Source organism: Coregonus clupeaformis, chromosome 11 (assembly GCF_020615455.1).
Source record: "Coregonus clupeaformis isolate EN_2021a chromosome 11, ASM2061545v1, whole genome shotgun sequence".
NCBI classification, from domain to species: Eukaryota; Metazoa; Chordata; class Actinopteri; order Salmoniformes; family Salmonidae; genus Coregonus; species Coregonus clupeaformis.
In genome coordinates this window covers 51164318-51236406 of record NC_059202.1, presented here as the reverse complement: position 1 = coordinate 51236406, position 72089 = coordinate 51164318, and the positions used below count along the sequence as shown (strand labels likewise).

Sequence of the window (72089 nt, the reverse complement as noted above, 5' to 3'; positions counted from 1 at the left end):
AAAATAATACAAAATAAAAGTAACAAATAATTAAAGAGAGGCAGTAAAAATAACAATAGCGAGGCTATATACAGGGGGTACCGGTACCAAGTCAATGTGCGGGGGGACCGGTTAGTCGAGGTAATTGGGGTAATATGTACATGTAGGTAGAGTTATTAAAGTGACTATGCATAGATAATAAACAGAGAGTAGCAGCAGCGTAAAAGAGGGGTGGGGGGCAATGCAAATAGTCTGGGTAGCCATTTGATTAGATGTTCAGGAATCTTATGGCTTGGGGGGTAGAAGCTGTTTAGAAGCCTCTTGGACCTAGACTTGGCGCTCCGGTACCGCTTGCCGTGCGGTAGCAGAGAGAACAGTCTATGACTAGGGTGGCTGGAGTCTTTGACAATTTTTAGGGCCTTCCTCTGACACCGCCAGGTATAGAGGTCCTGGATGACGTACTGGGCCGTACACACTACCCTCTGTAGTGCCTTGCGGTCGGAGGCCGAGCAGTTGCCATACCAGGCAGTGATGCAACCAGTCAGGATGCTCTCGATGGTGCAGCTGTAGAACCTTTTGAGGATCTGAGGACCCATGCCCAGTCTCCTTAGGGGGAATAGGTTTTGTCGTGCCCTCTTCACGACTGTCCTGGTGTGCTTGGACCATGTTTGTTTGTTGGTGATGTGGACACCAAGGAACTTGGGTACGGTGAAGTTGTCAGGTACGGTGAAGTAAGCAGAAATTGAAATTAAGCCCGCTAGCCTGAGGTTAGTACTTTTCGGCACCGGGCTAGTACACATTGTGGTCTACTAGCCCAGCTGGCCAGTGCCCAAAATCCTGAAGTTCCATCACTATAATAATAATATGCCATTTAGCAGATGCTTTTATCCAAAGCGACTTACAGTCATGCGTGCATACATTTGTTTGTGTATGGGTGGTCCCGGGGATCGAACCCACTACCTTGGCATTACAAGCGCCGTGCTCTACCAGCTGAGCTACAGAGGACCACATCTGAAAGTAACCTTACTGTAGCATCTCTAGACCACTTAGTTTCCCAGAGTTGTTGGTTAAAGAAATTGAGGCTGATGCGACAAACTGGGATACAGTATATCTATATGATACCTGGAAGACTATGGCTGGGACGGTGGTCTGGTGGTGCCCATCTTAATCAGCCTCTGGCTCCTTATAATAATATATAATAAATGCCATTTAGCAGATGCTTTAATCCAAAGCGATTTACAGTCATGCGTGCATACATTTTATATATGGGTGGCCAAGGGAATCCACAACGCTGGTTGTGCAAGCGCCATGCTCTACCAACTGAGGCATACAGGACCTTTCTGCCCGTCTGTCTTGTCCGTCAGCAGAGCCTTGTGCAGCCCTTCTGTGATGTTGAACTGTGGAAGGGTGAGAGAGTGCAAGCTGGTCATTCTGCACAACTCAAACTTGTTTGTCTTAAATAACTATAATAATAATAGCTCTGGGTGACTCATCATCTCCACACTGGAACACAATCACAGTCAGATATATAAATGAGAGAACATGTATGTATGGACATTCACACACAACAATGTACCTACACAAGCACGCACAGCAATACCTGAATCTACATTTTACACACAAATAAACTCACGAACAGTCACGAGCGCAGACACCTGCAGCCAATTCCTGCAACCTCTTGGACACGGTGTTGTGGTAGCGCTTGAAAGAACCTGTCAAGGTGTTATAATGTGTTGGGAAGCACTGCACCAACTTCACTGCTCACTGTGGCCTCCAGCCTTGCCCATGGCGCGCTGCAGCACTATCCACAGTTGCTTGGCCAGGTTGTCCGTCAGGCCCTGTACCTTGCTAAAGTAGTTTCGACTGACGTTCATGTTGTGCGTGTTCTTGCTGCACATGCAGTACTGATTGTACATGAGGTCATTCCATGAGCCCTCCAGGTTCCATCAGCTTGTGGTGGCTCTACAGCACCTCTGCCACCATCTCAGGCACTGCACAGGAAGGATAAATATTAATACACAAATACATTGTTACTGTACAGTGTCACATCAAATGCAATGCAAGCCAACAATAATAGTTCCCAATCAAGTGGCATGTAACTGGTGCAGTTGAAACATACATATATTCTTCAGGTTCTCCACGGCTGAGGCAAGCTGACGGTGTTGTATGATGCATCGCAGCATATTCTACGTCCTTCAGGTTCTCAGTGGTGTTGATTCTTTGCTTCCAGTCATTGCTGACTTCTGCCACAGAGTTTTGGATGTCCTTCAAGTCCCCCAGGGCATTGTGGAGCTGACGGAGTCCTGGATGGACCCGTCTAAATGGGAGTGGATTGCAGCCTGGAGAGTGGGGACAGACAATTGTAAATGGTTTAGACAGGGTTTAACATTTATCAAAGGGCAGTACAGATTCACAAAATGCAGCCTAATGTCAAAGCTAAACAAATTATTTTCGACCTTCAGTAGTGCTTCCACTAAAACTCCAGATCTAACTGGGTGATCAATAAGTCATGGGATTTACGTCAGTTGCTAGGTCTCAGCAGGTGAATGATTCCTTTTATAATGATTATGCTAGCTATGGCTCCATGCAGAATCAAGCTAGCTAGCTTAAAAATAGCTTGCAAAATAACTTTACCTAATCCATTTCGGGAGCTAGCATCAGACTACAACAAAAATATAAATGCAACATGCAACAATTTCATTGATTTTACTGAGTTACAGTTCATATGAGGAAATCAATCAATTGAAATAAATAAATTAGGCCCTAATCTATGGATTTCACATGACTGGGAATACAGATATGCATCTGTTCGGCACAGATACCTTAAAAAAATTGGGCCTCACATTGGGCCTCAGGATCTCGTCATGGTATGTTTGTCCATTCAAATTGCCATCGATAAAATGCAATTGGGTTAGTTGTCCGTAGCTTATGCCTGGCCATACCACAACCCCACCGCCACCATGGGGCACTCTGTTCACAACATTGACATCAGCAAACCGCTCGCCCACACGATGCCATACACATGGTCTGCGGTTGTGAGGCCGGTTGGACGTACTGCCAAATTCTCTAAAACAACGTTGGAGGTGGCTTATGGTAGAGAAATGAACATTCAATTCTATGGCAACAGCTCTGGTGGACATTCCTGCAGTCAGCATGCCAATTGCACGCTCCCTCAAAGCTTGAGACATCTGTGGCATTGTGTTGTGTGACAAAACTGCACATTTTAGATTGGCCTTTTATTTTCCCCAGCACAAGGTACACCTGTGTAATGATCCTGCTGTTTAATCAGCTTCCTGATATGCCACACAATGAAAACAAAGCAAATGGATCCAACAAGTTTGTAGAGTCACATGCTTGATGTAGTCATTGGGTGCTAGGAATATGGGACCAAATACTCAACTTTTGACTACTTTAATACACATAAGTGAATTTGTCCCAATACTTTTGGTCCACTAAAATGGGGAGACTATGTACAATAAGTGCTGTAATTTCTAAACGGTAAACCCGATATGGATGAAAATACCCTCAAATTAAAGCCGTATAGTCATTGTATCATTTCAAATCCAAAGTGATGGAGTACAGAGCCAAAACAACAAAACATGTGTCACTGTCCCAAAACTTTTGGAACTCACTGTATGTACAGCTGCAGACTCTGAACATCCAGATAACTCACCGCAACACACACTAGGGCTGCGTTTACACAGGCAGCCTAATTCTGATCTTTTGCCCACTTATTGGTCTGACCAATAAGGTCAGATATTTTGCCAATAATTGGGCTGCCTGTGTAGATGCAGCCTAAGAACATGAAAAATATACTCTCCTTTGATCAGCAACCACTATCCAGCTCATGTTCTCAGTTGCTCTAATCTAGCACAATGAAGTGTACAAGATTTAAAAAACAAAGCTTGGAAAATCGTGAGTAGTAAATGGTACTAGCGAACATGAACAGAAAGTTCTGTTGATTTTTGTGTAGCCTTTGCACGGGATGTCGCCATGCTTCTATAAATGACAAATGTCCGAATCTGGTCCCAAGAAAATAACTTTCAAATACAATGGTGAGTATAAGGGGTGGTATTTTATTTTAAAAGGCTGTATTTTCCATGTGCTCTGAGCAGATACCCACCGAGCATAGACGTCAGTTCAACGTCTAGTTTTGATTTACATTTGGTTGAGTTTTCAACTAAAGTGAATTCAACGTGAAATCAACAAAAAAGGTCACCATGTCATTGGATATAGGTTAAAAGCTGGGTGATAAATATACTAAATGCCCTTACGTTGATTACTTTTTGCAAATCCAATCAGTTTTCCACGTTCATCACATTGATTTCTTTGGTTGAAATAACCTGGAAGCAATGTTGATTCAACCAGTTTTTTCCCAGTGGGTATTTAGTGCATGGTAATCATGAATGAGATGAGGCCCCTTTAGTCTGCGTAAAAAGATTATGCAGTAACTCCTTGTGTCTTCCAATGGTGGTTCCTTGGAGGGAGACAGTGTTGCAGAGCTGGTCCGAGTCTGCTGGGTCAGTCATGGCCAGTTCGTACTATCACGACTAGATATGACTCAGATGCAGATACAGGAGGCGGATAGTTCGATTCTCCAAATATTTATTAAGAAAAGGGCAGGCAAAGGGCAGGTCGAGGGCAAGCAGAGGTTCGTAATTCAACAGGACAATGACCCAACACACCTCCAGGCTGTAGAAGGGCTATTTTACCAAGAAGGAGAGTGATGGAGTGCTGCAGTATGTGTAGCCTATGTATCTGATGCTGTCTGGACCAAAAGAGTATAACATGTTGCCGCCGTAGCATTTGATTGATTGATGCCAGCAAGCATTTGGCCTCCCTTGATATAAAAATTATAAAATAATTAGCCAATCAGCGTTGAGCTGAACTCAACTGTGGGTTGTCCTGGTGCAGACTGAGCTCCAAAAGTTGTCTGTATTATGGTACTTCAGGTTATTACATATCCACCTGTCCAGTAAAAGATCAGGCTCATCAGTAGGTACGAGTACGCTGGTGGGCCATACAGGGAGTCTCCCATCTCCCATTCCTTGTACTCCTCTCCATGCTATCCTGCTGTGGGGTGACCAGTGGAAATCTCTCCTGGTGCCCATGGACTCTGGGGCCAACGGGAGCTTTATGAACCCTACCCTGGTGTCGGAGCTGGGCATCTCCACATAACCCCTCTCCATTCCCATGGACGCCAGAGCATTGGACGGACGCTCTATTGGCAGGGTCACTCACATACGGTTCCCATCAACCTGTGAGTGTCAGATAACCACAGGGAGTCCATGAGGTTTCTGCTAATTGAGTCTCCTCATTTACCCATGGTTTTGGGATTGTCATGGCTCCAGAGGCACAACCCCCTGATCGACTGGGCTACGGGTTCTATCCTGGGTTGGAGCCCGTTCTGTCACGCACATTGTCTCAAGACCACACTGGGTCCAAGAATGTGAAGCCTGATGCCCTCTCTCGCTTGCATAGCTCCGCAGCTACACCATTTGACCCAGAGACCATCCTCCCTACCTCCTGTCTGGCAGCTACACTCGTCTGGGGTATTGAGAGCCTGGTCCGCAAGGCGCAGCGTTCCCAGCCAAACCCCGGGGGCTAACTGGTTGTTTGTCCCAGATTCTGCCTGGGCTCATTCCTCTAACCTTACCTGCCATTACGGCTCCCGCCGGACCCTGGCTTTCCTCCGACCATGGTTCCTGATGTCTCCACATTTGTCGCCGCCTGTACTGTGTGTGCGCAGAATAAGACTCCGCAGCAAGCTGTGGCAGGCCTCCTTCAACCACTCCCTGTTCCTCACCGGCCCTGGTCCCATATATCCCTGGACTTTGTCACTGGTCTCCGTCCAATGGCAACACCACCATCCTTATGGTAGCGGATAGGTTTTCCAAAGCTGCCCATTTCATTTCCCTTCTCAAGTTACCCTCAGCCAAGGAGACGGCCCAGTCCATGGTACAGCACGTCTTCCGGATCCATGGACTTCTGGTCGACATGGTCTCCGATCGTGGTCCTCAGTTCTCGTTCCGATTCTGGAAGGCGTTCTGCAACCTCATTGGGTCATCGGCCAGCCTGTCCTCCAGGTTTCATCCCCAATCTAACGGCCAGTCGGAGCGAGCCAATCAGGACTTGGAGACGACTCTTCGTTGCCTCGTCTCTGCCAACCCCACCACTTGGAGCCAGCAACTCGTGTGGGTGGAGTACACCCGCAACACCCTTCCCTGCTCGGCCACTGGTCTCTCACCCTTTGAGCGTTCTTTTGGTTACCAGCCCCCGCTCTTCCCTGAGCAAGGGGAAGAAGTCAGCATACCCTCGGCGTACCTGGAAGAGAGCCCGGTCCGCTCTTCTTAAGACCACCTCCAGGTATCGGCGACAGGCGGACCGCCACCGGACCCCGGCTCCCCGCTATCGTCTCGGGCAGAGGGCATGGCTCTCCACTCGGGTCTGCCCCTCCGGGTGGAGTCCCGGAAACTTTCCCCCCGCTTTATCGGCCCTTTCCCCATCTCTAAAATCCTTAGCCCCACTGCTGTTCGCCTTCTGTTGCCCCGCACCCTCCGCATACATCCCACTTTCCATGTGCCTAGGATTAAACCTCTGTCTCACAGCCCTGTGTCTCCTGCCCTTTGCCTGCCCCTTTGTTAATAACTATCCGCCTCCTGTGTCTGCATCTGGGTCATATCCTGAGCCATGATATAAAGAGGGATTAAGAATGACACAATATGCAAGAGTTTACTACACATGCAGTCTGTCCATTCTAATCTTAATAAAGGACATGTGGGCAACTAAGAGAAAGGGTTGACTAGAGACAAGTCTCGCAAACAAACACAACAGCATAGAACAGAGCAGTGATACGTACAATGAAAGGGGAGAGAGAAGGGAAATAGATACCTTAGGAATCCATGGGATTGGAAACAGGCCAGCCATTCAAGACCAGTTTATCTTGCATCATAAATTGGTTAACTTTGTTCCTTTTCTTTACAAACAATTGTTACTGTTCTTAGCTTTGAAGGTGTTGGAAGGCTTACTACCTGAATAGGATACCTTATCTGGAGTTTACACAGGCATGTTGTTGTTGCGACATCTCCTGTTCTGTTGGTGAGGCTTGGGTTGTGTCTGAAATGCAAAACGTGTTATGAGTGAGTGGTCACCAGAATTGACACAGACAGAGAACAGGGCCCGATCTCACAAAGAGTCGGAGTGCTGATATAGGATCAGTTTTGTCTTTTACATCATAATGAATATAATTGATTATATGGACAGAGAGGACCTGATCCTACTCGGAGATGCTTCATGAATACGTGCCCAGTGCAGTAAAAGAATAGTCCCAATGCCAAAAGGGGCTGAGGCAATTGATTGATAATATGTTAGGGGCTGTGCAGAAGCGGTAGAATCAGATATGAGGATATTGGATCCCTGGTCACCTGACAATGGAATCTAAAAACAGAAGCCAGCAACGTATTCACTAGGTCATTAAGTTTTAATGTGCTTACCAATGAGTTTCATTTTTAGGAGACATTCACCAGGTGACAACAGCAAAAAAGGGCTTACAGATCTGTGTGTGTGTGTGTGTGTGTCAGTACTACCCCCGTCACTACCCTATTTGCATCAGCCTGATCAAATATTGATCAATCAATAAGACTAACTTTCACTTTAAGACATTTGACTCTGATAACACGAAAAGCTATTAGGATCTCAATATACAGATGTTGCATTATTGAAATGATTCAAGGGAAAGATATGTAAATAATCTAGGCCTATGTGAATAACAGTTACTGTTGCTCGTTACGCTACCAACATAATAATGCTGAGTTAACACAGGCAGCCCAATTCTGATATTTTTTCCAATAATTGGTATTTTGTCCAATCACAATAGATCTTTTCACATCAGATCTTTTTCAGAGCTGATCTGATTGGTCAACAGATTTGATTAGTGAAAAAATTATCCGAATGGGCTGCCTGTGTAAACACAGACCAAGAGCTGTAACATGATCCGGATCTGGGGTGATTTGCCTATTTTTATTGAATTGGTCACCATTTCTAACCCTTATGCCATAACAATGATAGATATCCATACCTCTGGCATAGTCTGCTGCAAGAACAAAGTCACAACAACAGGATAAGCCACATAGTCATAAGAAGGTCAGGATTATCCACACACAGTATAATAGGCAATTAGACTATATATTCTTATTGTTTTGAATGATAAGCAATGTAATCTGAACAAACAACAGAAAAAAACATAAAAGTCAGTCAATATTAATGGGAAATATGGTAATCCGGGTCAGAAATAGCCTCTTGGACCCTGGGAGGGAGACTGCATTGTGGGTAGATAATTGCCCCTTTTCTGATACTCACAGAGAGAGACCACTGTGATGTAAATTGGTGACCTTCTCAATTTATCGAAACAGTGGGTACGCAACATCAGTCTAGCAGCATGATCCATAGAAATGGTAATTTCTCATTCCGTGTCTCACCTACTCAAACCTTATTAAATGGCTAATTATTGTGATATTCAGCAATATCACTTCTCTCAAATTCTGTAGCAAATCAGATATAGGCCTAAATAAAGCTGCTTGTAGACATATCTCTTAGCTAAAGCCTTATCTCTTAGCTAAAGCCTATCAGAATACAGGTGGGTGTATGGGTTGGACAGGCTAATGGGACACTTTGTATTACCATTTAGCTGAGAGCATGTGGTTAACTCCAATTCACCTCATCTAGAGATCAATATCAGCAACAATGAACGTACACTAGCGAGTCCATAAGATGTTACATACTGTACCTTCTTGAATATGAATAAAAGCTTGGGGTCACCATCAATAAATCCTAAAGGCAGGTTTTCTCAACACAGATTAAGCATAGTCCTGGATTTTTTAGTCCAGGCTTAATCTGGACTAGATTTCATTTGTGTTTGGGAAACCAGCTCCATATGTAAAGCAATTTAACTCTGGAATCTCCCCATTCCTCTGCCTCCTCATTTTCTACAGAATTCCCTTGAATTGACCTGGAATTACTGGAACGAATTAACTGGAATTAGCCTGTACTGACCAGGAGTTATCTACTAGGATTTCCCCAATCAGATAGGATTAAATGTTAGAATTGGGTTTTTCAAAACTGAAGAATTTGATTCTGATTTTCTGGATAGGGATAATGATTTGGTAATCCAATCTCACCTTTAATCAGGATTAAATGTTGTTTTTACATTTTTCAAAACTCAAAGGTAGTTATTAGGATAGAATTCATCTTGAGAAATACACCAGTGATAATGCCTATGGAAATCTTGTAAAGAAGGAAATGGAAAGGGCAGAAAAGTAGACTTGTCTTGCTGAAGAGCAGATCAAGTTGTCATGCTCCAACAGAAAGAGACAAAACTGTGCATTCGCTTACTTCAAGCACGCTTGAAAGATGCTGAAGTTGCGTTTTCAGATGATTTAGACTTCTGAACAATATGTATTTGTGTTTAGAATTATTTGAGTTATCCAGTGAGATGGTGATTTTTCAAAGCACTGAAAATCCAGATTCTGTGACATTGACATTGTGGCGTCTGGATCAGGATGGGCTCCTGGTAATGGCTGGAGCAGAATCAGTGGAATGGTATCAAATACATCAAACACATGGTTTCCATGTGATGCCATTCCATTTGCTCCGTTCCGGCCATTATTATGAGCTGTCCTCCCGTCAGCAGCCTCCCGTGGAATGACACTATTTGATTATTTTCTGAAAGACTGGCTAAAAAACCGCCAGATTGATCTGATTGTGGATATAAAAAAGAGATCATTCTGATCCAGATCAAAAGTTTTGAACAACTGGGCTGCCTTTTTGGATAAACAAAATGTTGTAACATAACTCGTCCAGGAGATGGCAATATAGAGACCTCTCCAATGCACTGAATATCTGGATTCTGTGATCTTGATATTATGGTTTCTAGATCAAAATAAGGATTACAGAATCCGGATCATTCTGATCCTGATTAAACTTTTTGAAAAACTGGCCCTAGTTGAACCTCTTTCAGCATATCTTACTTTTCTCCGGTGACACAAACGCTGTCTAATTCTAATTCTCGACTAATTGGTCTTTTGACCAATCAGATCTGTTCTTTTGCCCAAGATCAGAATTGGGACACATGTGTAACCGCAGCCCAAATAATGTAATTCCCCTTTGATGTGCATAGGTAATAGCCTGGTCCCAGATCTGTTTGTGCTCTTGCCAACTCCATTGCTCATTGTCAAGTGAAGCATGTTTGGCATGACAATGAGTGACAAGGAGTTGGCATGATAGTGTTATGATATGGGGGGGAAGGTTAGTGTTAGGACATAGACAAACACACTATCCAGGATACACTTCCACACTCCATCCCCCAGGTGACAGCAACCGGGTCTAGGTGCTGTGCTAAGCCTTGATAAGCCAATTAGGGATCGTCAATCAGTGTCCCAGCTTGCAAGCCGTGAGGCTGCGGGTTATGTTTGGTTGCCATGAGGCCTTTTGTTTGTTTTGAGTCTTTAGTTTAGTAATGCATTTGGATTTTTTTCCTTTTAGTACATATTTATGTTGTCACCATCTGAACAAATAGTAATCTGCTTGGATTGGCCGACCAAGAGGTCAAGAGAGACAGAGCTGATGTGCTGTTTTCACAGTGGAGGGAGAAGGAGCTCACAACTATTAATGATTTATACAGTACATTGATGGTCAGTTAGATTAATTTCACCAATTACAAGGTACATTTAACATGCCAGCAACACATTTTTTCAGAGACCTCCAAATCAGGAATTTCTTGAGGACACATATCCCACAGTATGGCACTGAGCCAAATAATCATACATTGGATAGCCTTATCCTTGTCAAACCCCATTCAAAAGGGTCAGTCTCTAGACTTTATGATGAGCTACAGGCCACATAGAGGTATACACATACACCATTAAAAGGCCTTGGCAGCAGGAACTTGGATCAGAAATCTCAGATGAGAACTCGGAAGAATCTCTCAAGAATATTAACCATAGTTCAGTGAAAGCCAGACAAAACCTTGTTCAGTTTAAGGTGGTACACAGGTTACATTGCTCAAAAGTTAAACTGCATAAAATATACCCAGATACCTCACCACCATTGTGTGAGAGGTGTAAACATTATGAGCCTTCCTCCCCTCAGCAGCCTCCTATGACATGCATAGCCTCGGGAAGTAGGGGTGCTGAGGGTGCTAAAGCACCACCTGAAAAATCAGAATACAAATATATAAAGATAATTAAAAAGTAGTACATGGGCCTTTACTAGTCCTGTATTAGCAGACAGATATAGCCATCTGTAGCAATCTAGTAAATTCCATTTACTCTGTTCCAGACATTACTATGAGCCCATCCTCCCCAATGAAGGTGCCAACGGCCTCCTGTGATGTCTGTGCAACTTATGCAAGCGCCAATACACTACTGCTCTATGCCACTACACAAAAACAAAGTAAATGCATGCAATGCTTTATTATCCAGTACAGTGACAAAGTGCAGTCGCAATTCAACGGCTCAGACACAAGACTTATGTGGCAGGGACACCAGACAATCACGGATTATAAAGCGAAAACCAGCCACATCGCGGACCTTCTTTGCCCGCTTCAAGGGAAACACAGTGTCACCGAAGCGGGTCACCACCGCCGACGTAAGATATTTAAGTGTGTTAACCCTTGCAAGGTTAACGGCACAGACGGCATCCCTAGCCACGTCCTCAGAGCATGCGCAGACCAGCTGGCTGGAGCGTTTACTGATATATTCAATCTCTCCCTATCCCAGTCTGTTGTCCGCACTTGCTTCAAGATGTCCACCATTGTTCCTGTAACCAAGAAAGAGAAGGTAACTGAACTAAATGACTATCGCCCGCAGCACTCACTTCTGTCATCATGAAGTGCTTTGAGAGGCTAGTTAAGGATCATATAACCTCCACCTTACCCGACACCCTAGACCCACTGCAATTTATATACCACCCCGAAAAGATCCAGGAATGACGCCATCGCACTGCACACTACATTCAGACCCTTTGCTATGAGACTCGAAATTGAGCTCAGGTGCATCCTGTTTCCATTGATCATCCTTGAGATGTTTCTACAACTTGATTGGAGTCCACCTGTGGTAAATTCAATTGATTGGCAACGATTTGGAAAGACACACACCTGTCTATATAAAAAGGTCTCACAGTTGACAGTGCATGTCAGAGCAAAAACCAAGCCATGAGGTGGAAGGAACTGTCCGTAGAGCTCCGAGACAGGATTGTGTCGAGGCACAGATCCGGGGAAGGGTACCAAAAAATGTCTGCAGCATTGAAGGTCCAAGAACACAGTTGCCTCCATCATTCTTAAATGGAAGAAATTTGGAACCACCAAGACTCTCCCTAGAGCTGGCCATCCAGCCAAACTGAGTAATCGGGGGAGAAGGGCCTTGGTCAGGGAGATGACCATGAACCCATTGGTCACTCTGACAGAGCTCCAGAGTTCCTCTGTGGAGATGGGAGAACCTTCCAGAAGGACAACCATCTCTGCAGCACTCCACCAATCAGGCCTTTATGGTAGAGTGGCCAGATGGAAGCCACTCCTCACTAATAGGCACATGACAGCCCGCTTGGAGTTTGCCAAAAGGCACCTAAAGGACTCTCAGACCATGAGAAACAAGATTCTCTGGTCTGATTAAACCAAAATTGAACTCTTTGCCCTGAATGCCAAGCGTCACATCTGGAGGAAACCTGGCACCATCCCTACGGTGAAGCACGGTGGTGGCAGCATCATGCTTTGGGGATGTTTTTCACGACAGGTAGACTAGTCAGAATCGAGGGAAAGATGAACGGAGCAAAGTACAGAAAGATCAATTTTAGAGTAAGGCTGTAACGTAACAAAATGTGGAAAAAGTCAAGCGGTCTGAATACAGTGTGAATGCACTCTGAATGCACTTGTGTGTGTGTGTGTGTGTGTGTGTATATATATATATATATATTACCAGTAAAAGGTTTGGACACACATACTCAAGGGTTTTTCTAATCCCTTCACAGAACAGCGCAAACTGGCTCTAACCAGAATAGAAAGAGGAGTGGGAGGCCCCGGTGCACAACTGAGCAAGAGGACAAATACATTAGAGTGTCTAGTTTGAGAAACAGACACTTCACAGGTCCTCAACTGGCAGCTTCATTAAATAGTACCCGCAAAACACCAGTCTCAACGTCAACAGTGAAGAGGGGACTCTGGGATGCTGACCTTCTAGGCAGAGCTGCAAAGAAAAAGCCATATCTCAGACTGGCCAATAATAAAAAATTTAAAAAAAGATTAAGATGGGCAAAAGAACACAGACAATGGACTTTTTCTTTGCAACTCTGCCTATGTCAGCATCCCAGAGTCGCCTCTTCACTGTTGACGTTGAGACTGTTTTTTTGCGGGTACTATTTAATGAAGCTAACAGTTGAGGACCTGTGAGGTGTCTGTTTCTCAAACTAGACACACGTATTTGTCCTCTTGTGCACCGGGGCCTCCCACTCCTCTTTCTATTCTGGTTAGAGCCTGTTTGCGCTGTTCTGTGAAGGGAGTAGTACACAGCGTTGTACGAGATCTTCAGTTTCTTGGCAATTTCTCGCATGGAATAGCATTAATTTCTCAGAACAAGAATAGACTGACGAGTTTCAGAAGAAGGTTCTTTGTTTGTGGCCATTTTGAGCCTGTAATCGAACCCACAATTGCTGATGCTCCAGATACACAACTAGTCTCAAGAAGGCCAGTTTTATTGCTTCTTTAATCAGCACAACAGTTTTCAGCTGTGCTAACATAATTGCAAAAGGGTTTTCTAATGATCAATTAGCCTTTTAAAATGATAAACTTGGATTAGCAAACACAACGTGCCATTGGAACACAGGACTGATGGTCGCTGATCATGGGCCTCTGTACGCCTATGTAGATATTCCATAAAAAATCAGCCGTTTCCAGCTACAATAGCCATTTACAACATGAACAATGTCTACACTGTGTTTCTGATCAATTTGATATTATTTTAATGGACCAAAAAATTTGCTTTTCTTTCGACAACAAGGACATTTCTAAGTGACCCAAACTTTTGAACGGTAGTGTAACTCTGGGTCTTCCATTCCTGTGGCGGTCCTCATGAGAGCCAGTTTCATCATAGCGCTTGATGGTTTTTGCGACTGCATTTGAAGAAACTTTCAAAGTTCTTGAGATTTTCCGGATTGACTGACCTTCATGTTTTAAAGAAATGATGGACTGTTGTTTCTCTTTGCTTATTTGAGCTGTTCTTGCCATAATATGGACTTGGTCTTTTACCAAATAGGGCTATCTTCTGTATACCCCCCTTACCTTGTCATAACACAACTGATTGGCTCAAACACATGAAGAAGGAAAGAAATTCCACAAATTAACTTTTAAGAAGGCACACCTTTTAATTGAAATGCATTCCAGGTGACGATCTCATGAAGCTGCTTGAGAGAATGGCAAGAGTGTGCAAAGCTGTCATCAAGGCAAAGGGTGGCTATTTGAAGAATCTCAAATATAAAATATATTTTGATTTAACACATTTTTGGTTACTACATGACTCCATATGTGTTATTTCATAGTTTTGATGTATTCACTATTATTCTACAATGTAGAAAATAGTAAAAATAAAGAAAACCCTTAAATGAGTAGGTGTGTCCAAACTTATGACTGGTAGTGTATACACACACACCGGACATTACTCCACCGAATATTTCTTAACTCCATTCTTTTACTTTTTAGATTTGTGTGTATTGTTAGATATTACTGCACTGTTGGAGCTAGGAACACAAGCATTATGCTACACTCGCAATAACATCTGCGACCAATATATATTTTCATGCATTCTGGTACCTCCCGATTTACAAATGAAGCACTGCCCTGGGCACGTGTAGGCTACATTCAACAACTAGGCACATACACGGATTTCTCACAAATGCACACGTTCATTCAGGTTACAGACCGTGTAACTAGGCCTAAGACCTCTAGACTTAGCAAGCGCAACAATATTAGCAGGCTAGTTATTGGTTTCGTAACAATAGCCCAAATGGATCTGGAACCAGGCTACAACGGTGAAGTAGTCATCAAAAAAGGACACCCCGTCATTGAAAAATGTGATTGATTATAAAATACATTTGATTGACCATTGAAAGGACATTTTATTTTCAAATGACTTGACAATTGTTTTAGCAACTACATTTACATGTCAAAAAGCTGGAATTCTTGTAATAAGCAGCTATAGTCCATGATAGCTTTTTCTTCACTTCTTTCTATATACATATTTATATATACACATACATACATGATTCTTTGAGTTCCAAATGTTCCATGTTAGACAAGAGTTGACTCGTGATGCAAGCCTTTTCCTTCGGATTGGCAAACAAACAATACCATAAAAAGGTTATAACCTTCATATACTGATCACATCGTGACAAACCAATTCACATTGACAAAACGTTTCTCCAAAAAAACTTTAGAAAATAATACAAGAGCATGTTGAAACCAGGCGACGGGGGCACTCGAAAAAGCAAACGGCTCCTCCGTCCGTCCGTTCATCAAAATACAAATGAGATCATTAGCACAAAATGAAAGGCTTGAAGGGATATAAAGAAAAACAGATGTAGGATCTTAACTTGAGCCAGTTTGTAACAGGAAAATAATCCTGAAGAAACAGGAAATGTCAATTATAATTTTTTGTAAAGGTTGATACATTTTTTGTTAGGGCAAATCAAGTCTGACATTTTAAAGTGTAAAGTACAAACTTCAGAAGCCGTTTTAAACCCTGAATACACAAGTTTGCATTTCCTGTTGTGCAGGAAAATTCTCAGCAACAAAAGTGATCAAATGAAGATCCTACATATGTAATGTACATTACTAAAGAGCACAATCTACGAAGCTTGATTGATTCAAAGTTCATTTGTTGAAGCTGAGAATAACGGTAGGCGTGGTGGCTGTAACTGCTGTATGTGGATACTGCATAGTCTTGCTCCTTGAGCTATAATCAGGTTGTCAAAGAAGAGGATTGTTTCAGCATTGAAGGTCATCAGATTCCATTGAGAAAAACTTCAGATTCTGTTTTGGGAGGTGGACACACAGCAATGCAGCCAACCTGGGTCGTGTTCAGTAGGTACGAAACGGAAAGAAAACTTTCCAAAATGGAGTGGGAAAAAAATAAACATGGAGGCATTATATACGTATATACACACACTAACAGTCAAAAGTTTGGACACACCTACTCATTCAAGGGTTTTTCTTTATTTTTACAATTTTTTCCATTGTAGAATAATAGTGAAGACATCAAAACTATGAAATAACACATATGGAATCATGTAGTAACCAAACAAGTGTTAAACAAATCAAAATATATGTTATATTTGAGATTCTTCAAATAGCCACCCTTTGCCCTGATTACAGCTTTGCACACTCTTGGCAATCTCTCAACCAGCTTCATGAGGTAGTCACCTGGAATGCATTTAAATTAACAGGTGTACCTTCTTAAAAGTTATTTTGTGGAAATTATTTCCTTAATGCGTTTGAGCCAATCAGTTGTGTTGTGACAAGGCAGGAGGGGTATACAGATGATAGCCCTATTTGGTAAAAGACCAAGTCCATATTATGGCAAGAACAGCTCAAATAAGCAAAGAGAAACGACCGTCCATCATTACTTTAAGACATGAAGGTCAGTCAATACGGAACATTTCAAGAACTTTGAAAGTTTCTTCAGGTGCAGTCGCAAAAACCATCAAGCGCTATGATGAAACTGGCTCTCATGAGGACCGCCACAGGAATGGTAGACCCAGAGTTACATCTGCTGCAGAGGATAAGTTCATTAGAGTTAACTGCACCTCAGAAATTGCAGCCCAAATAAATGCTTCACAGAGTTAAAGTAACAGACACATCTCAACATCAACTGTTCAGAGGGGACTGAATCAGGCCTTCATGGTCAAATTGCTGCAAAAACAACACTACTAAAAGGAAACCAAGAAACACGAGCAAAGGAAATTTGTCCTTTGGTCTGGACTCCAAATTGGAGATGATTGGTTCAAACCGCCGCGTCTTTGTGAAATGCGGTGCGGGTGAACGCATGATCTCCGCATGTGTATTTCCCACCGTAAAGCATGGAGGAGGAGTTGGTGTTATGGTGTGGGGGTGACACTGTCTGTGATTTATTTAGAATTCAAGGCACACTTAACAGCATGGCAACCACAGCATTCTGCAGCGATACGCCATCCCATATGATCTGGGCTTAATGGGACTATCATTTGTTTTTCAACAGGACAATGATACACCTCCAGGCTGTGTAAGGTCTATTTTACCAAGAAGTAGAGTGATGGAGTGCTGCATCAGATGACGTGGGCTCCACAATCCCCCGACCTCAACCCAATTGAGATGGTTTGGGATGAGTCGGACGGCAGAGTGAAGGAAAAGCAGCCAACAAGTGCTCAGCATATGTGGGAAGTCCTTCAAGACTGTTGGAAAAGCATTCCAGGTGAAGCTGATTGAGAGAATACCAAGAGTGTGCAAAGCTGTCATCAAGGCAAACGGTTGCTATTTGAAGAATCTTAAATATATTTAGATTTGTTTAACACTTGTTACTACATGATTCCATATGTGTTATTTCATAGTTTTGATGTCTTCACTATTATTCTACAATGGAAAAAAAAAGAGTACAAATAAAAGAAAATTCCTTAAATGAGTAGGTGTGTCCAAACCTTTGACTGGTACTGTGTGTGTGTGTGTCAAACACACACACACACACACACTGCCTTCGGAAAGAATTCAGACCCCTCGACTTGTCCACATTTTGTTACGTTTCAGCCGTATTCTAAAATGGATATCAAAAATCCTCAGCAATATACACACAATACCCCATAATGACAAAGTGAAAACAGGTATATACATTTTTGCAAATGTATTACAAATAAAAAATAGAAAGATCTTATTTACATAAGTATTCAGACCCTTTGCTATGAGACTCGAAATTGAGCTCAGGTGCATCCTGTTTCCATTGATCATCTTTGAGATGTTTCTACAACTTGATTGGAGTCCACCTGTGGTAAATTAAAAAGATTGGACATGATTTGGAAAGGCACACACCTATCTATATAAGGTTGACAGTGTATGTCAGAGCAAAAACCAAGCCATGAGGTCGAAGGAACAGTCCGTAGAGCTCCGAGACAGGATTGTGTCGAGGCACAGATCTGGGGAAGGGTACCAAAAAATGTCTGCAGCATTGAAGGTCCCCAAGAACAGTGGCCTCCATCGTTCTAAAATCGAAGAAGTTTGGAACCACCAAGACTCTTCCTAGAGGTGGCCGTCTGGCCAAACTGAGTAATCGGGGAAGAAGGGCCTTGGTCAGGGAGGTGACCAAGAACCCGATGGTCACTCTGACAGAGCTCCAGAGTTCCTTTGTGGAGATGGGAAAACCTTCCAGAAGGACAACCATCTCTGCAGCTCTCCACCAATCAGGCCTTTATGGTAGAGTGGCCAGACAGAAGCCACTCCACAGTAAAAGGCATATGACAGCCCGCTTGGAGTTTGCCAAAAGGCACCTAAAGACTCTCAGACCATGAGAAACAAGATTCTCTGGTCTGATGAAACCAAGATTGAACTCTTTGCCTGAATGCTAAGCGTCACTTCTGGAGGAAACCTGGCGCCATCCCTATGGTGAAGCATGGTGGTGGCAGCATCATGCTGTTGGGATGTCTTTCAGCGGCAGGGACTGGGAGACTAGTCAGGATCGAGGGAAAGATGAAGGGAGCAAAGTACAGAGAGATCCTTGATGAAAACCTGCTCCACAGCGCTCAGGGCCTCAGACTGGGGCAAAGGTTCACCTTCCAACAGGACAACGACCCTAAGCACACAGCCAACACAACACAGGAGTGGCTTCGGGACAAGTCTCTGAATGTCCTTGAGTGGCTCAGCCAGAGCCGGGACTTGAATCTCTGGAGATACCTGAAAATAGCTGTGCAGCAACGCTCCCCATCCAACCTGACAGAGCTTGAGAGGATCTGCAGAGATGAATGGGAGAAACTCCCCAAATACAGGTGTGCCAAGCTTGTAGCGTCATACCCAAGAAGACTCAAGGCTGTAATCGCTGCCAAAAGTGCTTCAACAAAGTACTGAGTAAAGGGTCTGAATACCTATGTAAATGTGATATTTCAGGTTTTGTATTTTTAATACATTTTCAAAGATTTTGTCATTATGGGTTATTGTGTGTAGATTGATGAGAAAAAAAAGGCTATAACCTAACAAAATGTGGAAAAAGTCAAGGGGTCTGAATACTTTCCGAAGGCACTGTATGTATGTATGTATGATATATATATATATATATATATATATATATATATATATATATATAAACAAAAAAAATGTATCTCGATGCAAAACGTTTTGCTAACAGTGCGCCCTAATGAACACGACCCTGCAGTTTTACCCAGAACGTTAACATTTCATTGGACGTTCACCTACAGCCCTACAGTTGGCCTGCAGGTGATGTTGCCACGGTGACCAGGTGATGCTTCTGGCTGCTGTGGCGACCAGGTCGGAGTGGGTCAGGTCAAAGGTCAGACGCCAGTGGCCACCTGGCTGTTGTAGTCCGTGGACTCCATCTTGAGGATGTAAGGGATGATGCTGTCTATCTGCACGTTGCCGATGAGGCCAGCGAAGAACAGCTCCTCTGTCACCGCTGCATTCATCAGCCGCAGGGCCGGGAGACGCAGCAGCAGCTTGGATAACCTGACAGGGAGAGAAATGTTATGAATCTTTGCTTTGGCAATAATATTCATGTGAATGTCATGCCAATAAATCATTTATAATTGAAAAGAGAGGAAAGCATAAGAATTTGACAATTTAATTGAGGGAGGCAAAGACAGTGGGAGAGGGAGAGAGAGAAAAAGACAAATGGAGGATGAATGAGATGTTAGAGTTGGATTTAGTGGTAGAATGTAGTTAGTTACTGACCGATAGGAGTCTTCTGGGTAGGTCCTGGTAACATAGTCCTGTAGCTCCATGTAAGCCTTCTCCTGGAACCGCTCTATCTGTAAGGTGTTGTCAATGCCTGGGTGGTCTATGGTGTGCACACACACATACACACACACAGAGAGAACAAGTTAATTTAACAAAAGGAAAAGGTGGTGTGCATCAGAGTTAATCGAGTAAATCACCATGGTACCAAACAACCGTCACTGACTGTCTACACGTTTCTATTTCACTGCTGTCTATTATACACTGAACAAACAATAAACACAACATGTAAAGTCTTGGTCCCATGTTTCATGAGCTGAAATAAAAGATCCCAGAAATCTTTCATACGCACAAAAAGCGTATTTCTCTCAAATGTTGTGCACAAATTTGTTTACATCCCTCCATTGCCAAGATAATCAATCCACCTGACAAGTGTGGCATATCAAGCACATGATTAAACAGCATGATCATTACACAGGTGCACCTTGTGCTGGGGAAAATAAAAGGCCAATCTAAAAATGTGCAGTTTTGTCACACAACACCATGCCACAGATGTCTCAAGCGTTGAGGGAGCGTGCAATTGGAATGCTGACTGCAGGAATGTCCACCAGAGCGGTTGCCATATAATTTAACGTTCATTTCTCTACCATAAGCTGCCTCAAACGTCGTTTTAGAGAATTTGGCAGTACGTCCAACCGGCCTCACAACCGCAGACCACGTGTATGGCGTCGTGTGGGCGATGTCAACATTGTGAACAGAGTGCCCCATGGTGGCGTTGGGGTTATGGTATAAGCAGGCATACGCTACAGACAATGAACACAATTGCATTTTATCGATGGCAATTTGAATACACAGAAACACCGTGATGAGATACTGAGGCCCAATGTGAGGCACATCTCTTTTAATGTATATGTGACCAACAGATGCATACAGTGAGGGAAAAAAGTATTTGATCCCCTGCTGATTTTGTACGTTTGCCCACTGACAAAGAAATGATCAGTCTATAATTTTAATGGTAGGTTTATTTGAACAGACAGAATACAAAATCCAGAAAAACGCATGTCAAAAATGTTATAAATTGATTTGCAGAAAGATTTCTGGCTCCCAGGTGTCTTTTATAGAGGTAACGAGCTGAGATTAGGAGCACACTCTTAAAGGGTGCTCCTAATCTCAGCTTGTTACCTGTATAAAAGACACCTGTCCACAGAAGCAATCAATCAGATTCCAAACTCTCCACCATGGCCAAGACCAAAGAGCTCTCCAAGGATGTCAGGGACAAGATTGTAGACCTACACAAGGCTGGAATGGGCTACAAGACCATCGCCAAGCAGCTTGGTGAGAAGGTGACAACAGTTGGTGCGATTATTCGCAAATGGAAGAAACACAAAAGAACTGTCAATCTCCCTCGGCCTGGGGCTCCATGCAAGATCTCACCTCGTGGAGTTGCAATGATCATGAGAACGGTGAGGAATCAGCCCAGAACTACACGGGAGGATCTTGTCAATGATCTCAAGGCAGCTGGGACCATAGTCACCAAGAAAACAATTGGTAACACACTACGCTGTGAAGGACTGAAATCCTGCAGCGCCCGCAAGGTCCCCCTGCTCAAGAAAGCACATATACAGGGCCGTCTGAAGTTTGCCAATGAACATCTGAATGATTCAGAGGACAACTGGGTGAAAGTGTTGTGGTCAGATGAGACCAAAATGGAGCTCTTTGGCATCAACTCAACTCGCCGTGTTTGGAGGAGGAGGAATGCTGCCTATGACCCCAAGAACACCATCCCCACCGTCAAACATGGAGGTGGAAACATTATGCTTTGGGGGTGTTTTTCTGCTAAGGGGACAGGACAAATTCACAGCATCAAAGGGACGATGGACGGGGCCATGTACCGTCAAATCTTGGGTGAGAACCTCCTTCCCTCAGCCAGGGCATTGAAAATGGGTCATGGATGGGTATTCCAGCATGACAATGACCCAAAACACACGGCCAAGGCAACAAAGGAGTGGCTCAAGAAGAAGCGCATTAAGGTCCTGGAGTGGCCTAGCCAGTCTCCAGACCTTAATCCCATTGTTGCCAAACGTCAGCCTCGAAATCTTAATGACTTGGAGAAGATCTGCAAAGAGGAGTGGGACAAAATCCCTCCTGAGATGTGTACAAACCTGGTGGCCAACTACAAGAAACGTCTGACCTCTGTGATTGCCAACAAGGATTTTACCACCAAGTACTAAGTCATGTTTTGCAGAGGGGGTCAAATACATATTTCCCTCATTAAAATGTAAATCAATTTATAACATTTTGGATTTTTTTGTTGTTATTCTGTCTCTCACTGTTCAAATAAACCTACCATTAAAATTATAGACTGATCAATTCTTTGTCAGTGGGCAAACGTACAAAATCAGCAGGGGATCAAATACTTTTTTCCCCTCACTGTATCAGTATTCCCAGTCATGTGAAATCCATAGATTAGGGCCTAATTTATTTATTTAAATTGACTGATTTCCTCATATGAACTGTAACTCCATTAAAAAAAAAAAATTTAATTGTTGCATGTTGCGTTTAGATTTTTGTTCAGTATAGTTTTCTTGGCAAAGACACACAGAACAAGTAGCTTAAACAAAAGGAAAGGGTGCAACTCTACTGCATTCATAATAACTCTCCCTTTTATGTACACAGCAAATCCATGGGAGTGACGTTCCAGTGTACTTCCTTTTGTTTAAATACTTTGCTGAGGATCTGGGAACTGTTGTCTGAAGGGCAGCACCTAACTACACTAAGAAAGGGTGTGCAACAAGTCGCCATGTTACTGCATGGGACAGATTCTCAATTGAGCAAGCTTTTTAGTCCAAAAATAGGCATAATCTTTGTCCAGGAGGCTGGCCCAATGCATTTTTCATTAAATCCTGGGCATTAATTTGGAGTTGGTCCCCCCTTTGCTGCTATAACAGCATCCACTCTTCTGGGAAGGCTTTCCACTAGATGTTGGAACATTTCTGCGGGGACTTGCTTCCATTCAGCCACAAGAGCATTAGTGAGGTTGGGCGATTAGGCCTGGCTCGCAGTCGGCGTTCCAATTCATCCCAATGGAGTTAGATGAGGTTGAGGTCAGGGCACTGTGCAGGCCAGTCAAGTTCTTCCACACCGATCGACAAACCATTTCTGAATGGACCTCACTTTGTGCATGGGGGCATTGTCATGCTGAAACAGGTAAGGGCCTGCCCCAAACTGTTGCCACAAAGCTGGAAGCACAGAATTGTCTAGAATGTAGCGTTAAGTTTTCCCTTCACTGGAACAAAATGGGCCTAGCACGAACCATAGAAAACAGCCCCAGATCATTATACCTCCACCACCAAACTTTACAGTTGGCACTAAGCATTCGGGCAGGTAGCGTTCTCCAGGCATCTGCCAAACCCAGATTTGTTCGTCGGACTGCCAGATGGTGAAGCACGACTCATCATTCCAGAGAACGCTTTTCCACTGCTCCAGAGTCCAATGGCAGCAAGCTTTACACCACTCTAGAAGACACGTCACATTGCGCATGGTGATCTTGGGCTTGTGTGCGGCTACTCGGCCATGGAAAACCATTTCATGAAGCTCCCGACGAACAATTCTTGTGCTGATGTCGCTTCCAGAGGAAGTTTGGAACTCGGCAGTGATTGTTGAAATCGAGGACAGACAAATTTTTTCACGCTACGCGCTTCAGCACTCGGTGGTCCCGTTCTGTGAGCTTGTGTGGCATATCACTTCGCGACTGAGGAATTGTTGCTCGTAGACGTTTCCACTTCACAATAACAGCACTTAGTTGACTGGGGCATCTCTAGCAGGGCAGACATTTTACGAACTGACTTGTTAGAAAGGTGGCATCCTATGACGGTGCCACGTTGAAAGTCACTGAGCTCTTCAGCACGGGCCATTCTACTGCCAATGTTTGTCTATGGAGATTGCATGGCGGTGTGCTCGATTTAATACACCTGTCAGCAACGTGTGTAGCTGAAATGGCCAAATCCACTAATTTGAAAGGGGTATCCACATACTTTTGGCCATGTAGTGTATCAGCGCTTAACAATCTAATTTCAAAACTAACACATAAAACTCTAAAGTCCCTCTCTTCCTGTTTCCTTCCTGACTGATGTCTTGAGATTGTGCTTCAATATATCCACATAATTTTCCTTCCTCATGATGCCATCAATTTTGTGAAGTGCAATCCTGCAGCAAAGCACACCCACAGCATAATGCTGCCACCCCCGTGCTTCACGGTTGGGATGGTATTCTTCGGCTTGCAAGCATCCCCCTTTTTCCTCCAAACATAACGATGGTCATTATGGCCAAACAGTTCTATTTTTGTTTCATTCAGACCAGAGTACATTTCTCCAAAAAGTACGATCTTTGTCCCCATGTGCAGTTGCAAACCGTAGTCTGGCTTTTTTATGGCGGTTTTGGAGCAGTGGCTTCTTCCTTGCTGAGCGGCCTTTCAGGTTATGTCGATATAGGACTTGTTTTACTGTGGACATAGATACATTTGTACCCGTTTCCTCCAGCATCTCCACAAAGTCCTTTGCTGTTGTTCTGGGATTGATTTGCACTTTTCGCACCAAAGTACGTTCATCTCTAGGAGACAGAACGCATCTCCTTCCTGAGCGGTATGACGGCTGTTTGGTCCCATGGTTTTTATACTTGTGTACTATTGTTTGTACAGATAAATGTGGTACCTTCAGGCATTTGGAAATTGTTCTCAAGGATGAACCAGACTTGTGGAGGTCTTTGCTGATTTCTTTTGATTTTCCCATGATGTCAAGCAAAGAGGCACTGAGTTTGAAGGTAGGCCTGGAAGTACATCCACAGGTACACCTCCAATTGACTCAAATGATGTCAATTAGCCTATCAGAAGCTTCTAAAGCCATGACATCATTTTCTAGAATTTTCCAAGCTGTTTAAAGGCACAGTCAACTTAGTGTACAGTCGTGGTCAAAAGTTGAGAGAATGACACAAATATTATTTTCACAAAGTCTGCTGCCTCAGTTTTTATGATGGCAATTTGCATATACTCCAGAATGTTATGAAGAGTGATCAGATTAATTGCAATTAAGTCCCTCTTTGCCATGAAAATGAACTTAATCCCCAAAAAACTTTTCCACTGCAAAAGGACCAGCTGACATAATGTCAGTGATTCTCTCGTTAACACAGGTGAGAGTGTTGACGAGGACAAGGCCGGAGATCACGCTGTCATGCTGATTGAGTTAGAATAACAGACTGGAAGCTTTAAAAGGAATTATTCCTCTGTTAACCATGGTTACCTGCAAGGAAACACGTGCCATCATCATTGCTTTGCACAAAAAGAGCTTCACAGGCAAGGATATTGCTGCTAGTAAGACTGCACCTAAATCAACCATTTATCGGATCATCAAGAACTTCAATTAGAGAGGTTCAATTGTTGTGAAGAAGGCTTCAGGGCGCCCAAGAAAGTCCAGCAAGCGTCAGGACCGTCTCCGAAAGTTGATTCAGCTGCGGGATCGGGGCACCACCAGTGCAGAGCTTGCTCAGGAATGGCAGCAGGCAGGTGTGAGTGCATTTGCAGGCACAGTGAGCGAAGACTTTGAGGATGGCTTGGTGTCAAGAAGGGCAGCAAAGAAGCCACTTCTCTCCAGGAATTACATCAGGGACAGACTGATATTCTGCAAAAGGTACAGGGATTGGACTGCTGAGGACTGGGGTAAAGTCATTTTCTCTGATGAATCCCCTTTCCGAATGTTTGGGGCATCCGGAAAACACCTTGTCCGGAGAAGACGAGGTGAGCGCTACCATCAGTCCTGTGTCATGCCAACAGTAAAGCATCCTGGGACCATTCATGTGTGGGGTTGCTTCTCAGCCAAGGGAGTGGGCTCACTCACAATTTTGCCTAAGAACACAGCCATGAATAAAGAATGGTACCAACACATCCTCCGAGAGCAACTTCTCCCAACCATCCAAGAACAGTTTGGTGACGAACAATGCCTTTTCCAGCATGATGGAGCACCTTGCCATAAGGCAAAAGTGATAACTAAGTGGCTCGGGGAACAAAACATCGACATTTAGGGTCCATGGCCAGGAAACTCCCCAGACCTTAATCCCATTGAGAACTTGTGGTCAATCCTCAAGAGGCGGATGGACAAACAAAAACCCACAAATTCTGACAAACTCCAAGCATTGATTATGCAAGAATGGGCTGCCATCAGTCAGGATGTGGCCCAGAAGTTAATTGACAGCATGCCAGGGCGGATTGCAGAGGTCTTGAACTGCAAATATTCACTCTTTGCATAAACTTAATGTAATTGTCAATAAAAGCCTTTGACACTTATGGAATGCTTGTAATTATACCTCAGTATACCATAGTAACATCTGACAAAAATATCTAAAAACACTGAAGCAGCAAACTTTGTGAAGACCAATACTTGTGTCATTCTCAAAACTTTTGACCATGACTGTATGTAAACTTCTGACCCACTGGAATTGTGATACAGTGAATTATAAGTGAAATAATCTGGCTGTAAACAATTGTTGGAAAAATTACTTGTGTCATGCACAAAGTAGATGTCCTAACCGACTTGCCAAAACTATAGTTTGTTAACAAGAAATTAGTGGAGTGGTTGAAAAACAAGTTTTAATGACTCCAACCTAAGTGTATGTAAACTTCCGACTTCAACTGTATAATGAAACTCAAAGTTCTTCTCCTTTCCCTCCCTCTTTATCCCTCTCTCCACCCACCACTCACCAGGGCTGAAGAGGACGATGGCTTTGAGGTAGGCGTATTCATATGTGTCAGGGGACAGTTTAACCATGCTGTTACAGAACTCCTGCATCCTCCAGATGTGTTCCATCACCAGCTTCACTCGCTCTGGGGACAGCTTCTCTGTAGGGGGGAAACAGGGGAAGGTAAATCATTTATAATACTATAAACGTCCCCATGTTTTCCCACAACAAAACACCTACTGTGGCTCTGACTCAGCAGATGCTTCTCTGCATGGGGGAACAGAGAACGAACACAACAAGAGGAAGACTGGAGAAGGACGCTGGGGCTCTTTGACTAAAATCCTTCATCTGCACTGATCTTTAAAAAAAGAAATGACCGGGTGAAAGCCAGCCTAATGATGAGCTTCACTTCCACCATATTGTTTTTACCAGTCAAGTCTTTTCGAAAAGGAGACGACAACGAGGAGGACAGATTTTTGATCAATTGAGATACGGCCTGGAAATAGGTTTGCTGCATAGATCACACTCCCCGTACTGGAAGGCGCTTTGGATAAAAATCTGCTGGCAATTATTGTAAATATTGTGATAAATATCTATTCATTTGTACAATCACCTCCTGTACCTTCGTGTAGGCTGGTCTGCAGGTGGTTGATGATGGCAGCCAGGATGGTGGCGACGTTCATAACGTTGGAGCACTGAGCCAGGCCCAGAGCAAACAGCTCGTTCCAACAAGCTTTCATTAGGTTAATGTCATTATCCAGACCACTATAGAGAAAAGACAACATTCAGGCAACATTCAGACAACATTCATAACATTGGAGCACCGAGCCAGGCCCAGGCCTTCATCAGGTTAATGTCATTATCACTGGGAAACAAAGGATGTATTTAATATTTAATTTATTAAAATGCATGCATGTAGAATATATTAACATTCACTGCATTTAAAATCATAGAGGATGACACACAAATACTTCAATTTTGGTGCTCTGGTTTTGGCCAGTAGACAGGAAAAGGCTTACTGATATACACGGCAGTTTGCATATACATACATGAATTCAGCGTAAGAGAATTAGAGAGACAGAATGAGAGCGGTAGGTAGGTATGCTAGGTAGGGACTCACCCCAAGGCTTGGAAGGCAGGTATGGAGCGCGCCCAGTGCATGGACAGGAAGAGGAGCCTCGAGGCCGACTCACAGATGTAGTTCACGTTTAGGTACTCAGGCATTGGCAAAGGCATCATCAACTACAGAGAGAGAGCGAGAGAGACATCATGATTGAGAAAGAATGGGCCTAGACAGATTTATTTTTTAAAAGTTGATTAATTATACTTTTATTAATCCCTGCAGGGAAATTAAGTTGCCATAGCAAGTGAGTTCAGGGCCTCTTGATTCTTTAAGCACTATGACGTACTGAGAATAAATGTCCCTTTAAGATAACTTTAATTTAAAAAATTAAATCAGGTGTTATGGTCAGCCCCTGGGCCTTTGAGATGTGTAGTGTCCCAAGTGGTACCCTTTTCCCTTTATAGTGGACTACTTTTGACCATGGCCCCTGGGCCCTCACCTTGAAGGGGACGTGGCTGTCTGAAAGAAGGGGCCCCTCCAGCTCCACCACGGGGCCCGACTGGTCCCCTGACATCAACTGCAACGTGGCCTCCAGAGAGTCTCCCGCTGAGCCATCACCAGGGTTCAAGGCCTTGGCCAGGGTGTCAAACGCTCTGGGGAGGTGGGCGAGAGAGACAACGAAACAATTCAGTCAACAAATTAGTGCCCAATTCACACTATAGTGTGACAACCGAACTCTTCTGGCTCTGATATTTTATTTTCACATTTTCCTTTCCAGCACGGTTCCATCAATTATGGTGGTTGCCTAATCAGGCCAGCTCAGTACATCTCTGTTTAGGCTTGGCTCAGTCTGGCTCTGTAGTGTAGAAGTCCTTTACACACAAACACAGGTCAGTTCGCAAACTAGTACACTTACAGTGCCTTCAGAAAGTGTTCTTACCCCTTGACTTATTCCACATTTTGTTGCGTTACAGCCTGAATTCAACATGGATTAAATAGATTCTCTCTCACTCTCTACACACAATACCTCAACGACAAAGTGAAAACATGTTTAGAAATATTTGCACAATTATAAAAAATTAAATACAGAAATATCTCATTTACATAAAGTATTTCTCGGTAAGTCTCTAAAGCTTTCCACACGTGGATTGTGCAACATTTGGCTATTATTCTTTAAAAAAGTATTCAACCTCTGTCGGATTGGTTGTTGATCATTGCTAGACAACCATTTTCAGGTCTTGCCATTGATTTTCAAGAATTTAAGTCAAAACTGTAACTCGGCCACTCAGGAACATTCACTGTCTTCTTGGTAAGCAACTCCAGTGTAGATTTGGCCTTTTGTTTTTGGTTATTGTCCTGCTGAATGGTGAATTCATCTTCCAGTGTCTGGGTAAGCAGACAACCAGATTTTCCGCTAGGATTTTGCCTGTGCTTAGCTCCATTACGTTTATTTTTTATCCTGAAAAACTCCCCAGTCCTTAGCAATAACAAGCATACCCATAACATGATGCAAACACCACTATGCTTGAAAATATTGAGAGTGGTACTCAGTAATGTGTTGTATTGGATTTGCCCCAAATATAAAACACTGTATTCAGGACAAAAAAGGTAATTGCTTTGCCACATTTTTTGCAGTATTACTTTAGTGTCTTATTGCAAACAGGATGCATGTTTTGGAATATATTTTATTCTGTACAGGCTTCCTTCTTTTCACTCTGTCAATTAGGTTAGTATTGTGGAGTAACTACAATGTTGTTGATCCATCCTCAGGTTTCTCCTATCACAGCCATTCAACTTTGTAAATGTTTTAAAGTCACCATTGGCCTCATGGGGAAATCCCTGAGCGGTTTCCTTCCTCTCCGGCAACTGAGTTAGGAAGGACGCCTGTATCTTTGTGGTGACTGGGTGTATTGACACACCATCCAAAGTGTAATTTACCCATCTACCAGTAGGTGCCATTCTTTGCGAGGCATTGGAAAACCTCCCTGGTCTTTGTGGTTGAATCTGTGTTTGACATTCACTGTTCGGCTGAGAGACCTTACAGATATTGTATGTGTGGGGTACAGAGATGAGGTAGACATTCAAAAATCATGTTAAACATTATTGCACACAGAGGCCATGCAACTTATTATGTGACTTGTTAAGCACATTTTTACTCCTGAACTTATTTAGGCTTGCCATAACAAAAAGGGTTGAATACTTATTTATTGACTCAAGACATTTCAGCTTTTCATTTTTTATTAACTTGTCAAAATTTCAACATAATTCCACTTTGACATTATGCAGTATTGTGTGTAGGCCAGTGACCAACAAATCTCAATTTAATCAATTTTAGATTCAGCCTGTAACACAACAAAATGTGGAAAAACTCAAGGGGTGTGAATACTTTCTGAAGGCACTGTATTAATCTCTAAACGTGCTTATATTGCATTTTCTTCCTTTGAGGTTAACATTTCTATTAGTGTTGAGGTTCAGGAAGTGATATATAAATAGACTGCAGAAAGGAAAACAAGCTTCAAGCTTGACAGATCTTGGATAGGAAATGTCTAACCAACAACTAACCTAATTAACCGAGACAGGAACACAGGAACCACATTGCCCTTGACTGGAAAAATTCAATTTGAGCCCCATGATATACCAGAGAAACACAACCCCTAAGGTCCTTCTGATACACTCAGAACATCTGTCAGCTCTAAAATCAGTACTGCTATTAGTCAATCCAAGCAGTCTAAGACATTTGGGGGAGGGGGGCTGCTAAGCTGACATATGGAATTGTTTTAAGATGGTCATAATATGGATCATTTAGCCATTTGATTTTGAATTGTAGGTATAAAAATACATTTATACATATAACTTTTTACATTTTGGCCTTAAATGTAACCTTTAATTAACTAGGCAAGTCAGTTAAGAACAAATTCTTATTTACAATGACGGCCTACCAAAAGGCCTCCTGCGGGGACGAGGCTGGGATAAAAAAGATAGGACAAAACACACATCACGACAAGAGAGACACCACATAAAGAGAGACCTAAGACAACAACATAGCATGGCAGCAACACATGACAACACAGCATGGTAGCAACACCACATGACAACATGGTAGCAACACCACATGACAGCAGCACAACATGGTAGCAGCTCAAAACATGGTACAAACATTATTGGGCACAGACAACAGCAAGAAGGTAGAGACAACAATACATCACGCGAAGCTGCCACAACTGTCAGTAAGAGTGTCCATGATTGAGTCTTTGAATGAAGAGATGGACATAAAACTGTCCAGATTGAGAGTTTTTTAAAGCTCGTTCCAGTCGCTAGCTGCAGCGAACTGAAAAGAGGAGCGACCCAGGGATGTGTGTGCTTTGGGGACCTTTAACAGAATGTGACTGGCAGAACGGGTGTTGTATGTGGAGGATGAGGGCTGCAGTAGGTATCTCAGATAGGGTGAGGCCTAAGAGGGTTTAAGAAATAAGCATCAACCGGTGGGTCTTGCGACAGGTATACAGAGGAGTATAGAGTGCAGTGATGTGTCCTATAAGGAGCATTGGTGGCAAACCTGATGGCCGAATGGTAAAGAACATCTAGCCGCTCGAGAGCACCCTTACCTGCGATCTATAAATTACATCTCCGTAATCTAGCATGGGTAGGATGGTCATCTGAATCAGGGTTAGTTTGGCAGCTGGGGTGAAAGAGGAGCGATTATGATAGAGGAAACCAAGTCTAGATTTAACCTTAGCCTGCAGCTTTGATATGTGCTGAGAGAAGGACAGTGTACCGTCTAGCCATACTCCCAAGTACTTGTATGAGGTTACTACCTCAAGCTATAAACCCTCAGAGGTAGTAATCACACCAAACCACATTACCTTTGTTTTGGAGGTGTTCAGAACATGGTTAAGGGCAGAGAAAGCTTGTTGGACACTAAGAAAGCTTTGCTGTAGAGCATTTAACACAAAATCCGGGGAGGGGCCAGCTGAGTATAAGACTATCATCTGCATATAAATGGATGACAGAGCTTCCTACTGCCTGAGCTATGTTGTTGATGTAAATTGAGAAGAGCGTGGGGCCTAGGATCGAGCCTTGGGGTACTCCCTTGGTGACAGGCAGTGGCTGAGACAGCAGATGTTCTGACTTTATACACTGCACTCTTTGAGAGCGGTAGTTAGCGAACCAGGCCAAAGACCCCTCAGAGACACCAATACTCCTTAGCCGGCCCACAAGAATGGAATGGTCTACCGTATCAAAAGCTTTGGCCAAGTCAATAAAAATAGCAGCACAACATTGCAGTGACACATCCATAACTAGATTGCATACCAGAGCGAATACTATAGACATCAAGAAAGCCAGTCAGTTGATTATTGACACGTTTTTCCAACACTTTTGATAAACAGGGAAAAATTGAAATTGGCATATAACAGTTAGGATCAGCTTGATCTCCCCCTTTAAATAAAGGACGCACCGTGGCTGCCTTCCAAGCAATGGGAACCTCCCCAGACAGGAGAGACAGGATAAAAAAGGTCAGAGACAGGCTTGGTGATGATAGAGGCAGCAACCTTAAAGAAGAAAGGATCTAAACCATCTGACCCAGATGTTTTTTTGGGGTCAAGTTTAAGGAGCTCCTTTAGCATCTAGGACTCAATGACCGCCTGCAGGGAGAAACTTTGTAGCAGGGCAGGGGGAAAAGAGGGAGGAGCATCAGGGCTAGTTGCATTAAAAGGGGTGGGAGATGAGGAAATGTTGGACGGGCAAGGAGGCATGGCTGAGTCAAATAGGAATCCTGACTTAATGAAGTGGTGATTAAAGAGCTCAGCCATGTGCCCTTTGTCAGTAACATCCACATCATCAACATTAAGGGACATGGGCGGCTGTGAGAAGGAGGGTTTATTCTCCAGGTCTTTAAACATTTTCCAGAACTTCTTGGGGTTAGACCCACAGAGAGAGAACTGCTCCTTAAATGGAATTCTTGAGGTGGAGTAACTCTGCCAAATCACGGTCGAACCAGGGGCTGAACTGGTTTTTAAATCTCATTTTCTTTATGGGGGCGTTTGTTAACAATACCACTGAAAATAAAATAAAAAAAGAAGGTCCAAGCGACTTCGACAGAGGGGGATCAAGCTGATTCTATACCAATTTACAGAGGCCAGGTTATGAAGGAAGGCTTGCTCATTTAATTATTTTAGCAAGCGTCTATGACAGATCAGGACAGGTCGTTTCACTGAGCAGCCATAATGAACACAGGCTGTAAAACAGTGATCACTAAGGTCATTACAGAAAACACCAGACTGATACCTGTCAGGATTATTTGTGAGGATTTCTGGGTGTTTGGAGTCATACCTTGTGGGATTGGTAATAATCTGAGAAAGATTTAGGGAGTCCCATTGCTTTAGGACTTGGGTCAGGTGGTTTAAGCATGTCCCAGTTTAGGTCACCTAGCAGGACAAATGCAGACTTAGTGTAAGGGGCCAGGAGAGAGCTTAGGGCAGGTAGGGTACAGGCCGGTGCTGATGGTGGACAATAACACGCAGCAACAGTCAACAAAGAGATATTTGAAAGCTTAATGCTTAAAACCAGCAAATCAAATTGTTTGGGGAGAGACAACAGAGCACTGAAGGTGTTCCTTGGTAAAGATTGCCACTCCACCACCTTTGGAAGATCTGTCTTGCCGAAAAAGGTTATAACCAGAAAGGTTAACATCAGTGTTCAAAACACTCTTTCTTAACCACGTCTCCGTAATAACCAACACATCTGGATTGGAGCTGTGAACCCACACTTTCAATTGATCCATTTTAGATAATAAGCTTCTAGTGTTAACGTGGAGAAAACCCAGGCAGAAATCAGTGAAGCAGAAATCAGAGCACAAGTCAGAATTGGGGCTAGCAACAGTAGATGAGACAGGGGGAGACAGGCCAGGGCAGACAGTGAACAGATCGCCAGGTGGAATCCAAGCAGCAGTGCAGCAGGAGTAGGTGTCACACCAGTTTGGGAGAAGCTTTATTCGAGAGGCAGATTCCTTGTAGAAAATCCCAGCTAGGTAGCAAGTCTCTGTCCACCGTTTTTTTCAACATGCAAAAGGAAGTTGTTAACTAGCTATATCGCTTCAGTTTCGGTTAAAGGTCCTTTACGACGTCCAAACAAAGTTGTCCTGTGATTGTTGTATCTTAGAGATTGCGAGGAGGATATCTTCTGATGTCACACAAGTTCTATCACTTCAAACTGAAGCTGGAATGACATTTTCTTTTTTTCTATTGACATTTCTTTGTGTGTGTAATATATATATATACACACACACACACACACACACACACATTATGCTGATTCATGATTTCGACTGGCTGAGAAAAGCTGCCAGCCTGTCTGTCTCATCCCAACACGTTCATAACCATAGGACAGCTGGGGATCGAATTTCAATATTGAAACAATGTTGGAAATGCCGGAGAGACACACAGCAAGATAATTATAAATCTCCGCTGTTGAAAACCAAACGCTAGTCTAAAAGAAATGGGAGATAATGTCTAGATGCTTTTTACAGTGTAGATCTAGTATATAAATTGCCTGGCTGAGCTGATGAAGCCCATAGAAAAACATTGAATACGGTGGCTTGCGAAAGTATTCACCCCACTTGGCATTTTTCCTATTTTGCTGCCTTACAACCTGGAATTAAAATGGATTTTTGGGGGGTTTGTATCATTTGATTTACACAACATGCCTACCACTTTGAAGATGCAAAATATTTTTTTTATTGTGAAACAAACAAGAAATAAGACCAAAAAATAAAAAATGTGAGCGTGCATAACTATTCACCCGCCCAAAGTCAATACTTTGTAGAGCCACCTTTTGCAGCAATTACAGCTGCAAGTCTCTTGGGGTATGTCTCTATAAGCTTGGCACATCTAGCCACTGGGATGTTTGCCCATTCTTTAAGGCAAAACTGCTCCAGCACCTTCAAGTTGGATGGGTTCCGCTGGTGTACAGCAATCTTTACGTCATACCACAGATTCTCAATTGGATTGAGGTCTCGGCTTTGACTAGGCCATTCCAATAAATGTAAATGTTTCCCCTTAAACCACTTAAGTGTTGCTTTAGCAGTATGCTTAGGGTCATTGTCCTGCTGGAAGGTGAACCTCCGTCCCAGTCTCAAATCTCTGGAAGACTGAAACAGGTTTCCCTCAAGAATTTCCCTGTATTTAGCGCCATCCATCATGAGAGGTATTGGGTTTGCGCCAGACATAGCGTTTTCCTTGATGGACAAAAAGCTAAATTTTTGTCTCATCTGACCAGAGTACCTTCTTCCATATGTTTGGGGAGTCTCCCACATGCCTTTTGGCGAACACCAAATGTGTTTGCTTATTTTTTTCTTGACGCAATGGCTTTTTTCTGGCCACTCTTCCGTAAAGCCCAGCTCTGTGGAGTGTACGGCTTAAAAAGTGGTCCTATGGACAGATACTCCAATCTCTGCTGTGGAGCTTTGCAGCTCCTTCAGGGTTATCTTTGGTCTCTTTGATGAATGCCCTTCTTGCTTGGTCCGTGAGTTTTGGTGGGCGGCCCTCTCGTGGCAGGTTTGTTGTGGTGCCATATCTTTCCATTTTTTAATAATGGATTTAATGGTGCTCCGTGGGATGTTCAAAGTTTCTGATATTTTTTTATAACCCAACCCTGATCTGTACTTCTCCACAACTTTGTCCCTGACCTGTTTGGAGAGCTCCTTGGTCTTCATGGTGCTGCTTGGTTCGTGGTGCCCCTTGCTTAGTGGTGTTGCAGACTCTGGGGCCTTTCAGAACAGGTAGGTAGGTATACAGTGATCCCTCGCCACTTCGCGGTTCACTTATCGCGGATTCGCTATTTCGGATTTTCATAATGCATTTTTTTTTTTTGGTGCATTGTGCTCTGCATTCTGATTCGCTAAAAACTCACTCCCGCTTCTTGTATCAAAACATGCTACGAATTGTGCTATCATTTTGTCGTCTCGTGCAGTTATGTGTACGTACATAAAACAGCTTGGCAAATTTACATTAAGTTGGCCAAATTATCTTGTAATTTCGAACATCTCCTAAACCCATAATGTCGACGAAACGGCCTGGACCGACAAAAGCACCTGCGGATGGGCCCAAACGGCGGAAGATGCTACCTATCTCAGATAAAGTTAAACTTCTGGACATGCTAAGGGAAGGTAAAAGCTATGCAGCCGTTGCTCGCCATTACGGAATCAATGAATCTTCCGTTCGTTACATAAAGAAGGAGGAAAAAAACATAGGACGACAGCAGCAGTCAATTTTAATACGAATGCAAAAAGGGTTGTAACTGTCCGCAACAAGACCATGGTACGGATGGAGACGGCATTAGCTCTGTGGACTAATGACTGCAGGAAAAAAAACATAACCCTGGATACAAACGTTATCTGCACAAAAGAGAGAATGCTGTATGAAAACTTTGCTGTCAGTGACGGGGAAGAGGGAGAGGATGCCGGGCCCTCAGCAAGTGCTGCTGACACAGTGGGAGAGGATGCCAGGCCCCCAGCAAGTGCTGCTGACAAAGTTCCAAGCGCATTTGCAGAAATGACAAAGCCACAAAGCGACGATGAAAGAGAAGAGGGAGAAGAGGACACGAGAGATGAGGAGGAAGGACTAACGCTTGGTCGCTTAGCAACCATGGTGCGAATGGCCACTGAACTTAAGCGAGTAGCTGAGGAATGGGACCCTTTGATGAGCCGTTCGTTACAGTTCTCCAACGTAATCGATGGTGGCATGTCGGTGTACAAAGGATCTTTTTGCAAAGAAGAAAAAAGAGCGACAACAGCTGCCTATCACTATGTTCTTCTCCCGAACAAACACACCTGCACAGCGGGCTTCAGAAGAAGAGAACACTGCAGAGCGCAGTCAGGATGCAGCGGCCCAGTCTGAAGAGCAGTGAAACGGCCTACACGTGAGTCACTGTATTTGTATACATGTAATAGTTGCTAATTGTAAAAAAAAAAAAGTTTTCTATTTCGCGGATTTCACTTATCGCGGGTCATTTTCGGAACGTAACCCCCGCGATAAACGAGGGATTACTGTATATACACACATACTGAGATCATGTGACACCTAGATTGCACACAGGTGGACTTTAACTAATTATGTGACTTAGGTAATTGGTTGCACCAGATCTTATTTAGGGGCAAAGGGGGTGAATACATATGCACGCATCACTTTTCCGTTATACATTTTTTAGAATGTTTTTAAACAAGTAATTTTTTTCATTTCACTTCACCAATTTGGACTATTTTGTGTATGTCCATTACATGAAATCCAAATAAAAATCCATTTAAATTACAGGTTGTAATGCAACAAAATAGGAAAAACGGCAAGGGGGATGCATAATTTTGCAAGGCACTGTAACACATCCAGAAATGGCAAAAAAGAACAGTCAGAAAATAAATCTAGGAGAAGTAAAAATAAAATATAAACATAGGCACAAAACTACCTTCATACTTCCATTCGTTTTTTAAAACCGGTACCGGTTACCTTCAGACGAGTCCCGTGACACTTGTGGTGGTCCTAGAGCAAAACGGAGCGCCATCGTGTTCGTGAGAATCTTCCATTTCCACAGTGGGGTCCCATTAGTTTATAGCCCAAACAGTTCAGACGCTACCAAACAGAAGTTGGCACATCGACGGTACCGACTTCAGACGAGTCTCCTGACACTTGTGGGGATCGTAGAGCAAAATGGAGAACACCATCGTGTTCGTAGGAGTCTCCCCTTGTAGGTCAAACTGTACGGACACTAGATGTTTACGGGAGAAGACCGATTTTCGGGATGCATCATGGTCTGACAAACACCACTTTAGCTCTGCCAGCTTTCACCGCAGACGTGGAAGTGCGACACTGGCGGATGCGGTGGATTGAGATGCATCCAATACAAAAAAACATTTATCTTAAACTGACGGATTTATGTTTTTATTTTGTTATGTAACCTCGATTCGGTGTGTCAATCGACTCTAGGGGGTTAAAAAAATGTCAAATCTGGGATCTGAGAATTTGTTCAATGGTCAAATACATTTTGTCTAGCTTCAAAATGTTTTAACCTATCATGTGGGTATTTGTCAGTCTAAGTATCTAGAAAACTGTCTATGAATTTCAGAGGGGCTATATTTCCCTAGCCCTATCCCTCAACTGTACACCAAAATAAGTGGTGGCGATGCCACTTTGCTGAAAAACAAATTCCAGAATGTAGCTTTAAAATCCTGTATAAGAAATCTCCTCACCGCGTAATGTCACTGGCGGTCTGTTCATCTCCTTGGAGATCCGTCATTGAGCTGTCTCCGTTGCTAAGGGGGTCGTCCACACCCATTAGGTCATTGCCGTCGGTAATGTCGTTCATCTCCCGGGCCTTGTTCAGGTGAGCCAGTGATGTCACCACGTTGGCCAGCGTGCTCAGGTCGCCCTGACACGGGTCATTCTATGGAGGGGTACAAGGGACAATCAGCACCATTATTAATAATGGAAAAAATGGAAACTACTAATGGAGTCCCAATCCTTTCCCATTGTAATCATTTGTAAATAGATATATTTCCTTCCTTAGATAAGAAAGAGATAGAAATACGGTGTCTCCTATTGCCCTGGGAGAGATGGTCTTCACTTATACTGTGCCTCAAGAAAGTATTCATACCCCTTGACTTATTCCACATTTTGTTGTGTTCCAGCCTGAATTCAAAATGTGTTACATATTTTTTTTCTCTCACCCATCTACACACACAATACCCCATAATAACAAAGTGAAAACATGTTTTTAGACATTTTTGCTAATTTATTGAAAATAAATTACAGGAGGTGGGTGGTTGGATGGACAAATTTTTTTTTTTTTACATACTACATTTGTAACTTTTTGGCTCTGTGGTATGATCATGGTGATCAATGCTTTGTATGTGTACTTTTTTTTTTTTTACTATTATTTTTGAGTGGTACCCCATGGGTGGAGTTGGTAGAGCATGGCGTTTGCAACGCCAGGGTTGTGGGTTCGATTCCCACAGGGGGCCAGTATAAACAAATAATGTATGCACTCACTAACTGTAAGTCGCTCTGCTAAATGACTGAAATGTAAATGTAACTATGAAATTATAATAATTTCTGTATTGTGCACCCCCCCCCCCCCCCCCACCCTCCCACCCCCCCGCCAGTGCTGTAGTTACTAACCGATTCAGGGGATGTGGGGACCAGGATGGTGTTCTCCAGCTTGGGGAATGGCTGCTGGATGTTGAGGAGCATGCTCGACTCCAGCAAACTAGTTGACCTGCAAACACAAACAACACTTCAATTCTACCATCCAATCCCACAGAGATCTCGAAGGTTTACCCTCACCATCCTCTTCATCTGCACTAATCTGGAAAAAAGGTTGAAAGCTAGCCTATTTTGGCTGCGCTTAGACAGGCATATTTTTTCCACTAATTGGTCTTTTGACCAATCACATCAGATCTGTTCACATCAGATCTTTTTCAGAGCTGATCTGATTGGTCAAAAGACTAATTAGTGAAAGAAAGATCAGAACTGGGCTACCTGTCTAAACACAGCCAATGTTGAGCTTCCACCATATTGTTTTCACCTATCAAATCTTGTCCAATCAGTGCAGATGAAGGGGAGGAGAGTCCAATTATGAATGATTGAGACTGCTGAAGCAGTGGTTAGTCTTCTCATTCCACAAGTGCAGAGGTGCATAAATCCAGTGGACCACAGATTATCCATTATATTGACCAGATTCTCAAGTGGCCACTTTAACAATGAAATAAAATGTATTTAAAAAATGGAGGGTAGTCGGGAGGAAGCAAGATCAGGTGGGACCATTCTAGCCAATGAGAGGGCAGATACGCGTAAACAGGAACAACTCCGATATAAAAATAAAAAAACTTTGCCGGGTTGTCACGTGTCCTACTTATATCAGTACAACCTAAGAATTACGGAACTTCTATTTTATCAAATAAAAAGCCACACGTAGCAAATAAGCAATTACATTTCTTGTTAACCAAATTCGACCTTCTTTTTGACCTCCATACAAAAACTCCTTGCTTGGTGAGCGGAGAAAAATGAAACCGTCACCTGCTGGAGAAGACCGATCTTGGACCCAGTTATCCCTCTCGCTTCACCTCTTCCTCTCCGAGTGGACTCTACGGACTGATTTCTACCTGGGAACCCAGGTGTGTCCACTCTCCAGCCAATCAGTAACATCAATTACCGTATTTTCCGCACTATAAGGCGCACTTAAAAGCCTTTAATTTTCTCCAGAAAAGACAGTGCGCCTTATAATCCGGAGCGCCTTATATATGGATCAATTGGTTAATTGGTTGATCCATGCTGGTTGTACACACCGCTCAAGGCGCTCTGTCAAAATGTTTCAGTATGAAAAACCAATAAAAACAATTTAATAATAATGAAATGTTTCAGTACGACTGGTAAACTACAAAGCCGCACCGCTTGCAGCATTACGGCTACCGTTGTCAGTAAACACTGGTACTGTGCTTACTCACAGTCCCACACCACTTGTCTGTGTATAAAGACCCCAAAATGGCAGCTTTCAAGAGACACGCTTACGACGCAGAGTTCAAGCTCAAGGCTGTCGGTCACGCAGTAGAATATGGGAATAGAGCAGCAGCGAGAGAATTCAACATTAATGAATCAATGGGCTGATATATCAGTCTCAACTGTGGTCCAAGCTTTCACGAAGGCAGGAATAATCTCTAAACTGCCAGGCAACAGCAGCGACACTGACTCGGATAATGCACGAGAGGAGCCGGGCAGGTTGGATGCCGTAGTCGCCCAACTGTTCAATTCGGACACTGAAGAAGAAGAATTGAGGGATTCGTGGACGGGAATGAACTGGAAAAGTGAGCTTTACGTGTTATACGTAACTGAACAATGTTGAGTTATGCACTAACGTTTGATTTAGTGGTATCAGACTGTTTCTTTTACTACGTGTTTACTGAATCAGGGAAAAGTTCCCATCCACGTTTGGGAGAAGAGTGAGCAAGGCTGGGAGATATTGTTAATATGCACATTAACGTTTGAACAACGTTACCATGGGAGAGAACGGAGTTGTCAGAACGCTTAATCCAGGCTCTGTCGTAGCTGGCCGCGACCGGGAGACCCATGGGGCGGCGTACAATTGGCCCGGCGTCGTCCAGGGTAGGGGAGGGCATTGCCGGCAGGGATGTAGCTCAGTTGGTAGAGCATGGTGTTTGCAACACCAGGGCTGTGGGTTCAATTCCCACGGGGGGTATAAAAAATAATGTATGCACTAAATGTAAGTCGCTCTGGATAAGAGCGTCTGCTAAATGACTCAAATGTAAAATGTAAATGTCAATAAAGTTTGACTTTATCTGACTGTTTTGTTGACATTCCCTTTAGCACAGCTCCATCTAGTGGATGCATAACGCAACCCCAGTCAATCGTTTGACTATCTTCTATTCTATGCGCCTTATAATCCGGTGCGCCCTATATATGAAAACAGTTCTAAAATCAGCCAGTCATTGAAGGTGCGCCTTATAATCCGGTGCGCCTTATAGTGCGGAAAATACGGTAATTAATTAATTAGGGCTCACACACACTGGCAACGCATCCCACACAGAGCTTACGGTGGAGTATGCGCTCCGTGCCTTTTGAGGCTATGTTTGATGTGACCTCATGCACCTATATTCCGCCACTCCAACCCAACTTCCCCAATGAAATACATAGAGTTGGTTTCATCATTTTATGCTGCATTGGTCTATGTGATGGGGCCCTTAAGCCAGCTGCAGTACCTTGCGGTTTCCTTGTAGTACCTGGCGGTTTCCTTGTAGTACCTGGCGGTTTCCTTGTCGGTGACGAAGGTGGGCGTGGCAGCCAGAGGACTACACAGGTTCTTCCTGATGTAGATCTTCTCTGTAGACGCAGCACAGTTGATAGACTTCTCTCTGGATACCTCCACCGGCTTCCTCTCACACTGAACGGCTGAGAGAGAGGAAGAGAACAGTTGAAACTCTAATCCACCTTATGTGCATTTTGTGATCGACTACATTGCAGTCGGACTACACAGAACCAGTGATTTACAAATCACCTTCCATCCCAAATAACTCCTCATTATGGCTGTGTTTACACAGGCAGCTAAATTCAGATCTTTCGCCAATTAATTTGCATTCTAATATTTTCCTAATGTGTAAACAGCAACAAAAAAAACACATGGAATCTGATCTTTTGATTTACAATTCATACCACCTCCATATGGCTGCGTTTACACAGGCTTTACTGGATCTGATTCAAAACCGATCCTCCATATGCAACCTCTGTCTGGACGCTCAGATCAGATTTCTTTGCTCGGAAGTTTATTTTTTGCACATGACATGCCGTTACCATGACAACCATCCCCCAAAAAATCACAGTGACAGGAAATTAGCATTGCATCTGTGTGCTACTTCAGAGGCTACATCAGTGAGTGTGGGCAGAAATAAATATTGGATATAGAAATTAAATCAGATTTGCGTTCTTAGAGTGGCTGTGTAAACAGCCATTATGTGATCAATATTAGCGATACTGCACCTCCACTTTGCTCAAACTGATCCCCTCAAACATACTGACTAGTAAGCAACTCAGGGCATTGTGGAACATTGCAGATGTTGACAAACTGACACCATTCCTTAATTAACATGTTAGAGAAGCATGTTTGTTTAACATTATATATTCCTACGTGAACGTCAGTAAGTGATTGGGGCAGATACTCACAGTCCTGTTTCATTCCCAGGACCATGCAGCGCTGCAGTCTGCAGTACTGGCAGCGGTTCCTGTGGTGCTTGTTGATGACACACTCTCCGGACCCCCTGCATGTATAAACCAGGTTCTTCCTGATGCTGCGCTTGAAGAAACCCTTACAGCCCTCACAGCTCACCGCCCCGTAGTGACGTCCTGGGCAAGGAGGGGGGGGGGGGGGTCAGTCACACAATAAGAAGAGAGGGTGTGTGTACACAAGTTCAAGTGCATGTCATTCCTACCTGAGGCCTTGTCTCCACACACCACACAGTACTCCACCACGGGCTTGGAAAGGGCCTGGTCTGACCCTTCCGTCACAAACTGGAAATACAACGCACACAAAAAGCAAAAGAGGCATTCATATCAAGTGTCAAAGGTACTTTTAGGGGCCTGTTTCCCTCACAGATTAAGCATAGTACTGGACTAAATGGACTGTCAATCCTTGCATATAGAGCACTGTCTAATATGAATTTGAGAGGGGTTACATTTCCCTAACCCTCAGCTGTATACAAAAACAAATGGCAGGGCGGCTGTTTTGCTGAAAAACTATTCCCAGATCGTAGCTTTAATCTGTGCTTGGGGAACCAGAATATTGCGGATAGCAATATTCTGAGTAGACGGTAGTAAGAGACTAGAATATTGGTGGTGCTGGCCGCGGCCTCTACCTGGATCTGCTGGCCGGCCAGGTCAGGGGAGGCAAACAGCAGCTGGTTGACCCCTGAACCGTCTGGGGCCGCCAGGATCACCTTGCCCGGGGACGAGGCCTCTTGTTTGGCTAGGATTACCTTGCCTGCCGTGGAGTAATCTGCGTTAGCCAGGATAAACTGCTGCTTCCCACCAGAACCCTGCTCCAATGCAGTGACGATCTGGATCTTCTGGCCCGTGGACTGGTCTGTCACAATCTGGAAGGAAAGGAGAAGAATCAAGTCAAATGAGAATAACATAAATACTACAGCCAAATGATATTGGGTTAGGATACTGTCTGAAGCCAATATGCTCTATTTGGTATAATCAAATGCTGAAGATGAACATGTTAATAGTGTCCTGTCCCGTACCTTTCCACTGGAATCTAACCCTGATGCTATGTTCTGCTATTTTCTAACCTTGAAGTCATATGAAGCTACTAGTCATGCAGATGTTGACTAATAATAGCCTTGACCTATAGTTTGGGGGTAAGAGATAACCTGAGACGTGAATGTCACAGCCATGTATCATGTCAGGAAATGACCGGTCTGTTACATTACCTGGATTCGGTGTCCCATCATGCCACCATCAGCTGACACCAGCTGAATCCTCTGAGTCTGTCCGTCCATGATGCTGATTCTGTTTCCTTCTGCTGCTGCTCACATCAAAGCCCCATGAGGCACATCAAAACTGTGGAGGAAGGAAGGAATGTTTCACAGTTACTGGGTATGCATTGAAAATCGATAATAAACATATTTGCATCAGAACAAGGTCTCAGACAGTGAGATGTGTAGAAAATGGGCTTATTAACATCATAGCAAAAACAATTTTTTGGCTTGCTTCGAAAAGATTTGAAAGACCACATCCTGAAATAGACACAATATAGTTGGTCCTAGGCATAAAGGATGGGCCAGTAACAGGTCTATACAATATGAGGACAAACATAGGCCTACATTATTACACGCAGTACTTATGAACGTCAAATGTTCAGGCTGCTGCACAGTCTATGGAGGCTCTAGTTAAGAGAGCCCAGTAAAATTTAGTTTGAGAGCATTTTTTTACTCTCTAAATGGTTAAATGAGTGAGAAATACATGGTCATTGTTGCAATGGTTTGTGGTTGGGCAACATATACTAGCAGCTTAAATCGACATGCTGAATTATTTTCCATATAAAACTACTTTAGATTGCGCTAATTTCCCTAATGTGGAACGTTTGAGTTACTACCTTACACAAGATTGCATTTTCACCCCATAAAATTGAGTGGGATTACACATCCTTTTTACCTCAGATTGGTGATGTTAGAATAAAAGTGTAGTCATCACGATAACATAAGATCAATTACTTAAAAAATATGAATATCTTTGGTGTTGTACCATTGATTTTGTCACACACTGGGGTGCGCAGGACTTACATACAGACCAAACCAGCCACGTAGCGTACGCGAGTGTTGCAAAATAAATGTACACATACATGTTATTCAATCATTTCATCCAAACCGCTCGCACGTGTTTAGCAGCTCTTGGCTTCCAAACATAGCCTACAAGCCACTGATGCATACCTTTAGAATATCTACATTTTAAAAAAAGTATAATAAATCCATGTAATATAGCCAATAAATCCATTATTTATTTTAGACAGGTCTAAAGAAACATGATATGAAGGAAATGTAGTCTATTTCAGAAGAACAGAATAGCATACTCTGAGTTGTCCTTATGTTAGGCCCTGATCTGGCTATGCAATATGGCTGTGGGCTACACTAGTTCATTTAGCGTACAAGATTTTCTTAGAATTTCGTGGTATTATTTGATATTACAGTATGAAGAACACAATTAAAACACAGATAAATAAAATAGAAAGGATATTTTCTCCAAACGATTTCCGAGGGAGTGCGCACGTGGCTTTTCTGTGTTGAGCGGTTATCAAAGAAACAAGTCCTCCTATATGCTTAATTTAGAGTTATTTATGCAACTTCAGTTGTGATACAAATGTTGGGCTATGTGTTATGATTTTTAATACATTCTAAGGCTGCATGATGCGACTATAGATGAGTTGGGGGAAAAAGTCACATGAAAGGCAGACTTGACACCCTTCATCAGTCTCTCATTCAATTTGACAAGCACTTGATAATATTTCACCAGGCCTCGAATTTCACGGCGGCATCCGTAATGCCCCATAAAAAATCCATGCCTTTTGCAGCCAAAGTGGCCGTTAAGCCCTTGGGCTGAATATAATAATTATAATTCCCTTCGCCCAGCTGCCAATCACCATTCTCCGAAGCACCTCGCACTCACATGGCTCTATCAGATATCTCAATTTTGATTAGCCAATGCCAGTCACATGATCGGGTCCTTCTCACGGGCATCTCAGCTCCGGAGTAGGCTACAAGTGAAGACTGACACATCAGGGACGCAACGGCAAGCGCCCTTATCTAATTCCGAGGCGCATATTAAATATGTTAGAACTGTACACATTTACTTTTCGTCAGCCAACAAGATGAGTAGGCCTAACGAACAGCAAAAGCACTAGACTATGACAATCTACTACCTATTCTACTGGTCAACTTGTGGGATGCGATAGATCCCAAATTAATATAACCACTTGCATCAAAAAAACGTTTAAAAGCAATGAGGCTAATAAAATAAAATATTATTATTATTATTATAAAACAGATCAGAACGTTTAGCTTAAAATGTTGATAAACTATTAGGCTATTCTTCACATTATAAGACCAGCAATGCGCACACGGCACTAGGCTATAAGTGTGAATGTTCCAAAATGCAATCAATTAGCAAACACTGTTCTCAAAAGTGACCGCAAATGCGATTATGATATAAAGGTGCGATTTTGTGGTAAAAATGTCCTTCCCCAAACTTTAAACGCAAACTCTACACCGGTTGTAAAGCGGATTAATGTGCTTAATTTTATTTGGCCACTTTAGTTGTGATACAAACCTTATCAACATATAGGCCAGGCTACATGAGGTGTGCAACTATGAAGAAAAAGTTGCACAAAAAAAAGGCATTACAAAACCAATACATGGATTTGACAGTCAAACTTAAGTAGCAGCCAACCATTGTCACTGTTAATATCCTATGCCGCGTCATGATTCTTTGAAGTTAACTATCAGAAAAAGTGGCTTGTTCCCTTTTCGTGATGTCAGCCTCCCGAAATCAACATCATACACTCCAATATAGACACTGAACAAAAATATAAATTCTTGGTCCCATGTTTCATGAGCTGAAATAAAAGATCCCAGAAATGTTCCATACGCACAAAAAGCTTGTTTCTCTAAAATGTTGTGCACACATTTGTTAACATCCCTGTAAGTCAGCATTTCTCATTTGCCAAGATGATCCATCCACCTGACAGGTGTGGCATATCAAGAAGCGGATTAAACAGCATGATCATTACACAGGTGCACCTTGTGCTGGGGACAATAAAAGGCCACTCTAAAATGTGCAGTTGTCACCCACACAATGCCACAGATGTTTCAGGTTTTGAGGGAGCATGCAATTGGCATGCTGACTGCAGGAATATCCACCAAGAGCTGTTGCCAGAGAATGTAATGTTCATTACTTTACCATTAGCCGCCTCCAACGTCGTTTTAGAGAATTTGGCAGTACGTCCAACCGACCTCACAACTGCAGACCACGTGTATGGCATTTTGTGGGCGAGCGGTTTACTGATGTCAACATTGTGAACAGAGTGCCCCATGGTGGCGATGGGGTTATGGTATGGGCAGGCATAAGCTACGGACAACAAACACAATTGCATTTTATCTATGACAATTTGAATTCAGAGATACTGTGACGCGATCCTGAGGCCCATTTTCGTGCCATTCATCCGCCTCCATCACCTCATTTTTCAGTATGATAATGCACGGTCCCATGTTGCAAGGATCTGTACACAATCGCTGGAAGCTAAAACTGCCCTAGTTCTTCCATGGCCTGCATACTCACCAGACATGCCACCCATTGAGCATGTTTGGGATGCTCTGGATCGACGTGTATGACAGCATGTTCCAGTTCCTGCCAATATCCAACAACTTTGCACAGCCATTGAAGAGTGGGACAACATTCCACAGGCCACAATCAACAGCCTGATCAACTCTATGGGAAGGAGATGGGTCACGATGCATGAGGAAAATGGTGGTCAGACAGATACTGACTGGTTCTCTGATCCACGCCCCTACCTTTTTTTTTTAAAGGTATCTCTGACCAACAGATGCATATCTGTATTCCCAGTCATGTGAAATCCATAGATGAGGGCCTAATGAATTTATTTCAATTTACTGATTTGCTTACATGAACTGTAACTCAGTAAAATCTTTGAAATTGTTGCACGTTGCGTTTCTTTTCTTTTCAGTATAGATAAAAAAAGGTCTCATCTAAACAACCATGTATAGGATATTCCAAGTTTCCGTGTCGCCTTTGAATAGTGCTAGTTTAAACAGCGCTACACCCCAAACGTTTGCCCCCTGTTCTATTGATTTCAACATCATATCAATAGAAGTGATTAACAAAAGAAGTGTTGCGTTACACTTAGCCTACCGCGTTGGCGACCCAATTGAATCAAAATGTAGATGACTGTGTTCTGCAGGTTGTCCTCTAACCAGTGATATAAAAAATACCTCCAGGTCCGTGTGTTTTTTGAGTTGTGGTAGTTTCAACAGCACATATTGATGAGTGATTTATTGCCACTTGTCAAAACAACAGATTTTTTGGTGTGTGTGCGGTTTATAATGTGCTTGTTAAATATATATATATATATATATATATATACACACACAAGTAATATGATTACTATTGTGGCACATGTACGTATAGATATATTGAAACATGAAATCTATCACAAACTGTTTCTGCATGTTGGTCATAGATTTGGACAGTTTAAAACTGCTGTTTTGACATTACATGCTGACCAGACCGCACGTGCGCCATCGCGCGAATGTTGATTTTCTTTACCCACACCAGACCCGATCAGGACATGCAGGTTGAAATATCAAAACGAACTCTGAACCAACTATATTAATTTGGGGACAGGTCGAAAAGCATTAAACATTTATGGCAATTTAGCTTGCTAGCTTGCTGTTGCTAGCCAATTTGTCCTGGGATATAAACATTGGGTTGTTATTTTACCTGAAATGCACAAGGTCCTCTACTCCAACAATTAATCCACAGATAAAAGGGTAAACCGAGTTCGCTTCTAGTAATCTCTCCTCCTTCAGGATTCTTCTTTGGACTTTATATGGCGGTTGGCAACCAATTTTAAGGTGCATTACCACCACCAACTGGACTGGAGTGTGGACCTCAGTTCATCTTTCAATCACCCACGTGGGAATATGCTCCTAAAAACCAATGAGGAGATGGGAGAGGCGGGACTTGCAGCGCGTCAAAAACAGAACGAAGTTCTATTTTAGCGCCTGGTTCCGCATACGCGAGCGAACAGTGTGGGTGCAATGATTGAATAACATTTTAGTCATTTAGCAGACGCTCTTATCCAGAGCGACTTACAGTTAGTGAGTGCATTCATTTTCATACTGGCCCCCCGTGGGAAACGAACACACAACCCTGACGTTGCAAGCGCCATGCTCTACCAACTGAGCTACAGGGGACTAATAAATGTATATGTACATTTATTTTGCAACGCACGCAATGTGGTCAGCATGTTTGGCTATTTATCCAAATGTCTTGTCAACAGGAAGCAGCGACAGCATAATTTTCAACTTACATTTTTGATATATACATTCAACATTAATTTCCAATGGCATTGTACTTAATCGGGTACAAACGAGTCCAAAACATGCAGTGATTTATTTATTTTGATAACAGAAATCACCAAAACGGGTTTTCCCTGCCTACAATAATAACGTTACATTTGTTTGTGAATATGGGTCAGTTTTACTAGCTAGCAAGCAACATGTTTTGAAATGGCAGCCCAGCCTGGGCACAGGTCCTATGCAGGAATCTAGCTAGGTCGTTAACTGCTACTAATGTGAGCAAACAGGATAGTTAGTCAATGTTGTATAGCCTACTTTTGTTTTGACTTAACTTCGTGAGAGTAGTGGTTGAGCAACTCGGAATTTACATTACATGTTAGCTGACTAGCTAACTATCTATTGCGCACACCGTGGTAGTATTGCACGGCCTAGCATTCTTGTTAGCTAGCTTCAGCAGTCTTCACCAAGCTGAGAAATATCACACAAAATGTAGTTAGTGAACTAGCCTTACATTAATAGCCATGATTGTAAGCACAACAAACACGCTCTGGTCTAGTAACTAACTATATGAAGTCGATACGGAAGATAAAGGTATTTCTTTTCCTGTGGGTGAAAGGTCAACATTGAAGGGTTAAAGCGCGCTAGGGTTCAAGGCCCATACGAAAACGCAGCAAGCGAGTGGCGGGACTTCGCGTTTGACAACAAGGAATCAGAACGCACAAATGTAGCTAGCAATTAAATCAATTTGGAACCGTTTCAATTTGTTGTTGATACAATACAAACCAACTAGGTGTTCATATTTAAACATCAACTCCGGAAATCGAACCAATTTCTTCGCGCTAGGTAATTTGTTAGCATTCTCATACAGGATTCACACAGCTAGCGAACACGTTTTAGCTAATAACTGGCACACGAATATCGATTTATTGTTTGATTTAGCTAACTACACAATGTCGTTTAGTGCCAAATAACGGTTTCCGTATGGTTTTGATAATCTCCTTACTTGCCGGTTTTGGTGCACTCTTGGTCCGGAATCGTTAGTTAAGCCTACGAACTAGCTACGTTAGCTAATGGCAGCTTCCCCTCGGGCTGCTGCTGGCTTGGCAAATGTATTCTTCCTTGGGTGATGCATGAGAGTTGACCAACGCGTTGTTTCATGGCAGCTTTTCACGCACAATCCAGTTGTTTTACCTACTGTGCTTTTTTTTACTCGGATTGTGTGTTGTATAGGTCATAAATTAATGTTCTTTTTCTGTCGTTTGCTGCAGGTTCAGAGTTCATGACCTTTTTCCTCAAAACACGTTGTGACGCGCATTAGCTCGAACACCCGGCCATCGCGAGTCGGAAGGCTTCCAAAATGTAGCCTATTCGATTGAATATCACAACTATAGGCTTTTAAGTAGGGCTGAACGATTAATTGCATTCGCGATAATATCGCGATTTGACTGAACGCGATTTTCTAATCGCAACGTGCGCGATTTGAGGTGGTCACGTGACGCGACTTTTCATGCTGTCCAGCGCAATGGCCTCTTGCTCGACGGAACAGTCAGAAACTGACACAGCTGATACTTTAATATCGAAGAGGAACAGCACGTCGGTGGTGTGGAACTATTTTGGTTTTAAAAAAGAAGATGCTGAGCAGCATCAGGTGTTGTGCAGAGCATGCCGTGCTCCGATTGCTACTTCACGGGGTAACACTACAAACCTGTTTCAGCACTTAAAAAAATACCACAAATCAATGCATGACAGTTGTATGACCAAAATGCCGAGCATCAGTGCGCGAGACAAGCCAAATACCTCAAGACAGGGATCACTGACAGAAATGTTCGAAAGTGTCACTCCGTATGAACGTAATTCAAAACGGCACGGAGAAATCACTCGGACAATAACCGAGTTCATAGCCAAAGATATGATGCCTCTCAGCACGGTGACCAAGCCTGGGTTCATGGCATTAATACATACGCTTGATAAACGTTACAGTATACCCTCCCGCACATACTTCAGTCAGACTGCCATACCGGAGCTGTACAAAAAGTGCAAAGAGAAAGTCGCCGCGGAACTTAAAACGGTGGAGTTTTTTGCTAGCACTACTGATATGTGGTCAAGCCGCACAGCTGAAAAGTACCAGAGTCTTAAAGTCCATTTTATTGATGAAGATTTCAACCTCCGAGCTCGCTGCCTACAAACTACCTACTTCCCAGACGATCACACAGGGGAAAATATTGCAGCCGGCCTGAGAGAAGGGCTTGTCAGCTGGGATCTCCACGAGGAGAATCACGTCTGCATCACGACGGACAACGCGTCGAATATGGTGCTTGCTGCGCGGCTTAATGAATGGACGAGGCTCCAATGTTTTGGCCACAGATTACATCTTGCCATTGGTAAATTATCGTGTGTGTGTGTGTGTGTGTGTGTGTGTGTGCGCGAGTGCGAGAGAGAGAGATGCGTCGATTAGTAAAGCTGAATATACAAATATATATAAATGATATTATATAAATCGGATGGGATTAAATAAATTCATACTTCCACTCCTTTTCTAATATGTAAATTCATTTTACTTGCTTATATCATATGTCTGTCTGTGGTGGAATGCCCACCTGCATTTTTTTTTCTTTTCTTGTTTTTGTTTTTTACATGTTTTTTTAGTGTTTATGAGAGAGAGAGAGAGAGAAAGAGAGAGAGAATTGACATGCAAATAAAGACCCTTTGAATTGAGAGAGAGAGAGGATGTGTTGTGGATGTGTGTATTTCAGAATTACAGCTAATTTGAGTGTGTAATAGTGAGAGCCTTGTATCAAAACTCAAATTGTGTGTAATACACTACTTTTTATTTCTTTTAGAAAATGCACTCAAAGATGACAGAGTGTCAAGGGCAACAGCACTGTGCAGGAAGCTGGTGGGGCACTTTTCCCACAGTTGGAAGAAGAAAGCAGCCCTGACGGAGGCACAGAGAGAGCTCAAACTCCCTGAGCACAACCTCATAACGGAGTGCCCAACAAGATGGGGTTCTAAAGAAATGATGATTGCCAGAGTGCTTGAACAGGCCAAAGCCATTTCTCAGGTATTGTCTGGAGATCGATATGCACGCTCCCTTATCCCAACCTGGCAGGATATTGACGTGTTGGAGTCGATTCACAAGGCACTGCATCCTCTACTGGAGTTTACTGATGCTCTTTCTGGAGAGGAGTATGTAAGCATCTCCTACCTCAAGCCAGTTCTCCACCTTTTTGCCACATCAGTCCTGGCTGAAGATGCTGAGGACACTGACCTGACTAAATCAATAAAAACCAAAGTCCTAGCATACCTCAATAACAAATATGGAGACCCAAACATCCAGGAGCTTTTGGATGTTGCCTGTTTCCTGGACCCTAGGTTCAAAATACAGTACATCAGTACAGACAACATCCCTGCTATCAAGACTCGTCTGAAGACAGAGATAGTAGACTTGGCACAACGTACATATCATTGGGTAAATAATTATGTATTTCACAAAAACAAAAATTTTCTGTAAAATCTAACTGGAAAACTAATGGCTGTTGTTTTCATCTAATAGGAGAAGAGGTCTCGTACTGAAACTGTTCAGATGCCTCAAAGTGCACAGTCCTTGGGGGAAAAGACGAAGAGGTCTCTTGGCAGTTTTTTTCAAGACCAGTTCAGCCTCTCCTTCTTTGCCTGTAAATCTTGAAGATGTCGCAGAGGCAGAGATAAACAATTACCTGATGACTCCTACCATTGATGGAGAAGATGATCCATTGGCTTGGTGGAGGGTGCACAAGATCAGCTACCCACAGTTGTGCACCATGGCACGCAAGTATCTTTGTGTACCTGCTACAAGCGCTCCCTCAGAGCGTCTTTTTAGCACAGGAGGGAATATTGTGACTTGCACTCGCTCATCCTTGAAGCCAGAAAAAGTCAATATTCTGGTTTTCTTAGCAAAAAACCTGTGAGCCACTGAGAACAGAACTGTTGGATAAGTATGGCTGGCAGTGCCATACTCGTAGTGAACTTTAGTCTGTGTGGTGTGTTATTGTTGTGTACTTGAGATAAGTGAGGCTCATCTATTTTATATTATAATATTCAAATCGTTTATAAAAAATAGTTTGTCTAAATTAAAAGTGCATTTCTCATTTTTTATTTATAACTTTATTTACTTTGATTTTACAAAATATTTTCAAAGCAAATTCCTTGTTTCAGTTGTGTGAAATGTTACTGACTTGGGAGCAGTAAGATACATACAATTTAAAATTATTTTTTTCTTAAGACTGTACCTTTTGCACACAGTGTTTACAAAGTTCATGCCTTTGTTTAAATTATTTAAATGCACAGTGGCAAAGCCACAGATGTTTCTGTAATGAGCAGTTCAATAAAAATGTCATTTATTTCAAGTCATACATGTTTGAATTTAATTCTAACAAATAGACCCAGCCTATGGGAAAGAACATTTCACACTAAATGTATATACTATTGTGTTGGTCATATTTAAATCATTCATTATGTTTTGTAGGGGAAAAAGGATAAATAAATTAAATCGCATATTAAATCGCAATCGCAATATTGGGGGCAAAAAATCGCAATTAGATTATTTTCCAAAATCGTTCAGCCTTACTTTTAAGTCAACAAAGTTGTGGCTTTTCCGTGATCCGCTTGACTTTTTTAGACTTTGGTTTTTACACATGCTTGCTTGCTTTGAGTCCTGCTGCATCCTCAGTGCAACCATCTCATTCCAGTGTTACAATTAATGACAATGATGTACATAATGCTGTAGTGTGTCCACTGTCACCTGCTGCTACACAATGTCTTGAGACATTATTTCATCCCTTGCTGCTGGTCAACTGTGTTTAAAGTAACTGTCCAGTGTTTCCAGATTTCTATGAAAAATAATTCAGTTTTCCTTCCAAAAAAATGGTAATTAAGTATGTTAAAAGCAGCTTTTCTATGTTGGAATGGTGTGGGCGTACACCAGTCATTAAATATATTTATGGGAGTAGACCGCTGATTGGCAGCTCATCCTCCTTAGGTGGAAATGACAAGCTTTTTTTAAACGGTCTACACCACAATATCGCCCTTGGTTCAAAGTAATGATCAATCATAACATAGATTATTCAGACCTGCAGACCTACTAATCACTTATTAGGGGCTAACAGCAAAGCTGTGAAACCTATTTTTATTCTATGAATAATTTTTTCCTTGACTTAATAAATAATTCAAGCATAGATTGGTAACTTTTTTTCTAATTTGGCACACAAACTAGAGACCATGACTTGGTCAAAAATAATGGCAGAGATTGGCCTATAGGGGGCACTGTTATAAGCAGTCTCACTTAAATGCTCATATCTGTCACCCCGTTTCACGTAGAGACTTGAAACTCAAGGACCCATAATAAGGTCTGTCAGGATAGATTTTCCTCCATCTTGGACATTTTTGAAAACCGTTGAAAAACTTCTTCCAAATAACACCAAATTAGGTATGTAGGCCCATGGTACATCTCAATTTAGTTTGAGAAAAGCTAAGGGATTGAATAAGAGATGTCTGAGTTATTGATACATGAGGAAATTAGATTTTACTTGCCCATTTAAATCCTTTGTAAATCCACTCCACAGTGGCCTATCAACTTAAAACTTTTTATGGTCATCAAAGACATTACCATGATGAACCATGTTCAGTTTGGCATTGATACCTTCAAAAAAAAGGATACTATTAAAGGTCCAATGCAGCTGTTTTTCTTAATATCAAATCATTTCAGTGTACAATTAAGTAACTTACTGTGATTGTTTTCAATTAAAACTGTCAAAAAGAAACACAATTGCTTCTTAGCAAAGAGCAATTTCTCAAGCAAGAATTTTGCTACGACTCTGGGAGTGGTCTGAGTGTGGAGAGGGAAAAAACATGATTTTCCTGTGTTTTATATAGATTTCCACTCTGAGGTTGGAATAATACAGTGAAAATGATGATAATGCCCTTTTAGTGTAAGAGCTGTTTGTAAAGACTGCCTGAAATTTCAGCCTGTTTTGAGGGGGATGGAGTTTTGGCCTGCCTGGTGACATCACCAGGCGGTAAATTAGTTAATATACCAATAAGAGAGTTCCAAACCTCACTGCCAATAACAGCTGGTTTTCAGTTTTCCCCTCCCCACTCAAATTTGGCCGCACTGTACCTATAGATGCACATATGCTAATGCACATTTAAAAAATAAATCTTATTCTTAAATCAGATTAACTCCAGATTTGGTATATAGACTCGATTAATTAGCTTCTAATGAATTTGTGAATTATAAGTTGCAGCATTGAAATCGGCCACGCTACACCACTAGATGGAACCATGTCACACCAGGGCTATAGGAAATGAACCGATGGATATGGGGCCATGGAATTTGGTATGTAAACTTTAGAAGCTGTGTGAATATAAAGTCACTGCAACCTTAGATGGCTGCACCAGATCAGTTGGTGGCACTATAGATGTCATTGTCACCATAGGATACTAGCGCAATAACTATTAATTAAGTGGACTTTGTCTTATGCAAATTAATGTTCGATTTAAATTATGCAGACGAACAATGTGAAATATAGTGATTAGTATATCTGTATAATCACATTGTTGCCCTGTTTTGTGGTCTGAACTTTGTGAAAAGTGGATATTTTATTCGGGAAAATTAGACAACGGAAGTCCTGCCGGCATTATGGGCGGGCTTTAGGGGGCCTGGACCGCCCTACCGTACCTCCTTGACTTTCTAAATAAAATATTGACATACTGATCATTTATTTGAACGAGATGCGCACGGACAGAAAGACGCGTCAATCTCCGTTAAAGCATCCGAGCGAGCGAAACAGCGCCCCTCTGTCTCACTATGTGTAGATCATGTATCTGATGCTGTCTGGACCAAAAGAGTATGGCATGTCATACTATTTCTGTCCAGACAGCATCAGATACATGGGCTACATATAGAGAGAGGGGCACTGCTCGCTCTCTCGGAAGCTTTCTCCGGTGAATTACAGTGCCTTCGGAAAGTATTCAGACCCCTTGACTTTTTCCACATTTTGTTACATTGCAGCGTTCTAAAATGGATAAAACAATATATGTCTCATCAATCTACACATATTACCCCATAATGACAAAGCGAAAACAGCCTTTTAGAAATATTTGCTAATTTATTAAAAATAAAAAACAAATACCTTATTTACATAAGTATTCAGACCCTTTGCTATGATACACGCAATTGAGCTCAGTGCATCCTGTTTCCATTGATCATCCTTGAGATGTTTCTACAACTTGATTGGAGTCCACCTGTCGTAAATTCAATTGATTGGACATGGTTTGGAAAGGCACACACCTGTCTATATAAGGTCCCACAGTTGACAGTGCATGTCAGAGCAAAAACCAAGCCAGGAGGTCGAAGGAATTGTCCGTAGAGCTCCAAGACAGGATTGTGTCGCGGCACAGATCTGGGGAAGGGTACCAAAAAATGTCTGCAGCATTGAAGGTCCCCAAGAACACAGTGGCCTCCATCATTCTTAAATGGAAGAAGTTTGAAACCACCAAGACTCTTCCTGGAGCTGGCCACCCGGCCTGAGCAATCGGGGGAGAAGGGCCTTGGTCAGGGAGGTGACCAAGAACCCGATGGTAAAGAAAAATGTTAAGTGTTGGTCCCATGTTTCATGAGCTGAAATAAAAGATCCCAGAAATGTTCCATACACACAAAAAGCTTATTTCTCTCAAATGTAGTGTACACATTTGTTTACATCCCTGTTAGTGAGAATTTCTCATTTGCCAAGATAATCCATCCACCTGACAGGTGTGGCATATAAAGAAGCTGATTAAACAGCATGATCATTACACAGGTGCACCTTGTGCTAGGGAGACTCTAAAATGTGCAGTTTTGTCACACAACATAATGCCACATATGTCTCAAGTTTTGATGGAGCGTGCAATTGGCATGCTGACTGCAGGAATGTCCACCAGAGCTCTTACCAGAGAATTGAATGTAAATGTTTCTACCATAAGCCGCCTCCAATGTCATTTTAGAGAATTTGCCAGCACATCCAACCAGCCTCATAACCACAGACCATGTGTAACCATGCCAGCCCAGGACCTCCACATCCGGCTTCTTCACCTGTGGGATCATCTGGGACCTGCCACCCGGACAGCTGATAAAACTGTAGGTTTGCACAACTGAATAATTTCTGCACAAACTGTCAGAAACCGTCTCAGGGAAGCTCATCTGCGTGCTCATCGTCCTCACCAGGGTCTTGACCTGACTGCAGTTCGGCGTTGTAACGGACTTCAGTGGGTAAATGCTAACCTTTGGTGGCCACAGGCACGCTGGAGAAGTGTGCTCTTCACAGATGAATCACGGTTTCAACTTTGCCGGGCAGATGGCAGACATCGTGTATGGTGTCGTGTGGGTGAGAGGTTTGCTGATGTCAACGTTGTGAACAGAGTGCCCCATGGTTGTGGTGAGGTTATGGTATGGGCAGGCATAAGCTACGGAAAATGAACACAATTGTATTTTATCTATGTCAATTTGAATGCACAGAGATACTGTGACGAGATCCTGAGGCCCATTGTCGTGCCATTCATCCGCTGCCATCACCTCATGTTGTCAGCATGATACTGCACGGCCCCATGTTGCAAAGATCTGTACACAGCTCCTTGAAGCTGAACATGTCCCAGTTCTTCCATGACCTGCATACTCACCAGATATGTCACCCATTGAGCATGTTTGGGATGCTCTGGATCGTTGTGTATGACAGCGTGTTGCAGTTCCTGACAATATCCAGCAACTTCCCATAGCCATTGGAGAGGAGTGGGACAACATTCCTCAGGCCACAATAAACTCTATGCGAAGGAGATGTATCGTGTTGCATGAGACAAATGGTGGTCACACCAGATACTGACTGGTTTTCTGATCCTCGTCCCTAGCTTTTTTTAAAGGTATCTGTGACCAACAGATACATATCTGTATTCCAAGTTGTGAAATCCATAGATTAGGGCCTAATGGATTTATTTCAATTTACTGATTTCCTTATATGAACTGTAACTCAGTAAAATCTTTGAATTTGTTACATGTTGCATTTATATTTTTGTTCAGCGTATAGCTGTCACTTTAGTGTTAGTTTCCTTACATTTGGCATCATTTCATTACATCGTTAGTTTACCTTTCTTTCCTCTGTCAAATTCGTGTGGTTGTTCCAGAGGATTTCTAGAAATAGGTGATCATATTAAGCTAACGTGTTACAAGTTCTGCAATAATTTGGGACATGTAACCTATTTGAATCTTTATGGAACGCAGACCATTCGTAGCAGTTTAAACCTGGAGCTTGGCGCATGGTTCACGACGACTGGACCATTGTCCATGATTAGGATTATTAGGGTAGATTTATAGACTACCGTTCAACCCATATTGTACACTTTTCTCACCTTGATGCATTCAAAGATGGCCACACTATACCAGTAGATACATATTAGCACCTACTGGTATATTTCATGGATTGAGCAATTGAATATGGCAACTTTCAGGATTAATCAAACCACTGTATTTTTTGATTTTACAATATATTTAGTCTGTAAAGGCTCTCCAAATATTTTTGTAATATTCATAAATACTTTCCTAACCCTAAATAATATATAAGATCAGAGTATTTTTAAATCTACCAATTGGTGCTGTAACATGAGGTGATGGTGGTAGAGGAATGGCACGACAATGGGCCTCAGGATCTCGTCACGGTATCTCTGTGGCTTATGCCTGCCCAAACCATATTGCCACCATGGGGCACTCTGTTCACAACATTGACATCAGCAAACCGCTCACCCACACGAGTACATAAGCGGTCTGCCATCTGCCCGGTACAGTTGAAACTGGGATTCATCCTTCTCCAGCGTGCCAGTGGCCATCGAAGGTGAGCATTTGCCCACTGAAGTCGGTTACGACTCTGAACTGCAGAAAGGTCAAGATCCTGGTGAGGACGATGAGCACGAAGATCAGCTTCCCTGAGACGGTTTCTGACAGTTTTTGCAGAAATTATTCGGTTTTGCAAACCCACAGTTTCATCAGCTTTCCGGGTGGCTGGTCTCAGACAATCCCGCAGGTGAAGAAGCCGGATGTGGAGGTCCTGTGCTGGCCTGGTTACACGTGGTCTGTGGTTGTGAGGCCGGTAGGACATACTGCCAAATTCTCTGTAAAACGACATTGGAGGCGGCTTATGGTAGAGAAATTAACATTAAATTCTCTGGCAACGGCTCTTGGTGGACATTCCTGCAGTCAGCATGCCAATTGCACGCTCCATCAAAACTTGAGACATCTGTGGAATGGTGTTGTGTGACAAAAGTGCAGATTTTAGAGTAGCCTTTTATTGTCCCCAGCACAAGGTGCACCATGATCATGCTGTTTAATCAGCTTCTTTATATGCCACACCTGTCAGGTGGATGGATTATCTTGGCAAAGGAGAAATGTTCACTAACAGGGATGTAAACAAATTTGTGTACAAAAGTTTAGAGAAATAAGCTTTTTGTGCGTTGGAAACATTTCTGAGATCTTTTATTTCAGCTCATGAAACCAACACTTTACACGTTGTGTTCATATTTTGGTTTAGTATAAATGTATGTAGGTATAACTGACAGTGCCTACCAATAGTGGCTAATATTTAACATGATACAAATTGTAAAAAATTCAATGCAAAGTCCGGGCATATAATTAAAATAAATCATAAATCAACTCTGTAGGTTTGGCGCTATACTGTAATTTGCTCTTGAATACAGAAGCCTATAGCTTGGGTCTCCAAATTTCATCCCTGAATATAAGGCTAGCATTTTATAAACTCCACTGTGGAAAAGGTGACATGTTGATTTTCTTCAGTTTGCTGCCATATGACTGGTTTCACATTTGTCTCCTGCGATCATAAGGTAAAATAGATCAGAAACGATTGTAATTTATATTTACAATCCCCTTATCCAAAACAGCTTACTCATTTGCCTAGCTCTTATCAATAGCGGTTATCAATTTGAAAATGACAGTGCATGGAGAATGGTGTTATTTCTATTGGAAAAAAATTAAGTAGATGTTCCTCTTGGAACCGACAGGTTGCTCGACCTTATTCATCGCGCGTAAATGTGGTGAAATGATGAGGGAATTAAGTCAAGATCAGAATACGGCATATCTGTAGACACACCTCCGCCACACCTTCATTGCGTTGATCGCCAACCTAAATGAATAGCGGATGAATAGCATGCTATTCTCATGCTTAAGTTCAAGGTCAGAATAGACGTAGAGAAAAGTGCATAAACAAGGAATTACGTTCCATTTACGCGCATTTAACTCGGGTCGGACTTTCCCCCATAAAGAATGATTACCTGCTGCATTCAAAGATAACCAACCTACAGCACTAGACTAAACTTGACTTGCATCATCCTTGTGGTATTGAGATCTAAACATGGTAATGCTTTCACTGATTGCACATAAAGGAAGATAGTTCCTACATGATAATGCTTGCTTTGTTATACAACTGATGTGTCCTTTGTCATCCTGTGAACCCCATTCATTGCTGCTCGTTGCTATATATACAGTATCCCTCCCATATTTTGATAATATCTCTTGATCAGTTAAGATTCTTTAAATCAAATAGCCTAGTTTTCACCGTCTACAAAACAAGATAGCAATTCTGACCCAGGTCCACAACAAGGCTCTCACTGGGCAAACACTGGTTAAATCAACGTTGTTTCCACATAATTTCAATGAAATTACATTGAACCAACGTGGAATAGATGCAGAATTTATGTCTGTGCCCAGTGGGCTGTTGTTGGTTTAAAATATGAGATGGCGAAACAGATACAAAAGTATTTATTACAATAGGCACGTAGCCTAGTGCGTAATCAGACCAGTAAATATAAAATCAAATACATGTCAACTTGATTTATTTAAAATAACAAGGATTGATCACTCTAGTGCTGGAGTGCCTCAAAGGAATATTGTGAGGTAAACTGTCGACATTTGAGTTCTTCATTCCAGTGCGAAGGCCCATGTGTTCATGAGTGAATTTACCCCCACAAACAACTTCACCAATGTTTTTAGGTGCACCAAACAAACAGTCTGTACTACCCACAATGCAGTGTCTGAAATAAAGTTCCATGGTGGGACTTGTGCTCATGTTGTGCTTCCCTCTGATGATATAACTGTATTGGCTTGATGAAAAGAGGTCTTATGTGTCAACCACATCCGATAGAACAAGCCCTGGGATAAAACAACTAATTGATTTGCCTTTTCTGCATAATACATTAAAATAAGACATAATTCAATCAACCTTAATGGCAAATACTAAAAGCTGCAGATGTTGTGAATGTATAGATATTACTCGATCTACACCAGTAATGATAAAATGACAAAAAAAGCGTAGCTAATTAGCATAATGAATACATCTGTTTAAGCTAGAGATATCTGATTTTTTGCATGGGCTGCATCTCAATTCACCACATCCACCGATGTCGGCCTTCTGCATCTGCGGGTGGAAGATGGCAGAGCAACAGCGGTGTTTGTCAGACCAGGAGACGTTCCGAAAATTGGACTTCTCACGAAAACGTCTGTAGCGTCAGAACATTTTGGGCTACACGACCCCGCAATCGGGGTATGAAAAAAAATAAAATAATAATAATGTAAGTCGCTCTGGATAAGAGCGTCTGCTAAATAATGTAAATGTAAATGTATTGCTAACATTGGCTATCATGCATAACATCTGGCGAATGAAGCTTTCTGGCTTTCCCCCGGTGTAATGGCAATCCCATTCCTATTTCCAATTCCTGGAGTTGGAGGGAGTGCGTGCATATCGGATGAGGAAGCAGCCTCCGAGCAGTTGGCTCGGGTAACCCCGGAGCAAATTAAATCAAATTGTATTTGTCACATGCGCCGAATACAACAGGTGTAGACCTTACAATGAAATGCTTACTTACGAGCCCTTAACCAACAATGCAGCTTTAAAAAAGTAAGTAAGATACATTTGCTAAATAAACTAAAGGGAAAATAGTTACACAATAAAAATAAATAGGATATATACAGTAGAAGTTGGAAGTTTAAATACACTTAGGTTGGAGTCATTAAAACCCGTTTTTCAACCACTCCACAAATGTCTTGTTAACAAACTATAGTTTTGGCAAGTCGGTTAGGACATCTACTTTGTGCATGACACAAGTAATTTTTCCAACAATTGTTTACAGACAGATTATTTCACTTATAATTCACTGTATCACAATTCCAGTGGGTCAGAAGTTTACATACACTTAGGTGACTGTGCCTTTAAACAGCTTGGAAAATTTAGGAAAATGATGTCATGGCTTTAGAAGCTTCTGATAGGCTAATTGACATAATTTGAGTCAATTGGAGGTGTACCTGTGGAGGTATTTCAAGGCCTACCTTCAAACTCAGTGCCTCTTTGCTTGACATCATAGGAAAATCAAAAGAAATCAGCAAAGACCTCCACAAGTCTGGTTCATCCTTGAGAACAATTTCCAAATGCCTGAAGGTACCACGTTCATCTGTACAAACAATAGTACGCAAGTATAAACACCATGGGACCACACAGCCATCATACCGCTCAGGAAGGAGACGCGTTCTGTCTCCTAGAGATGAACGTATTTGGTGCGAAAAGTGCAAATCAATTCCAGAACAACAGCAAAGGACCTTGTGAAGATGCTGGAGGAAACAGGTACAAAGTATCTATATCCACAGTAAAACTAGTCCTATATCGACATAGCCTGAAAGGCCGCTCAGCAAGGAAGAAGCCACTGCTCCAAAACCGCCATAAAAAAGCCAGACTACGGTTTGCAACTGCACATTGGAACAAAGATCGTACTTTTTGGAGAAATGTCCTCTGGTCTGATGAAACACAAATAGAACTGTTTGGCCATAATGTCCATCGCTATGTTTGTAGGAAAAAGGGGGTCGCTTGCAAGTCGAAGAACACCATCCCAACTGTGAAGCACGGGGGTGGCAGCATCATGCTGTGGGGGTGCTTTGCTGCAGGAGGGACTGGTGCACTTCACAGTGCAAGAATGCAAGAAACGTGTTGAACAAATAATGTAAGAAATAACACTACAAACATCAAATCTCCCTAAAAAATGCTTGCTTCGCCTCACAGATACAAATTTGGACAAGGACAATTTTTGGAGTAGAATCCTTTGGGATTGGATTAGAACATTTTAATTTGTTCAAAGCTCATATTCTGGAACAATCCTCTGATTTCCCCCAAAATGCTGGTTGTCTTAAATAAATCTCAGTAGAATGTTTTCATATTTGTGTTTGTCAACACAAATATTTATGATCATAAGCAATTACACTAAAAAGAAAATAAACTTCTCATAGTAAAAATGTGTATACTAAGAAAAAGTTGACGCCACCTCATTTCACTGTCCAAACCAAAATAAACATTCTAACAAAAATAAGCAGTGAAATGACTTTTCCCCCATAAAAATTGCAGTGCTGCCTTTTGTGTACCACTCAGTGGGTTATGTGCCACTTTTTTGACTATGAGAAGTTTATTGTATTTATGGAACATAGCCGCGCACGACTCCAACACCATCATTAAGTTTTCCGACGATACGACGGTGGTAGGCCTGATCACCGACGACGATGAGACAGCCTATAGGGTAGGGGTGTGCTGACATGGCCATATTCGTAATCGTATCCGTAAATTCACAGTTAATGGTCGGATCGGATGATACTCGTGATCGGAAAAAAGTGTTTTATATGCCTCAATAGATGTTGGCAAAATATACTATATATACAAAAGTATGTGGACACCCCTTCAAATTAGTGGATTCGGCTATTTCAGCCACACCTGTTGCTGACAGGTGTATAAAATCGAGCACACAGCCATGCAATCTCCATAGACAAACATTGGCAATAGAATAGCCTTACTGAAGAACTCAGTGACTTTCAACGTGGCACCGTCATAGCATGCCACCTTTTAAACAAGCCAGTTCGTCAAATGTCTGCCCTGCTAGAGCTGCCCCGGTCAACTGTAGGTGCTATTATTGTGAAGTGGAAACGTCTAGGAGCAACATTGGCTCAGCCGCGAAGCTCACAGAACAGGATGGCCGAGTGCTGAAGTGCGTAGCGCGTAAAAATCGTCTGTCCTTGGTTGCAACACTCTGGAAGCAACGTCAGCACTGTTTGTCGGGAGCTTCATGTAATGGATTTCCATGGCTGAGCAGCCGCACACAAGCCTAAGATCACAATGCGCAATGCCAAGCGCCATTGGACTCTGGAGCAGTGGAAATGCGTTCTCTGGAGTGATGAATCACGCTTCACCATCTGGCAGTCCGACGGACGAATCTGGGTTTGGCAGATGCCAGGAGAACACTACCTGCCCCAATGCATAGTGCCAACTGTAAAGTTTGGTGGAGGAGGAATAATGATCTGGGGCTGTTTTTCATGGTTTGGGCTATGCCCCTTATTTCCAGTGAAGGGAAATCTTAACGCTACAGCATACAATGACATTCTAGATGTTTCTGTGCTTACAACTTTTTTACAACTGTTTGGGGAAGCCCCTTTCCTGTTTCAGCATGACAATACCCCCTGCACAAAGCGAGGTCCATACAGAAATGGTTTGTCTAGATCGGTGGGGAAGAACTTGACGGCCTGCACAGAGGTCTGACTTCAACCCCATCGAACACCTTTGGGATGAATTGGAACGCCAACTGCGAGCCAGGCCTAATCTCCCAACATCAGTGCCCGACCTCACTAATGCTCATGTGGCTGAATGGAAGCAAGTCCCTGCAGCAATGTTCCAACATCTAGTGGAAAGCCTTCCCAGAAGAGTGGAGGCTGTAATAGTAGCAAAAGGGGGACCAACTCCATATTAATGCCCATGATTTTGGAATGAGATGTTCGACGTGCAGGTGTCCACATACTTTTGGTCATGTAATGTACCTCCCTGCACGTTCTCACTGCAAAAAAGCTGCAGATTAGGAGCACCGTGTGGAGGTGTGGGTGTGTATATGTGTATGTGTATGTGTGTCTGTGTCTGTGTGTCCCAATGATGTGTCCTAACTTGCAGTGGGCAACCAAGTTTGCTGTCACTCTGTCTGAATGCATAAGCGTTTCGTCTTTTTTTTTCCTTGCCCCACATGTTAGATATTATGCACATTGATAGCTTGATAGCAAACGTCCAGTAGCAGGCAACAGAAATCTGTAGTGGAGCAGGTCGAGAGCACATCACTAAGGATCTATCATGGTCCACAGACACCCACACAGTCGTGAAGAGAACGCCTCTTCCACCCCAGGAGGCTGAAAAGATTTGACATGGGCCCTCAGATACTCAAAAGGTTCTACAGCTGCACCATCGAGAGCATCTTGACTGGCTGCATCACCTCTTGGGTATGGCAACTGCTCGGCATCCGACCGCAAGGCGCTACAGAGGGTAGTGCATACGGCCCAGTACATCACTGGGGCCGAGCTCCCTGCCATCCAGGACCTCTATACCAGGTGGTGTCAATAATTGTCTAATAACTTCAGCCACTGAAGTCATAGACTGTTCTCTCTACTACGGCACGGCAAGCGGTACCGAAGCACCAAGTCTGGAACCAACAAGACCCTGAACAGCTTCTAGCCCCAAGCCAGAAGACTGCTAAATAGTTAGTCCGGGTAGCTATGTGGTTAACTATTTAACTATCTGCATTGACCATTTTTGCACTAACTTTTTTTGACTTATCACATACGCTGCTGCTACTGTTTATTATTTATCTACCTCAATTACCTCGTACCCCTGCACATCGACTCGGTATTGGTACCCCTTGTATATAGACAAGTTATCGTTATTCATTGTGCTTATTATTATTATTACTTTTCTATTATTTCTTTCTATTTTCTTTCTCTCTGCATTGTTGGTAAGCCCGTCAGTAAGCGTTTCACTGTTAGTCTACACCTGTTGTTTACGAAGCATGTGACGAATACAATTTGATTTGATTTGGAACTGAAAAAGTTCCCCCACAGTGGCAATCGTTTTGAACCCCAAAAGGTTATTTGAGGCTCCTTTTCTTGGTAGAGTAACCTTGCCATGATAACCTTCATGATAGCGTTTTTTCCCTGAGTCTATTTTTAAACGTGTGCGGTACAGCGCTGGGTGCCGGGACGCATCTTACTGCCTAAACTGAGTGAGGCTTGATGGGACAGAAGTGGAGCATAAACACAGTTGTCAACCCAAAGTTCAAGTGATCATCGGTGTCAAAAGTGTAGCGTCTCCCACATATGGGTTCAATGGAAAGTGTTCCTTCTCCACATCCAGACACATGGTAGTCGAGAAGAACCAATCTCTCCCTGTCCGCAATGTGGCGTCCCACTCCTTCAGATGGCAATTGACGGGAGGCTCGTTCTCTGCTCGAACCAACGGCTTGCATGTGCAGTGTAGCTCTGGATCATGTGAATAGTGACGTCAGGGTACAATTTGTTGTGCGTCCCCCACACTCCTGCGGGGTCATCACATCGACTGGTCCCGAGGCCTCCGTTTTGAGTGAGGGAATATTCCGTCTCCAGAAACAGGCAATCGGAGTGGTTTCTATGTCGGCTCCAGGACGGCTGGTACAGCCGGTAAATCCTGGTTCCTAAAAGGGGTCGGGACTTTACGCCCCGTTCTAGACCTATGGTCCTCAGCAAGCACGTAAGAGTCTATGAATTCAGAATGCTCACGAGCCGCCGGCTATTACAGTTGACGGTCTGGGGGAAAGCAGTGTTACACGCATACGTGCTGGTGTCCCATACTCAGTCTCTAGGCTTCATAGGAAACCAGAAAATTAGCTGTCTGACTCCATCTCAGCGCATTCCGTTTCTGGGACTCGAGTTCGACTCACTCTGGCTCTGATTAACCACATTTCAGCTGGGTGTTTTCACCAGTGCCTAGGTCTACTGGGGATGATGGCTTCTGTGATAGAAGCCGTTCGCCTGGGGCTATTGTTGCTGCGGCCTTTCCAGTGCTGAGTGCAAGTTGCTCACCTAGATGCATTTCACAGCCTAAACCGATCGCTTTGGGTGTACCCATAGAGCCTACAGGGTCTGGCCCAGTGGTGGCACCCACTGCTATTGTCAGGGGGCCTCCCATGAGTTGAGTTGTAACACGCAGGGTGATCACAACAGACACATCCCCCCTAGGGTGGGGTGCACTGTACGATGGCAGCTCAATTCGGGGTGTATGGACAGTGGCGCAGAGCACACTGCATATCAATTACCTGACGCTCCTAAAATGATGAAATAACACATATGGAATCATTTAGTAACCAAAAAAGTGTTAAAGAAATCAAAATATATTTTATATTTGAGATTCTTCAAATAGCCACCCTTTGCCTTGATGACAGCTTTGCACACTCTTGGCATTCTCTCAACCAGCTTCACCTGGAAAGCTTTTCCAACAGTCTTGAAGTAGTTCCAACGTATGCTGAGCACTTGTTGGCTGCTTTTCCTTCACTCTGCCGTCCGACTCATCCCAAACCATCTCAATTGGGTTGAGGTCGGGGGATTGTGGAGGCCAGGTCATCTGATGCAGCACTCTGAAATAGCCCTTACACAGCCTGCTCGTGTTTCTTGGCCTGCGCAGGTCTCTTCTTATTATTGGTGTCCTTTAGTAGTGGATTCTTTGCAGCAATTCGACCATGAAGGCCTGATTCACACAGTCCCCTCTGAACAGATGTTGTTGAGATGTGTCTGTGACTTGAACTCTGTGAAGCATTTATTTGGGCTGCAATTTCTGAGGCTGGTAACTCTAATGAACTTATCCTCTGCAGCAGAGGTAACTCTGGGTCTTCCATTCCTGTGGCGGTCCTCATGAGAGCCAGTTTCATCATAGCACTTGAAAAAGTTCTTGAAATGTTCCGTATTGACTGACCTTCATGTCTTAAAGTAATGATGGACTGTCATTTCTATTTGCTTATTTGAGCTGTTCTTGACATAATATGGACTTGGTCTTTTACCAAATAGGGCTATCTTCTGTATACCCCCTACCTTGTCACAACACAACTGATTGGCTCACACGCATTAAGAAGGAAAGCAATTCCACAAATTAACTTTTAACAAGGCACACCTGTTAATTCAAATGCATTCCAGGTGACTACCTCCTGGAGGAGGGAAACAAGGTACAACACCTGTTTGGCCCCACACTGCCCCACACGGTTTTAAACGGAATAAATTAATCCGTACCTCACGCTTATCACCTGTGGAAGACGGGGCTTCCAGTGAGGCGCAGATTTCATTGGCCTTGTCAGGCGTGATTTAAGTTCCTTTTATCAAAGCTGCAAGGATGCGACTCCCCATAGTATGTTGAACCTCATTTCCCTCCTTCAGGGAACAGTAGTTCATGGTGTAGCATAGCGTTACATTCTTACCTGCCAGAGAGTGTGAAGGAGCGTTCCACACTCTCAATGGTCAGCTCATTCTGATAGGCCTCTTGGCTAGGCTTGCTCACCTGCAATTAAATTAATTGTTAACATAAAAACTATTACAAGATAATATACATTCAGTGGCCAGTTTATTAGCTACACCCATCTAGTACAGGGTCAGACCACCCTTTTCCTCCAGAACAGCCTGAATTCTTCGGGGGAATGAAACGTTGCTCAATTGGTAACAAGGGATCGAACGTGTGCCAGGAAAACATTACACCATTACACCACTGCAACCAGTCTGTACCGTTGACGCCAGGCAGGATGGGGCCATGCTTACGCCAAATCCTGACTTCAGCATGACGCAACAGGAACTGGGATTCGTTGGACCAGGCGATGTTTTTCCACTCCTCAATTGTCCAGTGTTGGTGATTGCGTGCCTACTGGAGCCACTTCTTCTTGTTTTTAGCTGATAGGAGTGGAACCCGGTGTGGTTGTCTGCTGCAATAGCCCCTCCGTGATAAGGACCGAAGAGTTGTGCGTTCCGAGATGCCGTTCTGCACACCACTGTTGTACTGCGCCATTATTTGCCTGTTTGTGGCCCGCCTGTTAGCTTGCACGATTCTTGGCATTCTCCTTCGACCTCTCATCAACAAGCGGTTTTCGCCCATAGGACTGCTGCTGACTTGATGTTTTTTGTTTGTTGCACCATTCTCAGTAAACCCTTGACACTGTTGTGCGTGAAAAGCCCAGGAGGCTGGCCGTTTCTGAGATATTGGAACCAGTGCCCTGGCATCGACGATTATCATATCACGTTCAAAGTCGATTAGGTCACTCATTTTGCCCATTCTAACGTTCAATCGAACAGTAAATGAAGGGCTATCTGCCTGCTTTATATAGCAAGCCACGGCCACGTGACTCACTGTCTGTAGGAGCGAACCATCTTCGTTAACGGGGTGGTGTACCTAATAAACCGGCCACTGAGTAGTTTTGTGGTGGAAGAACATATAAAACTATGATTGAATGTGAGGTTAAAAAATGACACAGGTGCAATAGGGTGCCATTTAAGACACAATCAAGAGTTCCTACCTTCATCCCAGCCAGTGAGAGCATGTTGTTGAGTTTGAACTGTCCATACTGAACAGGGGTGGTGTACAGCAATGTGTCGTTGAACTAGATAAAAATACAATCATTTTGTTCACTCGAGTTGCTCATCAAGACACTCCATTACTCAAGAACAAACCTGTGCAGGCAGAAAGGAGGCACAACTAGGTTGACTAGGTTGACAAAACGGAAGAAAATGATCAAAGGGGCACTATCTGAACGTGTCAAATTAAGACAGGCTCATTTAATTTCCTACTCACCAGGAAGAACATCCTGGGCTGCATGACCTTCCTAGAGAGCTTCATCAGAACACCCTCTTTCAGGAACACCCTCCCAGGCAAGACGAGTTCATGGTGACCATTCAGACGGCACTGAACCTGGATCAGTTTCTGGAAGTTATCCTAAAGGAGAGAAAGATTATTATCTAATATTCAAGCAAGACTCTTAAAGCTACGGATCTTAGAGATGGGTAAATATATATATTCTTCTCACCCCCTGTTTCATGATGTCATTGGCATGGTTCGCTACCTCCTTCACTATGCCAAGGGCTGCTGTGGGTGGATATAGAGATACAGAATTAAGCTACTATTTCTGTAAAATCTGAGGAGTATTTCTATCTGTAATAAAGCCCTTTTGTGGGGGAAAAACTCATTCTGATTGGCTGGGCCCGGCTCCCGAGTGGGTGGGCCTGGCTCCCAAGTGGGTGGGCTTAGTACCCCTGTCCTGTGAAATCTATAGATTAGGGCCTAATGAATCTATTTCAATTGACTGATTTCCTTCTATGAACTGTAACTCAGTAAAATCTTGGAAATTGTTGCGTTTATATTTTTGTTCAGTAATATATATATATATATATATACACACACACACACACACACACACACACACACATACATACATACAGTTGAAGTCGGAAGTTTACATACACTTAGGTTGGAGTCATTAAAAGTCGTTTTTCAACCACTCCATAAACATCTTGTTAACAAACTATAGTTTTGGCAAGTCGGTTAGGACATCTACTTTGTGCATGATACAAGTCATTTTTCCAACAATTGTTTACAGACAGATTATTTCACTTCTAATTCACTGTATCACAATTCCAGTGGGTCAGAAGTTTACATACAATAAGTTGACTGTGCCTTTAAACAGCTTGGAAAATTCCAGAAAATGATGTCATGGCTTTAGAAGCTTCTGATAGGCTAATTGACATTATTTGAGTCAATTGGAGGTGTACCTGTGGATGTCTTTCAAGGCCTACCTTCAAACTCAGTAATGCAGAAAATAGTCAAAATAAAGAAAAACCCTTGAATGAGTAGGTGTGTCCACACCTTTGACTGGTACTGTGTATACACATACAATGAGGGTGGAATAAAAATACTGTGAAATTGTGAAAATGCTGATAATGCCCTTTTAGTGTAAGAGCTGTTTGAAAAGACCGCCTGAAATTTCAGCCTATTTTGGTGGGATGTAGTTTTGGCCTTCCATGGTGACATTCCCATGCAGTAAATTAGTAAATACACCAATAAGAAAGAGAGTTTCAAACATATCTGCCAATAACAGCTAATTTTCAGTTTTACCCTCCCACTCAGACCATTCCCAGACAGTCCTAGCAAAACTTTTGCTAAGAAGTTTATTTTTGTCAATTTTAATTGAAAACAATCACAGTAAGGTACTTAATTGTTAACCAGAAATTATTTGATATTGAGTTAAAATCGGCTGCATTGTACCTTTAAAGCAAGTTTTCTGCAATTTTACACATATTGCAATGGGACAGAGAGAAAATAAATGCAGTTTTACAGCTAATTTGCTGCAATTCTATTCATTTTGTAATGACTTATGCCATGTTATTATGATATCTGAGTGAGAATGAATAACAAAATCAATGAGGGCCTCCTGGTGTTCAGGGCCCTGGGCACGTGCCCTGCGTGCCCGGATGGTATTCGGCCATGGTTACTACAAGTTTAGATAGCTGGCTAGACTAACTACTAATCTAAAAATTATTAGCTGACATGGCTAATTGAGTGGCTGTCAGTGACTGACATAAGAGAAAAACTGCTGAAGTATCAAATTTCGAAATTGCGTATTCTTACTCTCAATAGTAAGTTGAGACCCTGACTGAGTTCCTATTTTTTTTTAAATAATACAATTGGGTCGGGATGTCACTTATGCCTGTAACCGGCTCTTCCATTTGCTCTACTAAGAGGTACATGTAAAATAAATGCATCTAGAATGATGCAGGGATATCCTTGACCATGAAACCAAGTGCTTCGCGATACCTTGCGTGTCTTTGTAATCTGCTGAGTCTGGAGACAGGTTCTTCAGGTAGTCTGAAATTACACACCATTTTAGAGAACAGGGAACATGCTCAACCCAATGATATAATACAAGGAACAGACAATTGGCAGTACAATAGGTCAATGCAAGTGTCTTGTATTGTGTAGTAAATTCCTGGAAATTCCTGGAATAATCTAACAATCAAATATCCTAGTATACAACATCCAAAATGTGCTTGTGTAGTGTAATTATACAAGAGTGATATGGTGAGAGACATTCTTCACATTTTGGCACTGTTCAGAGCTGTGCGTCCTTTAGTCCAATAAGCTCATGGGATGCTAAGCCCTCACTCATGCTAAAGCTTGTTTTGCCACCAAATCAGATTTTGACCGCACTTCAAAATCTTATTATGACTGGCTTGAATAGGTGAAGAATTCTGTTTGCAGTGCACTTATTTTACCAGTAGATGGCAGTGTACGACAAATTCA

General features: G+C 42.8%; 2 protein-coding genes across 8 annotated transcripts; one reads left to right on the top strand and one right to left on the bottom strand.

The window, feature by feature from the left end:
* Nucleotides 1-19357: 19357 nt before the first annotated feature.
* On the bottom strand, nt 19358-50563 carry LOC121577085 (nuclear receptor subfamily 2 group C member 1-A-like). 7 transcript variants are annotated; one of them, XM_041890849.2, is made up of 14 exons: nt 49883-50563; nt 43720-43849; nt 43141-43377; nt 42718-42796; nt 42452-42631; nt 41494-41683; nt 38900-38996; nt 37972-38165; nt 28234-28387; nt 27792-27913; nt 27285-27436; nt 26694-26831; nt 19943-20048; nt 19358-19717 (listed from the first exon to the last, which is right to left on the bottom strand). In XM_041890849.2, exons 2-14 carry the CDS (start codon nt 43786-43788, stop codon nt 19546-19548), a joined length of 1890 nt encoding a protein of 629 aa, XP_041746783.1. In that variant the 5' UTR covers nt 43789-43849; nt 49883-50563; the 3' UTR covers nt 19358-19545. The 7 variants fall into 7 exon arrangements, with proteins under 7 accessions (XP_041746783.1, XP_041746782.1, XP_041746785.1 ...); XM_041890848.2 differs by having other exon boundaries at nt 49887-50563; XM_041890851.2 differs by having other exon boundaries at nt 27294-27436; nt 49887-50563.
* A 344-nt stretch (nt 50564-50907) lies between these two features.
* LOC121577381 (E3 SUMO-protein ligase ZBED1-like) lies at nt 50908-52963 on the top strand. The gene is made up of 3 exons (XM_041891137.2): nt 50908-51260; nt 51720-52348; nt 52433-52963. The coding sequence occupies exons 1-3, from the start codon at nt 50975-50977 to the stop codon at nt 52562-52564; spliced, it is 1047 nt and encodes a 348-aa protein (XP_041747071.2). The 5' UTR covers nt 50908-50974; the 3' UTR covers nt 52565-52963.
* The last annotated feature ends 19126 nt before the right edge of the window (nt 52964-72089 follow it).

Coding starts and splice junctions, on each gene's coding strand:
- LOC121577085 (XM_041890849.2), bottom strand. CDS start 43,788: ATGGACGGACAGACTCAGAGGATTCAGCTGGTGTCAGCTGATGGTGGC. Junction 43,378..43,719: donor TGATGGGACACCGAATCCAG/GTAATGTAACAG, acceptor CTTTCCTTCCAG/ATTGTGACAGACCAGTCCAC. Junction 20,049..26,693: donor CATCGTCCTCTTCAGCCCTG/GTGAGTGGTGGG, acceptor TGCACACCATAG/ACCACCCAGGCATTGACAAC.
- LOC121577381 (XM_041891137.2), top strand. CDS start 50,975: ATGTGGTCAAGCCGCACAGCTGAAAAGTACCAGAGTCTTAAAGTCCAT. Junction 51,261..51,719: donor CAGATTACATCTTGCCATTG/GTAAATTATCGT, acceptor TATTTCTTTTAG/AAAATGCACTCAAAGATGAC. Junction 52,349..52,432: donor CACAACGTACATATCATTGG/GTAAATAATTAT, acceptor TTCATCTAATAG/GAGAAGAGGTCTCGTACTGA.